Below are 64544 nucleotides of genomic sequence, written 5' to 3' on the forward strand. Positions count from 1 at the left end.
ATGATGACCTTCCTATTGAGTGGGAGCTTTCCAGCAGCTGAATTTCTAAAAGGCCCAAAGAGGAGGACTTGTCAAGGGAAAAGCCCATCTCTAGGATGGGCAGTGAACTTGGAGATTCCTCAGATCAAATAAACCCATAAATAACCCAGTGTCACACAGTTGATGAGTGGCAGAGTCAGGATTTGAACTTGAACCAGAAGCCCTTAAGCCTCTTCTCTTACCCATGGTGCTCCCTCTAGAAAAGAGAATCCCACCTTGACCTTTCAAGGTACTTTTTTTCCCCACAATAACTTTATTTTATTTGTTTATTTTTATGTGGTGCTGAGGATGGAACCCAGTGCCTCACACGTGTGAGGCAAGTGCTCCACCACTAAGCCCCAGCCCCAGCCCCTCAAGGCACTTTTTATAGTAGTTTGTTTCTTTCTCCCAAGAATTCAGGTCACATGTATGATTCTCTTTTCTGAAATGAGAAGGTTACTGTTATTTTGAGTGATTAAAAATGCGAAAGCATTTGTGGGTTGTGGTTAGGACACCAAAACACACTTTGGAAATAGAGTCTCAGTTCACAGCTCAACTTGGCTCTACCGCTCACTAGGCATAACTTTGGCCAAGTGGCTAAACCACTCTGGGCCTCAGTTCTTCCCATCTATCATATGGAAATGGTCATAGAGCTTCACCATTGTTATAGAATTAAATGATTTAGTGTATGTCACATGCATAGAATAATGTTTGTTTCAACCCACCACTGGAACGTTATAGCAAAAAGAGCTCCTCCCCACCAGAGCTACTAAACATATGCCACGGACTATTATTACTATTATTTCTAGAATCGAGAAGTGCTAGGATCCACTTCCCTTCCTTAGAAGTACTAGATGCTAAGATTTCAAAATTCACTAGTTTGGGTTACTTGTGGGTTCGTTTGATCAGAGCAGTCTCCAGATGGACTGCCCATCCTAGAGATGGGCTTTTCCCCTGAGGAGTCCTCTTCTTCAGGACTTCTAGAAATTCATCTGCAGTAAAGCCCCCATTCAATTCCAGTTTGACACCTGGATGCTCAGGGCAGGATGGCCACCTGTGTGTCTCCATTCCCTCCTCTGTAAATTGGAGATGATAATAATGATACTTGCCTCATGAAGTGGTCAGGATTAAATGAGTTCATACATATAAAGAGTTTAAAGCTGTGCCTGATCCTAAAATCACTCAAATGGAAACTATTCCTATCACAATGTGTCATCTCTTGGTCATTCCCATAGGCCCCAGTGTATTGAAAATGCTCAAATATCCAATAAAGACAGTATTCATTGAGCTTTTCCTCTGTGATACTGGTGCTTTTCCTATACCATCTCATTTATTTCTCACAAAATAAATAAAGGGGCCACTCTTCCCCTCTTGCACAAATGGAGGTGGAGCCTCCAGAGGTTAAGCAGCTTTTGCAAAGTCGCAATTAGGAAACATGGTGGTACTTTCAGCCTCTGGCTGTCAGAGGCTCCCTAGCGTCCATTCAGATTCTCTGGATCCTAATGGCCACTTAAGAGGCCTGTGTTATTTTATAGGTGGGTGTTCGTGTGGGAAAAGGGTTACCAGGAAATGGACTCCGTGGTCAGCTCAGTGACTACCAAGGCCAAAGGCGTGGCTGTGACCAATACTTCTACACTTGGGTTCCGGATCTGGGATGTGGCTGATTATGTGATTCCAGCTCAGGTAGGTCTCCTACTCTGACCTGTCTGATACTGAAGCCTCCAGGTGTCACTTTCTCTGTACTAACTTGTCATGCCTGCTTAATGATCGGTACCCAGGGTTCTAACATCTGTGACACCCAGATCGGTTGTTTTAGCCCCAGAAAGCAGCACAGCCATGTTTCTTTTGGGCTTCAGGTCTAAGGGGTATCATTCAGTCAGCTGTGGCTCTCCAACTCTAAAGTGTGGCTGGCCTCAGATGTCCTTCCATGTGGACATATTGGTCTGTCTCAAGCTCTAAAAGGTAAGATAGCGAACGTCTTAAATCCTGGGAGAAGTTCACGGGGAAAATAGCACCTTCCCACATTTTGCATTTGCTTTATTATCTGACATCTACAAGGTCAATCGTCTCTGTGAGTGTCTACCACAGTTAGAGGCCAAACCGCAGACCCAAAGGAGATAGCACAGGATTCCATTAGGAACAAAGTCAGGGGAGAAACTGATGGTGACATTCTAGTCTCCAGCCCATTATATTTTGGTGTTTTTTTTTTGTTTTTTTTTTTTTTTTTGAAGGCATTGGGGTTTGAACCCAGGGCCTCAGTAGGCAAACACTTCACCACTGAGCCACATCCCCAGCCCCAAGCTGCAAGTTAAATATTGACTCTTTAGCTATGCGCCACACATGGCCAAACCCTACCATACCCCTCCAGATGGCTGATGTGTGCAGTGCCCATGGTGGCCAAATTCAGATGAGTTGCCAACTCTCTTTTTCTAATTGGTACACAATTGAAAAAAGGGAAGCAGAGGCTTCAGCAGCTCTCCAGTGTGTCCATTCCCCTGCCTTCCCAAGAGAATGGTCTGGTGGGGTCCAGAGAGAGGCCAGAGCTGATGAGCTTTAAAGGTGCAATGGAACGGGGTGTCCTGGGGACACCTGTCCATGCTCCCCGTGGAGGCATGGCCCCATCCTGGCAAGCTGTGGGACTGTCCTGCCCAGTCTGCTTTAGCCAAGGAAGGAATGAGCCCTGCTTCTGCCCTGAGTGGAAAGGACCGCCCAACAGCTCTGCCACCTGTCACTCATGGGAGCTGGGGCTGTGTGAGCCCCATGGGGCTCTCTGCTCTCACTGTGTCCTCGGGCTTCTCCGTTGAGGGAACCCAACCACTGCATCTACTTGGCTCATCTTCAGACTGAAGTTTCCCTAAATTTGAAATAGATCAGAGGAAACAAAAAGTAGACCACACTGAATTGTTGGGAGTCCAGCTCAGAGAGGCTCAGGAGCAGCCTTCCCTCAATCTGCGACAGGAGTGTGTTTCTCTTCGACACTTTGGGGACATGACCGGGTATTAGGAGAGACTCCCACCTTGGGCCTCCTCTTGTGGCCATTTCCTTGTCTCTGCAGGAAGATACCTACCATTTCGAAAGCTTCTGCCACCTTGACATATTGGGGGGTGTCCACAGTGACCTTGGTCCCTGAGACGGCTCCCAGAGCTGACTGCTCTTTTCAGGAGTATGAAATGAAATGCTGGACGCTTCTGGCATCTCTTTAAAAAAATGCCCGTGCCCAGTGGAGGGGAGGGGTCCAACCAGAACCTTCTGGGGTCTTTGTCTTTAATTCCTTATATTAGGTCCTTATATTAGGAGATCATAATTAGCAATTTTTGTTTGCGGCAGTTCTGGGGATAGAACCAGGACTTGCACACACAAGGCAAGTGCTCGACCACTGAGCCACAGCCCAGCCAGTACTTAGCAACTCTTCAGTATCAGCCCCAGCAAGTGGCTTTCCAGAAACTGGACCAGTGCTTTGGCACCTTCAGATCTACAAGCAGAAAACAGAACCTTGTCAAGGTCAGAAATGTCAGAAATGCCCCTGAACTTCTTCTCTAGAATGTTTTATTTCTTTTCAATTATAGTTATAAAAGAAAATTCAATTATAGTTATAAAAGAAAATAAGTCAGGAGGATCTCAAATTCAAAGCCAGCCTCAGCAATGGCGAGGTGCTAAATAACTCAGTGAGACCCTGTCTCTAAATAAAATACAAAAATGGGCTGGGGATGTGGCTCAGTGGTTGAGTGCCCCGGTACCCTCCCTGCTAAAAAAAGAAGTCAAGTTTGAGGCCTTGGGAGCTTTGTGTTTTAATACCTCAGAAGTCATTGGTTGACAGAGCAAGTTTTGAGCTACTATTGGCTCTTTTCCCTTAATAAGTCAAGATCTGTTGAGGATCTGTTTCAGATTGTAGATTCTTTAAAAATTGAGGTAAAATTCACATAACAGGAAAATTAAACTTTTTTTGCAGGGGAGGAGGGCTTGGAGATTGAACTCAGGGACATCCTTTTTAGTTTTTTTTTTTTTTTGAGATAGGATCTTGCTAATTTGCGGAGATTGACCTCAAACCTTGCAATCCTCCTGCCTGAGCCTCCTAAGTCACTGGGATTACAGGCATGCACTGTGCCCATCAGAGTTCCTATTAGGTCATAAACTCTCATGGGAGAGAACAGGAGACCATAATATTCACTTTTTTAAATCATCCTATTAAGGAGATACCTAGCTTTTTTAATGTCCCAGCCCAACTTCTCTGAGGGTGATCTGACAAGGCTCCCTCCCTCTCGCCCTCTCTGCAGGAGGAAAACTCCCTCTTCATCATGACCAACATGATCATCACCATGAACCAGACCCAGAGCATCTGTCCCGAGGTAGGTGGCTCCTTGGGGAAGCCCTGGGCCTCACACCCCACTCTCCACAGCCCCAAGTGAGTGGCTGGACCACATGGAAATTGTTTTCACTCAATCTCCTTTGTTTAGATTCCTGATAAGACCACTGTGTGCGAATCAGATACGGACTGCACTTCTGGGTCTGCCGACATCCACAGCAATGGTAGGAATGGTTAGTAGTGACCCGTCAGCAGATGCTTAGCCCCAGGAAGGCAGCTCCTGACAAGATCACTGACTCTACACAGCATCTCTGAAAGAGAAGTCTCAGGGATAAATAAATCCTACCTATGCCCAGCGGACTGGGGGTGGAGCTCAGATGTAGAGGTGAGCTTAGCATGGCTGAGGCCCTGGATTCAATCCCCAGCACCAGAAAAAGATCCCCCCACCATTCTCCAATGCCACGCAACCCCAGGTGAGCCTGATGTCAGAGGAGGTCCAGGGACCCTGTGTCATTTGAGTCCCAGAAGCCAGCCCAGATCTTGCTGCATTCTGTGACTTGGTATCACTTTGGTCCTGAGATTGCAAAGCAGAGATGTGGCCAGCACTAAGGCAACCACCTTCCAGTTCCAATTTCTGGACACCCTAAGTCCCAGAATTAGAATCGTTGCAGACTGGCTACGTAGGATGTTTTGGGGGGCTTACTCCCTACCTCACAAAGGGAGAAAATAGCCCCCTGTAGACCTGGCTCCCCATCCCCACCAGGAGTCAAGACTGGAAGATGCGTGCCGTTCAATGGGTCAGTGAAGACCTGTGAGGTGGCAGCCTGGTGCCCGGTGGAGGATGACACACATGTGCCAAAGTGAGTTCTGCCTGAGAGCGCCCCCAACCCTGGTTCTACACCTTAAGGGAGGCAGCAGGGAAGGTTTGGGGGCCGTCTGTGTGTTCTTGGTGTCTGGGACAGCAGTCCTTAACCACAGAGCATCAACCTTCAGTGGTGAGGTGGGCCCCAATTGGTCACTTGTGATAAGGGTGCAGTTTGACTTATTGTATGTTAGGACTCCGTCAGCTGCAAATAACTGAAAGAGACAGATCTCAGTGCTTTATCATGGGTATACACACACACACACACAGCAGGGGTACTTCATCATTCAGCTAGCCTAAAAGACCTAGCAGGGCTCAATCTGAGGCTCAGAGACCGTCTGTCCTACATCTGGCCTCTGTCTCTTTCCATGTCAGGTTCATTTGTTGGACCCCTGGCATAGCCCCAGGGGGACCTCCCTTTCTAGCTGTGCAGAGTCTAGACCTGTCCATAATCAAGTTCTGGGCTACATCCCTTGATCTGTCACCGTGGCTGGGGGACAGTTTGTTTCTCAGCATGCCTGGGTCACATGTCCACCTCTAGAGTTCGGGCTAGAGTCAGCCTCACCCAAATGACCCAGGCTGAGAGTAGGGGAAGTGTGACTTCCAAAGGAAATCTGGGGTTCCATTACTGGAAAAGGGGGGACAGGAAAATAATAAAAATTTGCCAAAGGGTGTTCTATAAACCAGAGCAGGTTGGGGGTTGCCCTAGGATAACATTCTTCCCAGTTGCAATTTGCTGTAGTTTGAATGGGTGGAGTCTAAGACCTTCCCTTGAGAATTCCTACTGCCTGGGGCTTTGTCATCCGGAGATCAGACTGAAGGCCAGGGGAGCAGGGAGCTTCTGCAGCTCATCCTGGGCATAGAAGAAAACATGGAGACTGCTGATGTGGACGCAACAATGAAAGGAAGGGAATCCTAGCTTTTCAGAGTCAGAAAGATCTCCCAGAGCTGTGCTCTCCAGCACGGGAGCCACTGGCCAAGTGTGGCTGCTGAGTACTTGAAATGTGGCTGGGTCTTCTGTTGGTGTGAAGTACACTGTAGGATCTGAAATTCATTATGAAAAAAAAAAAAAAAGAATATAATATGTACTTAATATGTGGGTTACATGCAGAAGTAATATTGTGGATATTTTGGGTTATTATATAAAATTAATGTTGCTATTTTTATTTTTAAATGTGGGTACTAGGAAACTTTTAATTATAATGTGGCTTGTAGTGTGCCTCACAGTACATTTATATTGGATAGGGGTATAGTAGATCTAAGTCGGTGTGAGACAATTTTTAAAAGCAAACCAATGCAAGAAATTGCATTGAGTCACATGATGAGAAAGATATTCCTATTTCCATTTTGGATGGAGTGTCTTTATTACCTGTCACTTGCTTATTTCCATTTCTCACACTGAACAAGCCCCAGATTAGGAATGTTGGGCATAAAATAATATTAACTACATGTTTTAGTAACATTGTTTTATTTCATTATATTTATTTAAACAATGACGGCTGACCTGATGTGAGTGATTTTTGTGTGTGTGCAGTGCTGGGGATTGAGCCCAGGACCTCCTGCATGGTAGGCAAGTGTTCTACATCCCCAGTCCTTTTTAAAAGATTTTTTTAAAAATCTTGAGACATGGTCTTGCTGAATTGCCCAAACTGGCTTCAAACTTGTGATCCTTCTGCCTAACCCTCCCAAGAAGCTGGGATTACAGGCACATGCCACCACACCCAGCACAAGTGATATTTTTATGGTCATGAGGGAAAGTTTCATTTCAAAGTAAATATCAATAAAAAATGAGTTAGTCTTAAAGGTGGAATCAACCCAAATGCCTATCAGCAGAAGAATGCATAAACAAATTTTGGTGTATACATAGCATAAAATATTACTCAGCCTCATAAAAAGGAATGAAAAAAAAAGAAGGCAACATACTGTTACTAGAAGTAAAAAAATAAAATGCATTCAGATAGCTATGTAATATTTCTAATACACAGACATGATTTACAGTGTCACTTTGTCAAGACAAAAGTGAGGTGCAGCATTTCTGGCATTTTCTGTTCTCTTCTGCAGAAGCACTAGGTCTAGAGCTGAGTCTAAGCTGGCCTTCTGGATCCTTCCCCTGGGAGGCTGATGGAGAACCTGAGGGACTGAGAAGCGGGCTGCTGTCTCGCAGCCTCCCTGGAAATCATTCCCTTTTACAACCTGGGTGAATCTTTAAAATATCACTGAGTAAAAGAAAACAGACACAAAGGCCGTATGTTATTTGATTTCATTCATATGAAATGCCCAGAATAGACAGATCTGTAGAGATAGCAGAGTGGGGTCTCAAGGCACTAACTCCCGGGTGGATGTGCAGGTCCTCTGGGGCGATGCAAATGTTCTGAAACTAGATAGAGGTGACAGTTTCCCAACATTGCAGATGCACTAAATGCCACTGAATTGATTGATTCTTAAATGGTGAATTTTATGTTGTGAATTCCACATCGACTTTGTTTTAAAAGGTGAGTTGATCTTAAGTATTGCAGACAGGGTGCAAAGATGTAGCTGCAAAAGCTTTGAAATGGAAAAATGACAGATGTTTGCAAAGCTCTGCAGAATCCCTGCCTCTTGAGGGAATGGGGACATGGAGCCCGAAGGACCTGCATTGCTCGAGGCCTTTTCTTGACAGCGGGGACTCAGCAGCCTTGTCAATGGCTTTGCTCCTGTCCCTCCACTGAAAAGACCACTGATGTCATTTGTAGCTCCACAATTTACACCTGGCTCAGGGAGCTGCCCCAGCCCCTCCACAGAAGACTTAGCCCGGCGGTGCCAGATTCTCCCATAGACAAATCCACAAAAGAAACAGAATCCCCTTGGGCAGGTTCACCTGGTAGTTAGCTGGGAGTCCACGTGGCACCATTGGGAGGAGGCAGGTGTGCCGGTGGCGGGGGCAGTACTTGTGTACTTTTCAGGTGAGGCCAGGACGCAGCCTGCAGGTGAACTCACCTGTGCTGTGACCTGTAAAGTCCCATCTTTCTAGCATCCCTTCCCCAGAGTGAGCCTGAAACTGGCAGCGGCCGGGAATGATTTCCAGGGAGGCTGTGAGACAGCAGCCCACTTCTCAGTCCCTCAGGTTCTCCATAGGCCTCCCAGGGGAAGGATCCAGAAGGCCAGCTTAGACTCAGCTCTAGACCTAGTGCTTCTGCAGAAGAGAACAGAAAATGCCAGAAATGCTGCACCTCACTTTTGTCTTGACAAAGTGACACTGTAAATCATGTCTGTGTGTTAGAAATATTACATAGCTATCTGAATGCATTTTATTTTTTACTTCTAGTAACAGTATGTTGCCTTCTTTTTTTTTTTTTTTTCAGGCCTGCTTTTTTACAGGCTGCAGAAAACTTCACTCTTTTGGTTAAGAACAACATCTGGTATCCCAAATTTAATTTCAGCAAGTAAGTGGTGTCTGCTGTGAGTTCACCAGTAACTTGGAGAAACTTCTGGCCCTTCTCTGGGGTTTTCCTCACAGTGGATTTCTGCTTCCTTCTGGCTCTAGGAGGAATATTCTTCCCAACACCACCACCGCCCACCTCAAATCATGCATTTATGATGCCAAGACAGATCCCTTCTGCCCCATATTCCGTCTTGGCAAAATCGTGGAGAACGCAGGGCACAGCTTCCAGGACATGGCAATCGAGGTAGGTGCAGGCCCTGACTTCTCACAGTCCTGGACATTTCTCGTATCCAAGCCGGCTCTGACAAGAGCCTGGGTGTGTCTGCTTCTGTCCCACAGGGAGGCATCATGGGCATCCAGATCAACTGGGACTGCAACCTAGACAGAGCCGCCTCCCTCTGCCTGCCCAGGTATTCTTTCCGCCGCCTTGATACCCGGGACCTTGACCACAATGTGTCTCCTGGCTACAATTTCAGGTGGGCATGAGCTTGGACCGTCACTCACTATGAAGGGGGAATGATGGATGAGTTATTCCTCCATGGGGGCATCTGTGCCTCCAAAGACTAGCACACGGGCAGCACCCCAGGGCAGGCTGTGCAGGAAGGCATGTGCTTGGGAGAGCGCTCGAAGCAGGGTCTTGCTCTCAGGTTGAGCCTGCCCCAGGCTCTCGAGGGTGCAGTGGGTGCAGGTTTTAGGCCCAAGAAAGGCCTTTGCTTGTATCTCCTGATGAAAATGCTGTCACAGTAGTTTCTCTGGGCTGGAGTAACAGAGCTGACTGCCTTGACAGAGATGTGTTCTCTAGGTTCTGGAGGCCAGAAGTCAAAAATGAAGGTGTCTGCAGGGCCAGCCCTCCACTCCCAAGGCTCTAGGCAGAATCCTCCCCATCTCTTCCAGCCTCTGATGGCTCTCAGTAATCCTTGGCCTGCAAATGTGTTGCTTCTGTCTGTCTGCACGTGGCCTTCTTCCCTCCATGCATGTTTCTGGTGTCTTCTTGTGAGAACAGTAGTCATATCAAATTTAGGGCCCACCTAAATCAAGTACAACCTGATCTTTACTAATTGCACCTCCAAGACCCTATTTCCAGTTAGTTATTTACAGTCATATCCATAGGTTCTGGATGACATGAATTTTCAGGGAGGCACTATTTAATCCAGTGCAGCTAGTCATCTGATAAGAGAGCCAGGAGCATATTTTCCATTTCCTTGAGGCAGCAAAATCTGTAACTGTGTACTTTTTCATATGCCCCTTGAGGAATTTTCCCCAAACGCACTTGCTCCTAAAACCAGGCCCTGCAAGGAACACTGAAATGGATCAGCAGAAGTTTTGTGTTGCTCTTGTCTCCCTCTAGTGGTGGCATGTGGTATCAAATGCGCATCACATTGTCAGAATCTCTGCAGATCTGCAGTCCCTTTGAACCATCCCACTCCCTGGTGGATGGCAGGGCAGGTATTTGACTCTTCCCTAGGAGTTAGGTTTATATTGCTCTCTCTACCAGCACACAGTTCTTGTAGAAACCCACAAGCTTGGATCAGAACACTAGAGCAGAGAACAGCTGGTGGAGCCTCAGCCAATACCAGTCCTGCTGAGTCTACCAGGCCTGGACCTCAACATGCAAGCCATAAACCAGCCAGATCCCAGGCCTCAGGTTTAGGCCTTGGCTCCTGGAGGAATGGGACCGCTCTCAGTGATTCTCCCCTCCACCATTCCTTGCTGGTTTTTTGTTTCATTTGTATCTTTGAATTTTTATGGCTGAATTAAGACTACTCTGTGAGCAATCACCCATTAAAGTCTAGAATCCAGTAATTTCTATATATTTACACATATGTTCAACCAGTCAGTTTTAGAACATCATCTTCAACTCAGAAACCCTGATCCCTCTAGCTGTCACCCCTCCCACCCCGCAGACATAGGCAACCACCTGTCTACTTTGTGTGTGGCTTTGCAGATCTGGACTCCTCTGTTAATGGACTCATATACCATGTGTCTTTTCATGACTGGCTTCTTTCATTTTGCTTCATTTCTTCAAGGTTCATTCATGTTGTAGCAGATAATAAAGCTTCACCTCTTGTTATGGCCAAATAATATTACATTGTGTGGATGGACCACATTTCATTTCCCTCTTCATCTGTTGATGGATCAGTGGTTCTTAGTTCTTTTTACTTTTTAAAGGTGATGCTAAGTTTTGTGACCACACAATGCAGTCTTGGAGATTGCTGCTGGCTGGCCACATTCTCAGTTAGTGGCCAAGTCCCCTTGAGAGAGGTAGGGAAGTCAGATGTATCAGGAAGGACACTGAGAGCAAGGATATTCGGGCTTATGCTACCTTATGGAAGGAGAGGGAAGACAGAGGGGGGTCTACCTGTGCCTCCAGCACCCTCCCTCTGTAAGAGACTCACTGCATCCTGCTCTAACATCCCTCTCCCGGAACCCTGTGCCCTTTCCCTCTGACCTGCCCTATGCCCACAGGTTTGCCAAGTACTACCGGGACCTCACTGGCGTGGAGCAGCGCACGCTCATCAAGGCATATGGTATCCGCTTCGACATCATCGTGTTTGGGAAGGTAGGCCTGCCACCAACCCCCTGTTGGCTGTTGTGGGGACCCCGCAAGGACAGGGGTGTCTTTCTGCCTTGCATCTGCTCTCCCCTACCCCTGTCAGAGCTTTTCCTCTTCTTCTCCTGTCACATGCAGGCTGGGAAGTTTGACATCATCCCTACCATGATCAACATCGGCTCCGGCCTGGCGTTGCTGGGCGTGGTGAGTGGTTGGGCCTCCCCAGCAGTCAGCAGCACTTTCTAATCTAGAGCCTCCAGGCTTCTTTCCTTGCCCTTCCCCACCGTCCCTCCTCCCAGACCACTCCCCTCCGGGCTGGGCTGTCCTTCACCCCCAAAGATGAAGGTGCTTTTCCTTCCTGTAAGAGATTCCAGACTTCAGGGGGAAGTGCACATACAGAGCAGTAGGAGCTAAAGCACTGGGCTCATCCTCTCTACCCTTGCTATGTGCAGGCGACGGTGCTGTGTGACGTTATAGTCCTGTATTGCATGAAGAAGAGATACTACTATCGGGAGAAGAAGTACAAATACGTGGAAGATTACGAGCAGGTGGGCACCTCCTGTGCTCCCTGCAGGCAGGGAGCCTCTTGTCCTGGGGAGGGAAGCCCGTGTCCTAGGCCGCCTGGTATAGCCCTTGGACAGAGGCTGGTGCTGCTCTGGCAGCTGACAACTCATCACCTCAGGCTGGCAGTCAGATGCCAGCCTCGGCGCCTGCTCTGTCTCTGGACCACCTGTTCTAGTATTTACTTCAGACTCTTCAGAACCTACTTTGGTTTCGATTAGTGATCTCTTGAGTTAGTCATGATAATGGGACCACCTACATCCTCACGGTAAACTCACCTTGCTTAACAAGAAGGGTTAGGTACCCGGTTCTAGAACCAGCTGGAGTCCTCTTGTGAAGGGCTGTCCAGAAGCCCTCAGGAAAACCTCCCTATTCCTGCCTGCCTCAGATGGTCCAGGGGCAGTGACTGCTGGGTGGACACTGACCTCCTTATCCCTCTTTGCAGGGTCTTGGTGGTCTTGGTGGTGAGACAGGCCAGTGATGCCTACCCGACACCTGGGCTCCCCGAAGCCCTCATCAAGCACAATGAGAAGGAGGAAGAAATGGCTGCTATGTCACCCCAGAGAACATTCCAGATTCTGATTCACTCTCCATAAGTACTTAGGGTTGCCTGGTCGCTCCTACATTTTGTGTGTGGGGGTTCATTTGTCCCATGGGCACAGTTGATTACCAACCAGTGTGTTGTTGGCTGGGGTGAGTTGCTGGAGCCTTCTGCAGGCCCTGGGGCCAGCTTTCCTCAGAAGCTGCAATCTCCAGCCCTCGTGGACGAGGCCAATCCTATGAGGCATGGCAACTACATTCAGGCACTTTGTAAGGAAAAGAAAGCCTCTAGGCTCGTGCTCCCTAGACTTTAACAGGCCCAGGCTGCTGCTCCTCTCCCCCAAACCAGGAACATTGTCCTTGCAACCGTGGTACAGAGTTGGCTCTCTTTCTCTGAGAACAGCTGTGTAGAGATGGTTGAAGATCAAACATTAAAACAAGTGGTTTTTCTTATTCCTCGCATGCTGTCTCCTAGCATGGGCTAGAGCTCTCCTTCCTTCTCTTACTTCAGGGAAGTTAATGTGGGATTGGGGGAAGGTGCCCACATATTTGCCTGATGACAGGAACAATTACCATCGTTTCTGCCCACATGCAACCTTGCAGCGAAGGCCACTTCCTGGAACGGCCAGTCCTAACAGCAGCCTCACAGTCAGATCGCCTCTCCAAAGAACTCTCCTGGCAACAGCTGCACACACATCACAGTCTGCGATAAGCCCCTGCCACCAAACAACTTCTGTTTGGAAACATCTTGCCTGCACTTCTCCTTTTTAGTCTTGCTCCCCTGGGCCTCAGCCCCCCAGCCCCCCAAGGCCATGGCACACACAGTCTGGGTTGCAGTGACCCCTGAATAAACCCCTCTGCTGATATTTCAGGTTGACAATTTCAAGTAAACCCATTTGTTGTCCAGCTCTGTCCTCAGGAAAGGTCTCTGAAACAATCCGTCTCTGCAACTCAGGCATTTCCCCTGCCTGGCTTTTCTCTTAAAGCCTAATTAAGCGTTTTGATCTTCACTAAGTTGTACGTTTTTTTTTTTTTCCTAGTGGCATCTCACCTGTGCTGGCATTTTTTACATAAGATGGCAGTAGTACACTGTAGGTGGCACAATTTTAGGGAACATGGAAGTGGCTCATCCCCTTCTCTGTTTTCTTCCCAAGCCTCCAACTCAAAGCAGGATCACCTGACCTCTCGATGCACGTGTGCCATGGTAACGGAGCTACTTCCAGCTGTAACTTCAACTTCGTGCTTGATTCTGCATCAGGGGTTCAGGATTCCTCCAAGGGAGGCAGCCTGCCCCTCCCCTTCCCCATGAATCACTTCATTTCCAACTACTCTGGGGAATACTTTAGAAGTACTCTGCTTCAGCGGGAAAAAATGATCCACCTGGACTTTTCTTTGGGGGTGGGGGTGGGGGTGGGGGTTGCTAAATACTTTTCAACAATGTCATGGTTCAGGCCAGGTGTGGTGGCACCCACCTGTAATCCCAGCAACTCAGGAGGCTGGGGCAGGGGGTGGCAAATTTGAGGCCAGTTTCAGAAACTTAGTGAGACCCTGTCCAAAATAAAGGGCTGGGGTTGTAGCTCAGTGGCACAGCATGGTTGGGTCACCCAAGGGGGTGAGGAGCTGATTCATGTGGCCTTTTTAAAAATGCTCATTTGGCACTGGGGATGTGGCCCAGTGGTAAAGCGTTCCTGAGTCCAACAATCCCCAGTACCCTCCCGCCCCCCAAAAAAGTGAGCTAGAATCTTTAGGAATCGTGATATGATCTAAATGTGTCCCAAAAAACTCATGTGTTGGAAACTGAGTCCCCAGTGCAACAGGACTGGGAGGGAGACTGGGTCATAGTCCTCGTAAATGGAACTAGGTGCCATATAGAAAGGGCTTGACGAGGAGCTCATCCCCTTGCAGCCCTTCCATCTCCTGGGCACATATGGAAGCAGGGAGCAGCCCTCACCAGACCCCAAACCAGCCAGTGCCTTAATCTTGGACTTCCGAAAAACTAATTTCTGTTCTTTGCAAATTACCCCATCTCAGGCATTCTGTTATAGTAGCACAAACAGACAAGACAAATGGTTTGTCTATTACCCTGCAGCTGAGGAGTGATGGCAGTGGTCTTCTGTAATGGAGGGCTGCATTTGACCTTCTCTTTTCTGAAATGGAATGCAAAGGCCAGTCGGGGTGAGGAATGGGTGTTGGGCAGCATTGCTGATTTCACTCACCAGTCTCATCTTGCTTCTGACCATGTCCCTTCTCACTGGCACACCCTGGTGCCATCAGGAGTCTTCTGTGCCCCTGGAGCTCTGCTCCATGATGCACCTGTGTGCACCCCTCCTCCCTTCCCTCAGATTTGCAGTGGGGTCTTGGGATAGCAGCCCCTTGCTCCTGAGTCTTGAAGGCCTGCATTTCAATGCTTTTCTGCAGCAGTGGAATGGGGATTTGTTAGACTTTACCTGCTGTCCCCTAGTAACAGAAAAATGAAATTTAAAACCTCCAAGGACTAGAGCCACACTTGAAATGCAGACACTCCTCCGCCTTTGGCCTGGAGGAGCATCCAGATGCCATCAGAACCAGCAAGCACCAAGACTCAGGACACCAAAGACCAGGTGCTTTGCTGACAAATTCCAGCCCTTGGACAACCGACTTAACTTTTCTGAGCCTTAGCTCACAGGTAATGATCCTCATTATGAGTTTAATACCCACCTCCTGGGGCGAAGTGTAACAGCAGGCCTGGACCACAGGACACATTCCACATGATGGAACTACTCACCTGTCTGGCCTCCGCCAGAATCTTTGCCCTTACCTGTCTACTAGAGCAGGGCTTCTCAAATTTCAACCTGCAGATGGGTCACCTGTGAGCGTGTTTAAGAGGGGCCTGGGTGTGTGCATTCTGCCTGCTCTCAAGTGCTGTTGACACAGCTGGTCCTGGAGTCACACTGAGCAGCAGCATACGAGGACATGCCCTAAATCAGGGGTCTGCTGGCAACGTTAGCATTGACTGGGACATGTAACCTGCTGTTCATCTAGGGAAGGAGAGCAGACAAGGACAGATGGACAAAATAAACAACCACCAACCAAAAACAAAACAAAAACCCTGAGGCCCAAACTTTGCACCATTTTGCTGTCTCTTTATTTCAAGTTTACAGAGAAGCTTAATCATTTGTGGAAAAACACCAAAGGCTTATCTTTCTCTTAAGTTCATGTACTTGTAAGTGATAAATACACAGTATTTAACTTTGTACACCTGATAAAAGGAAAATGCATAGTAGAAAGGATCAGGAATAAAACAGAAGCATTGGGCATCAAAGAGATCACAGAATAGAAAAGTCAAAAGTCCCATGAGACTCGGGCCATGAAGCTGAAGAAAAGATGGGACCTGTGACTATGAGACCTTCCCTAGCACCTTGGAAGCAAGTGGGGGTCTGGTTCCACCATCAGCAACGTGAAGCTGCCCTTGGGAAGATGGGTGAGGGCCACAGCCTGGCCCAGCCTCCCCCTGGGCAGGGGTTCTCCTTGTTCCAGAAAGGCTTTGTGGACAGGAGCTCCACCCCATGGAAAGGCCAGAGTAATGGCCTCCACAGGCCCAAATGCCAACAGGGGGCTTGATAAGGTTTCTGGGGACCACTGGCCACCTCTGGAATGGACAGGGGAGGTGGAAACGGGCAGAGGAAAAGAAAAGCATGTGGGAGGCTTGTGCTTTCTTCCAGGCCACAGGTGCAGGCCGCAGGGCTCACACCACACTGGTCCCAGAGGAGCCAGCAACTCGAGGAAGCACAGGCATCCTTTTTGCCCACTGGGAAAAGCTGTTCCTGACAGCTTCTCCCTTTTCCTGGCCAAGCTGGCTTTTAAAAACTCCACGTTTGTGCTCCAAGAGTAGTGGCCCTAGTGATAGCCATGTCTACTTATGCTTTCCATGAGGAGAGGTTCCTTCCCACAGCTTTCTTTGGTGTTTATTTTAAAAACTAAATAAATAAAAGTTATGGTGTGGACCTCCCCCACCCCACCCACCCAAATGGCTAGGTGCTGCCTGGCCACTGGACTTCCCCATAAGACATCTGGGATGGCGAGTTCATGGTGGGGAGAAATGGCATTGCCCGATGCGGCGTGTAAACACGAGAGGAGTTCTGCAGAGCTCTGCATGCAGCCTGCCCTCCTCGGCCACTCAGCCAGGCAGAGTCCGTGCACGCGGGCTGGGGCTAAGCCTAAGGACTGGCGACTTTAACCACTGCAAGGTGCTTATTGCAAACTCACCAGACCCCATCTGCTACCAGAAGGGGTGGAGCTACTGGGTCATTTCCCCCTAAATTTAAAGCAGTGGGGAGACAAGCGCAAATACTAGGTTACAAAGACAAAGCAAGCAGGCAAGACGACCCTCCTTACACCGGAGTCTGTGCTCTTTGGAACCAGCATTCCCTAATTCTAACTGCTTCTACAACAGCACGCGAAACCTGGCTAAACTATAATCAAGAGCTTAAGAAAATCTATGGAAGCCAAGGAATGCCCAGGCTTTGTGAATGGCTGGGAGGGGACACAGGCTTTGCTTCTGTCTCGGTGCAAAGTCCTTGAACCAAGGCTTATCAAACTGAAACCACACAAAAAAGCAGTCTTCCAAGGCCTGGCACTGAATTTACCTCCCAGATCTCAAAGTCCTCCCAGCACAAAGTCCTTCCAGTTTCCCACCCCCTTGAACTTCACACTCACCAGTGTGTGGCTCTGGGCAGAGTCACTTGCAAGCCTCAGCCAAACATCTCAGCATTGGGAAGTTTCTTTTGGTTGTAAGTCAAAAGATCAAATTTTCTGGCTACAAAAGGGAACATCCCATGCTAGCACCCAGTTCCTCCATATCCGAAGGAATACTCTGAGTTTCAACAATCTTTCTCTAAAAGGGTGATCCAAGGTCACTGTGTGGACCCTACCAAAGCTTTGATGCTTTGATCATTTGTGTCTCAGCCAAGTGAGAGTATTTTCCTCAGAGCCCTCCACAAAGCAGGTAAAGTGTCTGGCTGACTGCCGCAAGTGAACGGTTCAGATGCAAACCGAACCTCAGCAGGCTCAGGAATACACAGGTCATAAACGAGCTGAGCTGCTAATATACAGGCATTAGATTTCATCGGCTCTCAGATCACACAGGGAAGCTGTGGCGTGTCCTGGAAGCTCTAAATAACCTCTGAACTTCTCTAGAGTTCAGTCTAGTTAGACAATTGAAAATATTTTTGTGTTGAATCATAAGCCATGTAATGTACATGGAAGTGTAGGATTTCACCCTGAAGTTTTTGTAACTGAACTAAGAGATTTACTGGAGCCCAGCCAACCTTTCCAGAAACCCACTTTGAGTGGCAGGTGTAAGGGCGCACATTCAGTCCTCCAGGCAAACCTCTCCCCCGCCCCGGCTGCTGAAGGCTTCTAGGGTTGGCAAATCCCCTTCAAAAAGCAATTAAACTTCAAGCCCTTTCAGTTTTCCTGACTACAGTTCTACCCATAAAAAAATTTAAAAGTCCTTCTTGCAAGTAAGTTGCATTGATGCTCTCTGCAGCTACTGAGGGCTAGCCCTGCTCATCCACGGTTCTGGAAGGTGCCTCGATTCGGGGTTTGCACTCCTCAAATGCAGAATCTGCTCCTCGGCCCCAGTCCTGCTGGAGTCTCCTGCTCATTCCTCTGCGCTGTTCAAACCCCGCACACATTCATTCCCTTGGTATATCTGACATGGTTTTGAAGGATTTTTGGCATAAAAACATTTTTAAAAAGCAATTATCCCAAAACGCACGTGGGTTTGGTCTGCAATTCCTCACACCCGCCGGTCCGGCCAGCCAGCGGCCAAGGTCGACGTCACGGAGTCAAGTCTTTTTTTTTTTTTTTTTTTTTTTGTCCCCTTTAAAACAATAAAGGAAAAACACATAACCAGAGGTGACGGTCAAGGCTCTACACACGTGCTCGGTTTCCGTAGGACATGCTGCTATGGAAACGCAGGGTGCAGCAGCCCGTGCAGGGCAACATGGCCAGGCATGCGAGGTCGAGCGTCCAGGCAGCTACTCCAGCTCCAGTACCTCCTCGGGCTGCTGTGGAAGCACATGTGCGGGGGAGCTGGGGCCGGGGGCCCCCCAACTTTCCACGCAGGGACCACCTTTCACAAGAGCACTTCCTCCTCCCCCACGGGGGCTGGCTCGGGGCCCCGGAGGCTGTCTTCGCTGCCTTGCTTCCTGCTCACCGAATAGAAAACCAGCGTTAAGGCCTGGAGAAACCACGGCAGGGCCCTGACCATCGCCCACCTTGAGACACCAACCGCCCAGGTGTGCTGCCTCGCACCACCTGCAAAGCGATCACGTCACCTGCCCTTGATCACTTAAATTTTTCCAAGGAGACCGCGTCCTCCATAAATGGGGAAGCAATGCTTGCCCAAAACATAAAACTACAGCAGATGCAAGCAAGTGGGCCCCTCTGTGGGGTGTCCCCAAGGGTTGATAGTCTCACCACCCCCTTCCCAGGAGGCCAAAGCTCATGCAGGGCAGGAACTGTGAGTCCCTGTGGTGAGCTCCTGGTGGGGCAGTGGTGGGGCCTGCCCAATTTGGACTGGCACCTAGTGGCATTTTGGAAATGGCCACAACATTGGCCCTAGCTCCCAATACCCAGGCTCAAGGGAAGACCACCTGGGAGGGAAAAGATGGCCCCTCCCTTCTCAGAAGAGGGAGGAAGAGCCCTTCTGTCCCTGAAGAGCCCCCCACCTCAATGGAGCTGCTTGGTGTGGCCGCTATGGGTTGAGTCTCAGGTCGTAGGAGGGGAAATCTCTAAGGAAGGGCCCAAGGCCCTCAGCATCCTCAAGCTGAGCATGCCACTCAAAGCTACTGTCCATCATTCCCAGCGAAGACTTGTGTGCCCCTGGCCAGAAGGGAGCCTCTGTCCCTGCCCAGGGGCTGGGAAATCACGATGCCTATGCATCCCTAGGAAAATCACATTTGCTGGCTTCTTGTTTCTGACAAAGAACAAGATGTAAAGTGCCCAAGGAGGACAGAGCTGTGACTAGCTGTCTGATCAGACCCTTGCTTTCTGCCCTCCGTGCCACCTGCTGGCACCAGCTGGGTCTCACTGCAGACAGCAGGCAGCCTGTGGTCCAGGACCCCCAGCTCTACAAGCTCCTAGAGCAAGACATCCTGCCCACAGCTGCCAGCAGGCAACTCCCAGGGTTTCTAGCACCAGAGGTGAGGAAATGAAGCAGCAGCAAAACCCCAAGGGCTAATCTCAGTCTGTTGGTGTCTTGCATTTATGAATTGAAACAGAAAGAAACAATAGAGCCAGGCTTGGTGACGCACGCCTATAATCCCAGTGGCTCAGGAGGCTGAGGCAGAAGGATCCAAAGTTCAAAGCCAGCCTCAGCAACTTAGCAAAGTCCTAAGCAACTTAGCAAGAGCCTGTCTCTAAATAAAATTTTAAAAGGGCTGGGGATATGGCTCAGTGGTTAAGTGCCTCTGACTTCAAACCCTGGTCCCCTCCACACCCCGCCCCCCAAAAAAGGAAACAACAGACTTGCTCACAGAGGGGAAGCAGCCTTATTTTTGGCAGACCCTAAGAGGGAGACTAAGAAGAGAAGGGCCAAGGAAAGGTCAGCCCATTAGGCTTCTACTATCACACTGTGAGGATCAAACCAAAGGCCTGCCTAGTCACTGGGCTTCTGGGATATCTGGGAACAAGACAGGGTCTCGGGCAGCCTTCTGGGGCTGCTGAAGGTCGGACCTGATTGCTAATGCCAATGTGTTTTCCCTGCTTTTGTCTCAAAAGCACATCTCCACATCTCTAAATTACTGCATAAGCACCTGGCTCATAAGTCAACTTCCCCTTATACACAACTGCATGCAGCACTGTTCACTTTTAACAACTAAAAAATAGAAACAATGTCCATCAATTGATGAATAGATAAACAAAATGTGCTCCATCCAAACAGTGGAATATTATTCAGTCATAAAAAGTAATGAAGCACTGATCCATGCTACACCAGGGAGGAACCTAAGAAACATGAGGTTAAGTGAAAGAAGCCAGACACAGCCAGGAATGGCAGTGTGACCTGTAACCCCAGCTACTCAGGAGGCTGAGGAAGGTGGATCCCAAGTCTGAGGCCAGCAACTTAGCAAGACCCTGTCTCAAAATAAAATTTAAAAAGCAGAGAATGGGGCTGGCTTTGTAGCTCAGTGGTAGAGCACTTGCCTAGCATGTGTGAAGCACTGGGTTTGATTCTCAGCACCACATATAAATAAATAAAACAAAGGTTCATCAACAACTAAAAAAATATTTTTAAAAAATGGAAAAAAAAAAAAAAAGAGCCTGTGCACAGGCAGGCAGGTGTTACCTTGGGCTTAGACAGGGGCTCCCACTCCCTGGTTGTTTTTTTGCTGGAATTGCCAGAGGGAGGGAAAAGGGAAGTGAGAAGGGGCCACGGGGATACCACCACTCCCACCCCCACCCCATCCCAGAGACAGCTGCTCAGTGGTGAAGAAGTGCTTGCCCAGTTTGTGTGAGGCCCTGGGTTCGTTCCCCAATACCAAAAAAACAAAAACAAAACAAAACAAAAAAAAAACAGACTCAAAAGCATTTATAGAAAATGTCCAGAACAGGCAAATCCATAGAAAACTGCAAGTAGATCAGCAGTTGCTGAGAAATGAGGGAGTTGGGTGTAGACAGCTCAGAGGTACAGGGTTTCTTCTTCTTGGGCTCATAAAAATTGATTGTGGTGATGGTTGCATAAGTGTCAATACATTCAAAGTCACTGAACTATATATGTGTGTGTGTGTGTGTGTGTGTGTGTGTGTGTGTGTGTGTGTGTATATTCTGGGGATTGAACCCAGGGCCTTGCACATACTGAGCAGGGGTCCTACCACTAAGCTGCACCCCCAGCCCCAATGAAGCTATTTTTAACTGCTTGGAGCTGCCAGTGGAGAATCAGGTGGCCACATCAAGCCTGTGGGAACGACACTGGGGTCTCCACCGTACTGCAGGTACTTGGGGAACGAGCAGTGGTTCTGCCAATCAAAGCTTCCAGTCTTCTAGGGATACGAATTCTCATCTGTCCTGGGAAGTGCTGGTAACATTGGCATGGAAGTGTGTTTGGAGGAGGGTCGGCCATCCCGGAGAGGAAAAGGCTGAGCTCCTACTTAGGCCACAGGATTCTTATGCCCCTTTGCAACAGGAAGAGGGGACTTATTTTCTAGATCTTAAGCCAGCAGACAAGTCACAGGGTGTAGCAGGCCTGATGTGTGCTCTAACCACTGCGCTCAGTAGCGGCAGCCCTGGGCCTGTGACAGAGCTTCAAGGCCATTGCCGTGCACTGAGTATGCAGGGACTGGATCTAAAGACCAGGGTAAGTTCACCGGCATTCCGGGCGGAGCGCCATGCACCCGCAGCCCCAGCCCACATGCAGGACCCGCCATCGGGCCCAAGCCCCTCAAGGCCCCTGGTTTTATCCCCAGGTCTAGAGGCCCAAAGTGAGGCTGAGTACAGCAGCCAGGCTGGAAGGAACATGGCCTGGAGGAGACGCCCCCGTGCTCTGCACCTGCCCACCCCCAGGCCCCCGCAGAGGCTGCGCACAGGCAGGCAGGCGTTACCTTGGGCTCAGACAGGGGCTCCCACTCCCTGGTTGTTTTTTTGCTGGAATTGCCAGAGGGAGGGAAAAGGGAAGTGAGAAGGGGCCACGGGGATACCACCCCCCGCCCCAGAGGCAGCAGACCCCAACGCCTACTTCACATGGCCAGTGCCAAGCAGGTGGGTAGACAGCTCTCTGCATTAAAACAAGGCAAGGCCCAGTGCTCAACCATCACACAGCCTAAAACCCCACCCTCTAGGACTGTGCTTCAGGGCAGGGGTACTGATTATCAGGAGACCCCCAGTGAAAAGGCCAGACCTCAGTCTGGAGGAGCTCCCAACACAAGGCTGTGGGCTGGGCAACGGGAGGAGACCTAAGGCAAGGAGCACAGTGTGCAGGGCGGGTCTCCTGGCCTTTGATTTTGTTCCAGGGATGCCCCGGCCTACCCTCCAGCCCCCACCCTGAGAGGAAGGCGGTGGACACTCACAGGAGCAGGTTCCCAGGGGCAGATAGTGAGCGCTCCTCCCGCCGGCTGCCCTCAAATGGGTTCCCAAAGGAGCGTTTCCGAATCATGGTCTTCACCAGGATCTGAAGAAGGAGAGGAGGCGGCAGGTGACTGCTCGGTCACATGGGGAGATTTCAGGCAACAACCTTTCCCTTCCTACTCCCAGGACCCCATCAGCTCCCTCGGCTCTCCACGGACGGCTGGCCTTTGTGGTGGCCCCCAACATACACCAGCCGGACCCATCCCCATGTCCCATGGGTCCACTCCCTGCTTCCTGGAGGCCAAATTCAAGTCCAGACTCCTTGGTCTAACATGCAAAGCCTGTCATTATCTAATCCCAGCCTACCTGATCCCATGGACCCCAAGCTCCAGGACAGCTGGCCTGCGTGTCCCTTGGGGCACACCTGGCACCACCTATCTCACCTGAGCTGTTGCTAGGTGGTCCTCCTAGCTCATCAACCTGTCTCATCTTCAAGCCCTTCTTTTCAGGGAAAGCCAGTTGTGACTGCCCCAGTGACAAACCAACCATGTTTCCCCAGGACAGCTCTGGGGGTGGCGTGGGGGAGGGTGCTTTTTTAAAACCAAAATATAATTCACATGCCTTAATTCACCATTTTAAAGCCCAGGAGCATAAGCTCAGAACGCGCCCCACACCAGCTCCGGAATGCTGTGGATGCTCAAGCCCCTCACATAAAACAACTCAGCGTTTGCACATCTACAAACGTTTGCATACCCTCTTGGTAGGCTTTAAACCATCTCTATATGACTTACACCTAACAGAATGGAAATGCTACGTAAATACTGATCTCACCATACCGCTCAGGAAAGGACAAGGGGAAAGTCTGGACTATGTTCAATACAGAAGCAACCACTTTCTCTGAACATGTCTGATACTTGTTTAAATTCACAGACGTGGAACTCGCAGCTATGGAGGGGCTAGTGTATACAATTCAGTGGTTTTTAGTATTTTCACATCACCATTATCTAATTTTGGAAAAGTTTAGATTACCTCAAAAAAACACATACAAGCCTGGGGTGTAGCTCAGAGGTGGAGCGCTGCCTGGCAATGCAGGGAGAGAAGGAGGGAAGGAGGGAGGGAAGGCCAAACCCGGCAACAGCCACTCTGGGCCCCGACCCCCAGCCCTTTCGGTGTGGGTGCAGACCAGCTCTTCTGGGCGTTTCTTGTAAAGGGAATCCCACAATCGCAGTCTTGCATCTGCCTTTCACGGGGCTTGCCCGTGTCGTAGCCGGCATCAGTCTCTTTCCTTTTCATGGCCCTATAATGCTCCCGGTGTGGATGGGCTGCACTTTGCTAACCCACCCGTCTGCTGGACATCTGGACAGTTTCTGCTTTTGGGCAAATGCGGACGGTGCCAGGGTGGACGACTGAGTTCATATTTGTGTGTGAACGTGTTTTCGTTCCTCTTAGATAGGCATCTGTAGAACTTCTGGATCCTGTAACTGTACTTAACATTTTGAGGAACTCCCTGAGTGTTTTCTACAAAGCCCGAACCACTCTACACTCCCCTGGTCAGGCACAGCAGGAGCGATTTCTCGGGAGCCTGCATTTTAGTTGAGGATGAGAAACACCCCAGGACAAGGAGACCGCCAGTTCACAGGCTGGTGTGGCGTGAGGGCACAAGGGCACAGAGGCCCTGGAAGGTCCCGCTGAGCCTGGGAATGGCTGAGCCCTGGCCCAGCCCCCTGCCTTGCCCACTCTAGCCAGGACTGGGTAGAGGCTGCCTAGAGGAAAGGCCCCTCCTGGTCCCTCAGCCCTGCCCAGCTTCTTTTCTCTGCTTCTACTGCCTTGTCTCCCCTCATCTGTCCCCAGCCTTCTTAAAGCCCAGCCGGATCCCCTCAGCCCCTGATTAAGAATCCCTCACCTATAGGAAGTTGGAACTTAGCCTGTAACCATCCAGGGAGCCCTGGAAAGTTCCTTACCAATCACCCTTGGATACTGTCAAAGGAAGCAGAGTTATTGAAAGGCCGGGCTCACGCTCTGGAGCATGGTGCCTCTTTAAGCAGGATTATGGATTGACTGAACTTCTAATTTTTTTAAAGGGTTTGTTGCTAATAATAATATTTTAAAAACACTAATTTATCAAAAAGTGGCCAATGTCCATTAGTTGAAGAACAGGTAAACAAAATGTGGTCTACCTATACAATGGAGTATTACTCAGCCACCTGCTGCAGCAAGGATAAGCCCTGAAAAAGGCTACATACGCGTGTGACTCCACTGACATGGAACGTCCAGACAGGACAACTGTACAGAGACAGTAGATCAGCGGTGGCTGGGCAGGAGGGGGAGGAGGGCTGGGGAGGGAGTTCAGGAGTAAGAGGTTTCCCTGAGGTGATAAAAGCGCTTCAGAACTATCAAGGTGACAAATGCACAACTCTGTGAACATAAATGCCACTGAATTGTTCACTTTGATACAGTTAATGGAACTTCTACCTCGATAGGAGGAAAAAAGAAAAAAAGACAGCCGGTTTGAGAATGAAGGTCTCGAACCCAGCCAGGTTCCCACAGTCTAGCCAGGTGGGCCTAGACCTGCCCACCACCTCCCCTGCCAGCAGGGATTCAGATCCTTCCTATCCTTGGGGTCAAGATTTAATTCTCTGTTGCACTGTCTCTGCAGTGCCTTGCTCTGCTTCAGCAGCCCTAACTTCTGGCTGGCTGAGCTCCCTCCCAACAGGGGACAGTGCCTGCACTCTTCCCTCTTGCTGGGCTGCCTGCCCCCACTACCCTCTCTTGGCCGGGTCAACACCCTGCCCCTAACTTATTGTACTTCCACTACTTTCAGGAAGCTATCTCCAACCCACCACCTGGGCCAACTGTCCCTGCTCCAGGAGCAGCCCCGTGGCCCCCATTACACTGTGCCTGTACCTGTTGGTGGTCTCTCCAGGATGGCAGGGGCCATGGTAGGGGCCACGTCAGTATTGTTCATTACCACGTCCCTGCCTGAGAAACCGCTCTTAATTTTTAAGAAGTGGTTCCTGAATGGCTAATGCCTACTCCAGACCCCCGGGATCAGGGGCTCTCTCTCAAGAATCTGCAGGGGGAGGGGGAGGGGTCAGGGCGACAGCCAGGAACAGAACCCACAGTAGGCACAGAGTCCCACACCAGCTGCCTCCCAGGCCACAGGCACGAGATGGGGTGTGGTGCATGGAAGGGTGGATGAGGGAGAGTGGGTGAGGATGAGGGAGAGTGGGTACAAGTGAGTCTCTACAGCGAAGGTCATGTAGAGGACTAGGCGGGAGGAGACATGGATGAGTGTCCTGGGGCTCAGGATTTAGAGGGAGACAGGCAAAGTGGGAAGCATAAGTGAGCAGTGCAAAGCTAGAAGAAGAAGAGCCAGCATCTGGACTCCCCAAGCGGGGAAGCCCCTCCAGGCTGGACACTGGCTTTGCAGGTTCTCAGGTCTCTCCCAGAGCCCAGGGTCCCCTGGCCTGCTGGGGCTGGAGCTGGCCAAATGCACCAGGGCTTTCAAGGTGGCCACAGAGGGCAGCCAGCTAGGACTGTTGCCTGGACCCCAGACCCCTGGATTCTTCCTGGAGCCAGATGCCCTCAGGGGCGGAGGCTTGGCGACTGGGCAGTTCCCACAGTCTCCAAGGTTAAGGCTGAAGAATTCACATTCTGCTTCCTTCTTCCTGTATCGGGACCCCAAAGTCAAGGCCACAAAAGGGGCTCAGTTCTTCCCAAGCCAAATTGCACCCTCGAGAGTTGGGAAGAACTTTCTGAGGTATGCAGAGAGGAAGCCCATGTCCTGGCTGGGGAACAGCCCACCAGGCCGACGTCACGTGCTGGGCTGTCTGCTCTGGAAACTGAAGCTCCAGACAGATGGGAACCTCATCTTATGAGACCTCAGCTCCAACCCCCATCCCTGGCCCCTGCCCAGTCCTGCTCCTCCTCCTGGCTCCTCTCCCCTGCCATGCTCTGAAAGCAAAAACTCAGGAGGGGCGGTGTGGTCTTGCAGAGGGGCTGCCTCACTCTGGAAACATGGGCCATGGGGCCTCACAGGAGACCCAGGCCAAGGTTGGCAGCTGTGGGCCAGGGGCAGCTCCCGGCCACTTCCTGACTCTCAGGCCCCACATCTGCTTCCCAGGCCTCTGCTGTGTCCTGGCCCTGTCCTCGCCGCCGGCGTGCCTCAGGCTGTCTCGGGCCCTGCTCGTGGTTGGTGGATCATCTGCCTTACCACGGTCGCCAGGCTGGGAATGTGTTTGACAGAATTCTCCACCTCCTCTTCGGTCACCTCGACCAGCGTGCAGTTCTCATCCTCCGATGGCAACGGCTCGGCCCCGTGCCTCGTGACCCAGGGGTGCAGCTTCAACGAACGACAGGATGGGTGAGGGGCAGGTGCAGCCACCTCCCAGAAGGTCCTGCCAGCGAGCGGAGCCAAGAAGGGCATGCAGGAGGGAGCGGCCGGGGCCTGCGGCCAGGCATGCAGGAGAGCTGGTGGGCAGGCCGAGGGCGGGAGTGAGATGGAAGGAAACAGGCAAAAGCCAAGACAAGAATGGGTGGGGCCACAGGGCTGAGAAGCATTTGGATCCCGCTCTCCATCTGGTCCCAGATCTTGTGTGGCATGGAGGTAACTAGCGCCCATCACTCTGACTGACACCTAGAAGCTCCGCTCGGAGCAGGCGCCATCCTCCGCACTGCACAGAAGGGAAAATGGTAGCCTGGGGAGGCAGTGAGACTAGCTGGAAGGACATGATCAGGAGGACCCAGGCCAGAGTTGTCCCCAGCCCCACTCCTCAGGTCCAAGTCCTTTTGAACTGGCCTCTCTTAAGACACCTTTTAGTGCTAGCCGCCCAGGTGCCTAGGAGACCTCAAAGCACAACTCAGGATTCCTAAAGGGCCAGATATGTGCTCGTGGCATTGACAGGCAGGTGGCAGATGGACACAGGTTTCTCTAAAAAGCTTTTTCTGAAACAGGGTAGAATCTGGCAGGTTGAGGAGGTGGAAGTGCTGAAAGATTCCCTCCCACTCTCACTACAGTTCCTCAAAGGGACTGGCCCACATCTCTACATTCAAGGTCAAGGAAAGGACCCAGAGTTTTAGCAGCCAGTGTATGGAGCACACAAAGTCCCTAGATCAGTCTGCACAGGGTAGACGCCCCATCAGCCCGAGCCAGTTGGAGCAAGAGCAAGGCTGCCTGGTTGATTGGTCATAGAACTCACAATCACAGTCACAGTGAACACAACCCCCAGAACCTCCTCACTACCCCTTGCCAGCCCCAGCAACCCAGAGGCCCAGGGCATGGGAGGGCTGCGGTATGGAGGAGGGCATTGTGCTGTCGACAAATGGGCACAGGGCTTGGCCAAGGTGGGGTGGAGCCAAACAATTCCAAGCACAGGACGCAGGCTGAATCCAGGGTGTCAGCCTCGGGGGCCAGCAGTGGCTCCCAGGTACCTTGATTTCCGGCACCACAATCCTTGACTCTGGGTTCTTATCCAACATACGGGTGATCAGGTCCTTCAGGTCCTCAGCTATGTCAGGCCTGGGGGAGGGAGACATGTCAGGGGTGGGTGATAAAATGCACAGGACTGCAAGAAGATTCGAGGAGAGGAAGGACAGACAGGCAACACTCACTGGTCTGGGAACTCCAGGGCCTGACTCTTGATCTTACTGTGTAAACACATGATCCGCTCATCCATGAACGGGCACTGTGAAAAGAGGCCGGGGAGAGAGTAGTGGTGACCAGCTGCCACCTGTGTCCTTCAGAGGCCACCTGTGATGTGTCATTCCCTGTGAGTTATAGGACAGAAGTCAACAGCCCTGGCCTAGTCTGGGGAAGGAGCGTTCCCATCTGCCCAGGGATGTCCTAGGAGGGACAAAAGCAAACACTCTTCTCCCCCGCAACGCCCACCCCCAACAGTAACCCAGGCTCTGTGGAAGGCCTTGTGACCAACACTTAATCCACTGTCTCCCCTACCCAGTGTGATCTTCCCAGGGAAACTTGCATGGCTTATTCTCTCTGTAATGCAAGTGACCAATAAGCTCACCTTTCCTGTCCACCCCTACCCCTGCCAACCACTCCCTGTCAGTTCCAGGAGGGCAAGGATTTGCATCTGTCTTGCTCACTGTAGATCCCCCATGTCCAGGACATTCCTGACAGGAAGCAGGGCCTCAGGTCATAAATACTGGATTATCTCTGTCCATCCCCTCAGAAGCCATAAGGAATAATAAGTACTGGGACATAACTCAGTGGGAGGGCACATGCTCAGCATGTGTTCAAGTCCCAGGACCCAAAAAGAAAAAAAATATATATATTCTTTTTACTGAGGAGAAAAACATTAGTTTAGAGAGGACATGTGCCAGCTCAGAGTGGGCTTTTCACCTCAATGGGACTTCGCACCACCTCCCAAGTGACAAATCAACTCTCACCAGGTGGAGGGCCTGATCCCATAGAAGCAGGTAGTCTATGCTGGTAAAAAAGAACTCTGGGGCTGGGGATATAGCTCAGTTGGTAGAGCACTTGCATGGCATGCCCAGGGCTCTGGGTTCAATCCATAGCACAGCACACTGGGAAAAGGCGACAAAGTCACCTACTCCACTCCTGTCCAAGGAAAATGATTTCTTTAAGAGCAATGTGTGGGCAGCAGCGTCCACATGGCAGAACTCATTAGGAACATAGCACATTTCATTGTATGTAAGTTGTACCTCCAAGCGGGGGTGGGGGAAGACCACAGGTAAATATGGAGTTCTAGCCAAAGATTGCCTTCTAAAGCACCTGGAAGAACACTAGAGGTGCTGGCTGGCCATCTTGCAAGGCACTAAAAAATAAGATGGGTGGGGGAATGGAGAGCCACGAGATAAAGTAGGTGTAGTGAGACAGTCACCGTAGACTCCAGTGGTGGTGGTGGTGGGGGGTCCTGGGTGTTTAAGCAAAATTTTTTCAATTTTGTCATGTAATTGAAAATTTTCCAATCAAATGCTGGGGGTGGGGGGGATAGCTACAGACTCCCTTCCGCCTACATGGGACCAGATTCTTAAGCTTTCCTCAACAGGAGCACAAGCTCGTGGAAGGGAAAATTTCACATTTTTTATTGCTCACATAATCAAACTGAACTGCACAGTTAAAAAGAGAAGCCTCTAAACATGAATAATATTGAAACCACCACTACAACAAGAGTCACAATGACAAAAAGGCAGATTAGCACTCCCTTTGTCAAAAAAAAGTTAAAGGGAATTTTAATTCCCATTCCAATTCTGTCCCTGACAATAGAATCTCAGCACAGGCTGAGGAAAAGAAGCTCAAAGCAACATGCGGCAAAGGAGAAATAAGTGTAGCTATTGATTAGTGATGTCTGTCTGGGGCCCAGGAGTGGGAGAGGTGGTGTGTTTGTTGAGCTTGCCCTAAACTTAGTAATAGCTCCAAACTCCAGAATCTCTGCCAGCCCTTCTGTTCTATCAGACTCTTTTTCAGAAATCTGTGTGTCATATACAGATCTGTACCATGTCTAGGTGGGCTTTCTTTTCCATATTCACGTCTGGCCACAAAGATAAAGAAATTTCAGATGAATAAGTGTTATCTCTCTGCAAGGATGACCATTAGTCCAAAAGGTCAGCCAGCAGCACTCAGGAGACAGGACACCCCACCCTCTTACCTGGCCAAAGACAAAGCAGTACAGCGTCACACCCATGGCCCAAACATCCAAGGCCTGCAAGGAAAAGAGAGCTTGGCAGGTGTGGTCAGGGGCAAAGAAGGGCATCTCCTGCTTTTGCCTGTCCAGCACCATTTAGAGAAGCACCTCTTCTCAGTCCACATAGCTGGGGAGGGTCAGGTCTTGGTCCCCCAACCTTTTTAGAGAGCACATGACCCAGGCATGGCCAAGGAGAGCACTATTCCCCCAATCATAGGATGGTCCAAGGACCGGCACATAACCCACACTTGGCCAATCACAACCAGCCCCAGAGTTCTTGCTCTGCTCTTTAGAAAGAGGAATGCTCTTGCTACTGAGGTTGGTCAGCTGAAAGTAGCCTGGAGCTGCTGGTGCCTGATCCGCCTGCAGAGGAAACCAACTCAGGAAAGCAGCCAAAAGCTGGAGAAAGACAAATTCCTGTTTGCATAACTGGCTGGCAGAGCCCAAAGCCACACATGCCCACTCCTCAGCTGTACAACCCCAGTGCATCTGCTATTTAAGTTGTATTTGTACCACTTACAACCAAAAGGACCCTAACACAGGAAGATCTCAGCGGTTCAGACAGGTCCAAACCTACCTTCCCAGAGAAGATCTTGCGGGTCTCCGAGAGCGACTCAGGTGCCATGAAGGCAGGTGTACCCACGGTGTTAGACAGGAGGGCATCACTGCCCTTGAACTCATTGCTCACACCAAAGTCAGCGATCTTGATGTGCCCATCTTCTCCAACCAGGAGGTTGGAAGGCTTGATGTCCCGATGGATGATCTTCTGGTAGTGTACTGGGTGGGACGGCACCCGGGGAACAGAGGGGGCAAGAAACCCCTGTGAGGATCTGCATATGGCCACACGGCTCAGAGACACAGCGTGGCATCACCCTGGTGCCTCCTCTGCCATGGCCCCTGGTCTTTCCCAACCCTCCCCTCCCAAACCTGCTGGGCACCTCCATCCTCTAAAAGGTAAGTGGGGAAAGTGTCTTCAAAAGATACTCATTTTCAAAAGGACTCGTTCCCAAAACAGTGACTGCCTACAGCCATTCGTAACCACCTGTTAGAATGTGTAACCCCCCTGTCTGTGTGGTTACCAGCACACACGGAGTTTTCATTGGGTTTGGTACCCTCCTAAGAGCCTCAGGACTCACACCAGTCAAACACAGTTTCAATTACCAACGGCCAATACTAATTCACCGAACCAACGATGAGCAGAGCAGGCTGATTTGAAGTGTGAACCAAAAAAAACAGAACTGAGGACTCGGCTCATCGTTCCTGTCTGGTGTCAGCCAATGGCAATGGACGGTGCTATGGTCTGGAAACCTAGGTGTAGTTTCTGGGGTGGTGATGACGATCATAGTATCAATAAGTACAGAGGGTGTCACTGTTGGGCACCCAGTCCTGGGCTTAGCTCTGTGCTAAGTGGTTCACATTTATCCCAATTAAACTTCAAAACAATCTTACGTGACAGGCAGGGATAAGAGTGGAAATGTTTAACAACCAGGAGCAGAAAGGACACCTGCCAATCAGAACCACTGATATAACCACTCAATCCTGCTGAGAAATACTTTGTCTCCATTTTACAGATGAGGAAACTAAGGTTCCGGGAGGTTAACAGGGTCCCCATCCCAGGGTCCTTGGGAGGAATGAGAGACGACGAAGGTAATGCCCCAAACAGTGCCTGGTTCACACGGAATTCAATGGAGAAATGCTCATAACTACTATTGCTCTTCATTTTCTCTCTGTGGAAGAAACAGCAGCTTCTGCTTGCCCCCAAGACTGCTCTCTGAAACCATCCCTGCTCTGCACTCACACAGTCTGTCTGCTGCCCACTGCCTTGCACACCAGGAGACCCTCCCACTCCCACCCACCAGCTGGGAAGGCTAACCACCGCCAGGCGTGAGGATCCTCCCACGGGCCTCACTTACGGTACTCGATGCCTTTGATCAGATCCTGGAAGTAGAAACGGGCCTGGTCTTCAGACAGGGGTTTGAGGGTGGGCACATCCATCACGGGCCTAAAACATCAACATGTATGACACACAGATCAGCCCTCGCCCTCTCCCCCGAGCAGAGCCCAGCACCACCTCCCTCAGCCTCGAAGGTCACAAAGCCAAGGGCATCACACCTGGGAGCGGGGACCATGCCTGGGAGCAGGGACACTCACCCTTGGTTGACAAGTTCAAACACTGTAAGGAAGAAAAAGGGGTTAGGGTTAGGGGTCAGGGGTCAGGGTCAGGGTCAAAGAAGAGAAAGGGGTCAACTGTTACACTGGGAAACTGGAAAACTCCCTCGGGGTGCTCCCCATCTCCCATCCACCTCTAGGAACACCAAGAAGCACACAAACTGACACTGGGGGACCAGAGAGAGAGAGTCCACAGCACCCAAGCCACTCAATGTCCTGCTTTGCCGAATTCCCACTGGGAGGCCAAGGAGATTTCTGTTGTCCCCAGGATCCCAGCCTGGATTTTTACCTCTAGTGCTCAAAATGGCCAAGGATCCATTGGTGAAGGAAAACAAGGCAGGGGAGAAGGGGAGCAGGACGGGGCTCCTGGGCTCCCTCCTGTCCCTCCACTTGTACCTTGGAGGTTCCAAGAGATAGGACTGATGCTCAACTACGTCCTCTGGTCACTCCCAGGGATTCAGGTACCATAAGCCTGAGTTAAGATAGACCTGCTGCTGGGCGCAGTGGTGCACGCTATAATCCCAGCAGCTTGGGAGGCTGAGGCAGGAGGATCGTGAGTTCAAAGCCAGCCTCAGCAAAAGTGAGGCCCTAAGCAACTCAGTGAGACCCTGTCTCTAAATAAAATACAAAATAGGGCTGGGGATATGGCTCAGTGACTGAGTGCCCCTGAGTTCAATCCCCAGAACCCCCCCACCCCCCAAAAAAGACACAGCTGCTGCTGCTTCAGGCTGTGGTGAGAAGCTCCGGCCTTTCCTGCCTCGGTTATTTATGTCTTAATTTGCAAGTTTCATGATTTCTGCACCTTCCTCCCACCCAGCCAGCTTCGTAGTCAGCCGGCCTGGGGGAGGCTGGCCTGTTGGAACAGGTTTATTTTCAGTCACCGACAGTTCAGCTACTCTTGGGGTTGAGTGGTGGGTGGGAATTTCCTCTAGAAATACAGGCCGCACAGTCTACCTCTTGAAGGTCAGACCTGTGGTTCAAGTCCCTTCTTAAAACCTATCATCTAGCCTGTCTCCTCAGCACGCACGGCCGAGGCTGGAAAGTAAAAGTAACCACGTGGGAATTTTCCCAACTGCTCGACAGCCTGAGCTAGCATGGCTTCTCTCCCGCTGTGGCCTCGGTGGCAGTGCTGCCGCCTCACACAGCCTGGGAAACTCCTCGGTGACGCTCAGAGTCAAAGCCATTTTTGTTGTTGTTTTTTGTTACCAGGGGCACTTAGTCACTGAGCTACATCTAGCCCTTTTTTTATATTCTATTTAGAGACAGGGTCTCACTAAGTTGTTTAGGGCCTTGCTAAATTGCTGAAGCTGGCTTTGAACTCGAAATCCTCCCGTCCCAGCCTCCCGAGCTGCTGGGATTAGAGATGTGCACCATCATTCTTACAATGGTGTAAAATGTCCTCTGACACCTGGTCCCCACTGTCCTGCCTAAATGTCCCCTCAGAAGCCATTTGAGTTCCCATCCCCCTGACCTGGAACTCCCAGCTCCCCTCACCCTGCTAAGCATTTGTTATTTTTTTATAGTGTTGTCACCTTTAAGGCCTACACGTAACATTTAGGTGAATGCCAAGGATGAGGAGTTTTGAGTTTGTTCCTGACAAATTGCAATGTTCACTGAATGAACAAATGATCTCCTCAGAAACAGCCCAAAGCCATTTGGAGTTGGGTCTGAGAAAATTACACCAGGGGCACCATTCTAGGCACAAACGACTTTGTCCTATTTCCCTGACCTGCATTCGATCACTTACTAGGTGTACAACTTGGCCAAATATACATGCTATGTAATAATTACATATTTAACTTTTTTTTTAATTAACTTAGTTTCTAATTTTTTGAGGTTGTTGTAAGTAATAACATTCATGAAATCATGAGTTTAGTGTACTGGTTATAGTTTTTCCTATAGAGTTTTAAATTAAATGCAAAAAAAAAAAAGTTTTTTAAATGTTTTCTATGTGGCACCCAAAATTATCTCGTATGCTTTTTGTTTGTTTGGTCCTGGGGATTGAACCTAGGGTTGCTCTACCACTGAGCTACACACCCAGTTCCTTTTTATTTTTTGAGACAGGGTCTTGTTAAGTCACCCAGGCAGGCCTTGAACTTGCAATTCTCCCTCCTCAGCCTCCCAAGTAGCTAGCATTACAGGAGCGTACCACTGCACCCAGCGTCTAAATTATTTCCAAAGGAAGTCTTTAAAAAGTTGTAAGATTCAAATTTGGGCCACATTAGATGCTCTCAAGGAACAGGGATAATTCCATTTGGTTCTGGGTCATGTACGAAAATGTCCTTACTATGGGATACACACTGAAGTACGCAGGGACTGGAGTCCTGAGATGTCTGCTACTTTATTTTTGAATGGTTTGGCAAAATAAAGAGACAGAGATGGTTGGAAGACAGCAGAGTAGATAAAGTCAACTGCTGAACCTGGGGCTATGTAGACAGCAATTCACCGAACTACACTGCCTTCTCTTAGGCAGTATTCTCATAATAAAAACCTGGGGAGGGCAAATGAGGAAAGAAAAAAATGTCCTAGGCAAGAACAGCATCCTTGGAACAGCTGCTGCCTTAGGGGAAGTCACACCCTGAGCTCTGTCTTCAAACCAGACTCATTACTTTATGAGCACACCCTGTGTAGCCCAGGGTCACTGTGTGGCCATCCAGGTGGCCGGCCTGCCACCTCCACTGCCCTCACCTCCTCAGCCACTCCCCAGGCTGTCCTCTCTGTGCACTCAGAATGCACAGGCTCATCTGGGCCCACCCCAGCCAGGCGTTCCTGGATGCGAGGCCTGTCAGTCCGTGCCCCTGGGCCCGAGTGTCTGCTGACAGGTCTCCGTGGATCCTGTCCTTCCTCCCTCATCAGCATTTAGGAGAGCTGACAGGGCTGGCTCATGTCCTGGTTTTTTTTTTTTTTTCTTTAATGGGGTCTTTGAGAACACACCTGAGGCCCTTTTATTTCTATGTCCAGTGCTCAAAACCTTTGGTGCCCCTGGCTAAGGCCCCAGATGTCCCGCCCTGGCCTCTCCCTGCTCTACTCAGACTCAGCCACGTTTTCCTTGGACAATATTAATCTCCTGCAGCCTCAGGGCCTTCCCATGGCTGGTCCCTCAGTCTGGAATGCTATTCTCCAAAGGTTACAGGGCTGTGTCCTTGACACTCAAATGCTGAGCGGTCATCTCCTACCTGAGGTGGCCTGCCCACCACTCTCTCTACACTGTCTTCCCTGACTACGAAAGCTTCGCTTTGAACTCAGGGTGTGGCCTTCTGTAGGGCTCACTGAGGGGCCCAGCTGGACCAGGAAAGGAGAAGCTGCCTTTGGTCAGATGTGACTGGGCCATGGCTGGGCCCTGGTTGCCTTGAAAGGATGCCTGGACACTGGCAGGTGCAGTTGCCTGAGTGAGAGCAGCAGAAGGAGAGGGATCTCTTACCCATGTACAGATGGTCCTCATTGGGGTCATCCAGGACCTATTGGCACAGCCACCAGGAACAGGTCAGGACACGAAGCAGAGGAGAGGACAGAGAGAACCGACATGAGCAGGGAGGAGGCGTGGGAGGGTCCCTCTTCCTAATCAAGATGGAAGGCCCAGGAGGACTCCTCAGAGCACGAGATCCAAAGAGTGGAAAGTAAGCACCCCCAGCCCAGTCCTCGAGGTTCCCAAGCACCCAGAAAGGAGGTGACCACAGGAAGAGGCAAAGCCTCCTCTGGCACATGTGGGTGAGAATCCAGCCCATCTCCTAGGAGAGACACAGACTGGTCTTCAAGATGAAATTCAGAGCCCATCTGGCTCTAGTGGCACCTCCATGAGGTGGCCCTGTCCCCCCCTACCCCAGCAGGAAATGACATTTCCCTGTCCAGAACTGCCTCTCGCCAATGGACAGCACAGGGGTAACCACCTCCATTATGTCAGTAGTGTCTGAGGCAGGGCTGGGCACACAGGAGGTGCTCAGGGACACCTCAGGAATAAACAAGCCAACAGACTGGCAGAGTCTTGTTGGGCAGAAGACCAGATACCACAGGACACTAGGGAGAAGGGAGACTTTGCCAGGACTCAGGGTCACTTGCAAACCAACTGCCCCTGGAACTTCCTCTAAGATGGCCAATTCCAGCATCAGGGAGTCAAGAGCATGAAGCTTGGCAGCCATGATGGAGGGAGTGACCTGCAGCTGCCATTTCTCTCCTTGGACAGACTAGGCCTCCCACCTCTTCCCACATTCTCCAGCCACCCGAGAATCACAACAGGCTTGGGAAAGGTGTGCACCCAGGCAGAGCTGGGCTGCCCATCAGGAGCCCTACGCCCCTCCCTGTGGGCAAGTCAGACCCGGGCCTTGCCCACCTAGGGTTTAGGGTCTGTAGGTCTCGGACAAGGTATGGCAGTGGCCTCCCACACACCAAAGGCAGGGATGTGCTCCCCAGGGGCCTCAACCTTGTAATCCTCCTGCCTCAGCCTCCCAAGTTGCTGTGATTACAGGCATGAACCAGAGCATATGACAAGATTATTGCTGTTTTTAAATCAATCAATAAATAACTTTTAAATGTCTCAGTTTATATTCTTAGAAGTAATATGAATAAATACAACCCGCATAGGCCACAGTGATTTGGGCCTTTCGATCATCTTTAAGAGCATAAAGAAGTCTTGAGATTAAGATTGTAAGCACTGCTGACTGCAGCAGGGGTTGGCAAAGGTCAGCCTGCAGGCCAAATGCAGCCTGAATCTGTTTTTGTAAATAAGGTTTTCTTGGAATTTATAGCATATGTGTGTCTGCTTCTGTACCACAACCACCCACAGGAGTGAGCGAAGGCAAACCTGAGTGGCCCTCGACCTCAATGTCTCCATCTGTAAAATGGGAATAAGGAGGGGTGACAGTGACACAAAGTAACAACAGTTAGGGAACCTGAAGCAAAAGACCATTTGGCTCTGCAGCACCAGGTGGTGCGACCTGGCTCTCCCTGGAAACCGGTGGCTTCGAAGCATCTGGGTATTCACAAAGCAAGGCAGGACCTCCATGCCTCCGTCCTCCACACCCCACCTCACCTCCACCAGCTTCACCACGTTGGGATGGTCCAGCTTCTTCAGGATGGCGATTTCCTGGTACACCTGCTCAATGGGGCCCCGGGGCTGGATGCAACCTCCAGGGGAAGGACGGGTGCCTCGGGGTGGGGGGCGACCTGCAAGGAGACACAAAGGCCGCCTAGGTCAGGGCAGAGAGACTCCCCACTGCAGAGGGCAGCTGGGGGGGGTGGGGGTGCAAAGGTAGAAGAACTTAGCAGGGCAGGAGCAGCTGCTGCCACCAGGGGCCCTGCAGTCAATGCTGGTGAAGACTCAGCGACAAAGCACCCATCACGCCAGTGTGGAAAAGCTCTCGGGAACAACACCTGCGTCACTTCAGTAAATATTCTTAAATGAAAGTGAACACAGAATGTCCGCAGGAGGCCTGGCACTGTCCTCAGGGGGAAGCTCTGGGGAGGGAGGGGACACCATACGTGGGCTCTGTCCTTCCTTGCCCCAGCGCACACCACAGGGTGAAGGCCCCGCCCACCGCACTCACGTGGAAAGCCAGCCTGTCGGATCAGCTTCTTCTTGGACAGCACCTTCATCGCCTACAGAAGAAAAGGCCCCAGGACCAGTTAAAGCAGCAAGGAGCAAACGTGAGGAAAGGCTCCCTCCACCCCAGGCCTGGCGGACCTCCTGGCACCACGACAGCCTCGGGACAAGGCAATGAGCTCCCCATCAACACAGGGGCCAAGCAGCCCTGGGTTCCAAGGAGGCTGGACCCAGAACACAGCTGGAAAACCTCAAGCCTTTGACTCTCTGCCCCTGAATCCAAACGTAAGTGGGCTGCAGGAATGGTGAGGAGGGCTGAGGAAGGATGTCACTGGATGCTCTACACGGGGGAACTGAGGTGCCAAGGAGCACCTCTTGCCAAGGGCACATACTTGGCACCCGATAGAGCCAGGTGTGAATCCACATTGGACTACCTCCACAGGGGCAATTCGCCCAGCTACTGCCCTTTTCTCAGTGCCACAGAGGAAGCAGAAGCTGCATTACTTCACCTTCCCATCTTGCCCTCTGTCCAACGGGCACCCTGCTTCCTCCCTGAGGTGCTACGAAGATGAGTCCACAGATCTGTCCACCTTCCAGGAAAGTGAGCGCTGGAAAGAGGGCTTTGCTTTGGATAAGGAGGGGCCAGGGGAGGGGAGTGTGGGTACTCACATAGTAAGTGTTGTCGTTCTCATTGTAGGCCAGCTTGACCACGCCATAGGAGCCCTGGATAAAGGGAGATGCCCGTGACACAGCTGCACAATGAGGACCCTGACACACAGGCTGCAAACCACTGCCTATTGGTCAAATGTGCCCTGAAACTGTATTTTGTTGGATCTGCAGTTTCTACAAAGTTTGAATTTAGTTGACAATGTTTGAAAAGATTTGATATTAAAAACCCACATTTCTGGCTTCTTTTGAAAAAAGCTGGGAGGTCTAACCACATGTAGATATCATTTCTCTAATGTTCACCATTGATTTCACTATTCCCTACTTTCATACCTAGCCTGCCTTGCGCAGGAGCCCTCATTTCCATAATTTAATGCTTTGCCACAGTCCTCACTGCTCACTAGTATCTTCCATCTCACATCCACGCCCACTTATATTACTGACTTATTCTCTCCTAGCATTTGGGCTTTTGACCCTGTAATAATACTGCTCTTTGGCTGAAACAGAAGAAAAATACATATATGAGAGTAACTTCAGGGGGGAAAAAAATCTACTAACGGATGCATACGATCAGCACAGCAATATGGCATTGCTCTGGAAGCTTTCTGAGCTTTTGCAGAAACATTTAAATTTAATATGAAAAAAATAGAAATACTAGACCATTAAAAAAATACACTAGACTGCCATCCATGGGCTGAGTGGGGGCTATGCTGCACACAGTAGCCTAATGAGGGGATAAGTCTAGCATTGGGAAACTCCCGTGGCACCCCGACAGGGACTGTGCGCCTGACGCAGGTACACTTCCCCCTCAAATGCCAGAGATCCCACACAGAACCTGAGATGGGTGTGGCCTGCCAAGATGTCAATAAACCTGCTGACTGAGACATCACAGGCAAGACTCCGCTCTTGAAACCTTATCCCTGCCTTTGCTGTACCCCCTTAAATAAATGACGGGAGCCATCTTTTCTCTGTCCAGTTGGTTGCTCCTATTACTAGACGCCCCCATCAGCCTTGCCTCCAAAGACTCCTCTCCCCGCTCCCAGCTCCAATAAGCTCCTTCCACAGTGTCTGAAATGTCCCTGGTCAAGGTAGAAAGCCAGCCCAACTCCTGGGGTATTTACCTTTCCAATTTCATCCTTCAGTGTGTACTGATTCAGCTGCACACAGTCCTAGAAAATAATTTAAAATTTGTAACAGATACATTTTCCACAAACTGAACCCCCCCACACAAAACCAGGACCCAAATCAAGAAAACAAAAACTCCCAGCTCCTCAGAAACACTTCCCAGGCAGTGTCCCTTCTCCAGAATGACCTCTGTCCTGAAACAGATCTTCCTCATTGTTGTGCTTTGTCCAACTGTGATCACACAGGGCTGGAGGGTGCAGCTCAGTGGGAGAGCACATGTTTATTCAGCAGGGTCCTGGGTTGGATCCCCAAACCCCCCCCCCAAAAAAAAAAGGTGGGGGAGAAATCATATAATATGCAGTCTTTATTTCTATTTTTATAAGATCGTTCACACTTTCAAAAAGTAAATTTTAAATTTAAAAAGTATTCATGTGTCAGGTGCAGTAGCACATGCCTGTAACCCCACTGACTCAGGAGGCTAAGGCAAGAGGATTGCAAATTTGAGGCCAGCATCAGCAACTTAAAAGAAATAATCATGCGAGCTGGGGTTGGGTTCAGTGGTAGAGTGCTCGCCTAGCATATGTGAAGGACTGGGTTAGATTCTCAGCACCACATATAAATTAATAAAATAAAGACCCAATGACAGGGCTGGGGATGTGGCTCAAGCGGCAGCGCGCTCGCCTGGCATGCGTGCGGCCCAGGTTCGATCCTCAGCACCACATACAAAAACAAAGATGTTGTGTCTGCCGAAAACTAAAAATTAAATATCTCTCTCTCTCTCTCTCTTTAAAAAAAAAAAAAAAAAAAAAAAGACCCAATGACAACTAAAAAATATTTTTTAAAATAAAGAAAGAAGTAATCATGCCTACATTGTCATACAAAAATACAAAGGGGTAAAAAAAATCTCTGCAAACTTGGAGGTGGACAAAGGTTTCTTAGATCATACACAAAAAGTACAAAACACAAAAAGCAAACAAATGATACTTTTGACTTCACCAAAGTCAAAACTTTTGTACCTCAAGACACTATTTTAAAAGGTCTGGTGGTGTAGCTCAGTGGGAGAGCACTGAGCATGTGTGAGGCCCTGGTTTCTATCCCCAGAACTGGAGGGGAGGCGGGGTTGGAGAAAAAGAAAAGCCAAGGCCCACACTGGCTGAGAGGATTCATCACACATACATTAGACAAGAAATGAAATCCAAAATAAAAGAACTCTGGATCCTGGACTGGGGACGCAGCTCAGTGGTAGAGTGCTTGCCTACAGTGACAAAGCCCTCTGTTCACTCCCAGCACAGGAAAACAAACAAACTAAACTCTATGACTCAATACTAGTTAAGTCCAACAACCCAATTAAAAAATGGGCAAAAGTTTGAACAGAAATTTCCCCAAAGAAAAATAAAACAAGTGGTCAATAAGCACATGAAAAGACTATTAGTCATCAGGGCAATACACACAAAAGCCACAGGGAGAGGCTGGCAAAAATCAAAACTGAGCAGACCAAGGTTCAGCAAGAATGCAGAGCAGACAAAAGCCTTAGCATTTGGCAATTTCTTAACACACACCTACCATATGACCCTGCCATGCTGTTCCTGGTCATTTACCCAGTGGAAATGAAAACATGCTTCATTGGTAATGCTCAAAAACTGGAAGTAACCCAAAAGTCCAGCAACAGGTGAATGGACAAACTGTGCCTCATTCATATGATGGAAGGATTCTGCATAAAAAGGCACAGCTGATTCAGCTGTCCCTCGTACCCACAGGAGATTGATTCCAGGACCCCCTGCAGAAACTGAAATCTGCAGATGCAGAAGTACCCTGCATAAATGGCACAGCATTTGCATGTAACCTCCCTCTTATGCTTTAAATCATCTCCAGGTTGCTTATATGTTTAATGCAATGTAAATGCTATGGAAGTAGCTGTCATGTGGTATTGCTCAGGAAATAATGACGAGTGAGGGGTGGTAACACACTGAGTACAGATGTACTTTTTTCTTTCCACATATCTTCCACCCCAGGTTGACTGAATCTGCAGCTATGGGGACCGTCACTATTCAGAGCAACATGGATAAATTACAAAAAACTAAGCTAAAAAAAAAAAGGGTGCATACTAAACAATCCCACCTCTATAAAATTATAGAACTTGCAAATTAATCTCTAGTGATAAAAGAGCAGATCAGCAGCTACCTGGGAAATGAGAAGTCAGGGAGGGATGGTTGCAGGGCATGTTAGAGAAGCCCAAATGACTGGTTGTGCTGATGGTTTCATAGGTGAAGTCATGTATCAAAACTAATTTTTTTGGGGGGGGTACTAGGGATTAAACCCAGGGACATTTAACCTCTGAGTCACATCCCCAGACCATTTTTGTATTTTATTTTAGAGACAGGGTCTCACTAAGTTTCTTAGGGCCTCACTATATTGCTCAAGATCCTCCTGCCTCAGCTTCCTGAGCTGTTGGGATTACAGGCATGTACCACCTCACCTGGCTCAAAACTAATTTTTGTTCATTTGAAACATGCAGTTTTTGATTTTACCCTTCACTTCCCTTCCCCATGATTCTAAGCCTTTTCCCAAACTTTGATACAAGTTCCTCGTCCAAATTTGCAGGCCTTTTTTTGGTAAGATGCCCTGTAGAAAACAGAGTATTGCCTCAGGGAGGAGCTGGAGCCATAAATAGTGGCACCATACTACCCCATTTCTCAACTTCCTTTTCTCTCTCACTGAGAGGGTCCTGAGATGGTCCAGGTTACTGGCCTGCAAGTTACCTCCAGGGCTCAAGGAGCCCCTCCCAAGGGTGGAAGCTCAGGCTGCTTCCAGCTTCCTCTCCTGTGCTGCTTTTATTCCCCTGAGCCCTGGAGGGATGTGACCAGCAGTTCCAACAGTTCCAACAGTCCAGCCCTGGCTTCCTGCCGTTTCACGGCTGCAGGCTGACTCCATGGCCTGGCCTTCAAGGGCCCCTAAAACTCTGACCTTGCACAAGGCACTTAGTTGTCCACCAAATACTAGTTTCCCCCTTCCTCCTTCTAAACAGACCTTGGGAGGCAATGTCCCATCTGGCAAACTTCACTTCCAGCTTATTACAGCTTAGGGTGGCTGCATGGCTGTGTTCTGGCCAGCGGGAGACAGGCAGGAGTTGGTGGATAGAACTTGCAGGAAAGAGGACTACCTTAGGAGGCAGCCACTTTCTGCCCTTCTCCCCAGCTCCCTCTTCCTGCATGGAACACAGCTGTGAAGGCAGAGGCCACCACCACAGAACCACCATACCAAGTCCCTGAATGCCTGACACCAGATTTATTCTGCATGATAAACAAGCCCAGTTGCCTTAAAGCCACTGTTCTGGGAAGGGGAGTGTCTGTAGATGGCATCCCTCATTATGGGCCGTATACTCCAGCTAACTAAACCCCTGACTCCCCCCATCATACCTTCCACCCCTGGCCTTTGCTCAGGGTGCAGACTTCCCTACACTGACCTTTCTATGTACACATGTCCAATTATGGAAGCTCTACCTTGCCTTCAAAATGCAGTCCCTATAGCCAGGTTGCTCCTTTAAAACCAGCCAATTAAGAGTTTTCTTCTAATTCAATTATTATTATTAATATTTTATAGTAGGGATTGAACCCAGGAGTGTTCTACCACTGAGCTATATCCCAGCACTTGTTAACTGTTTGAGACAGGGTCTCACTAAGTTGCCTGGACTGGCCTCTTGCCTGAGTCTCACAAGTCACTAGGATTACAAGCACTGTCACCATACCCAGCTTTCATTCGTTGTTGTTGTTTTTTTTTTGTGTGTGTGTGTGTGTGGTGCTGGGAATCGAACCCAGGGCCTTGTGCATGCGAGACAAGCACTCTACCAACTGAGCTACATCCCCAGCCCCTCATTCCTTCTTAATATGCTATGTTCAAGTTTTTCCTGTGCACCAGTGCCTGGGCCAGCTGCTGAGGACACAGCGGTGTGGAGGCAGCTCTCGGGGAGCTGCACAGCTGTGTGGAGGCAGCTCTCGGGAGCTGCGGATCCAGCCTGGGGGAGACAGGCAGTAACAACCAGAGAAACACACAGGTCATGAGAGGCTGAGGAGCACATGAAGGAGAGAAGGCAGGGCCACAGGAGAGAGGGCTGGGCTGCTCTGGAGGGGACCCCAGTCCTGACAAGGTCGTTGGATGGAGCTGGCCTTGGTGAGCCAGCAGCAGAGGGCAGGAGAAGGGTGAGGGCAGATCACAGGCCCCGGGAACGCGGTGGGATGTGAGTTTGGATTCACCTCCTAGAGGCGATGGTAAGGACCCTAGGAGAAAAGGCGCTGCCTCAACGAAGCGGCAGGGGGTCGCTGTTGGGCCACGGGAGGTGGGGGCTCTCTCCGGACTGCCATCTCTCTGCACCTGCACACCTGCTAACCCCCAGCACCTGCATCCATCTTTCTTCTTTTCTGGTGCTGCGGCGGGGGCTGGAGACAGGCAGGAGCTGGAGACAGGCAGGAGCCGGGCAGGAACATGCACTCTAGTGCTGAGCCGCACCCCCAGCCCTTGCCTACCTTGGCAGGAGACCCCGTGGCTCTGGAGATGCTCTGGTCACCCTCACACAGGTGGCCTCCCACCCCAGCGTTCCTCACAAGGACGGACAGCAGCTTGAGCAGAGCATTTGAGGCTCCCTCACCCTAGGCTGAGCATTGAGGCTGCTGGGCTGCGTGTGCCCAGGGCTCCCCGAAGTGTCAAGGTCGCTGCCCTTTGCAGACTTTCTTCCTTCCAAGGTGGACTCACTCCCCGCCAACCTGCCAGTTTCTTGGGGTTCCCTCCAGCTCCACGGTTGAACGGGATCCCCCTGGGATGCCCAGCTGACCCAAACACGGCGGTGGCAGCTCACGCACCTGCATCCCTGTGATGGAGACGTGGTGAGACTCCACGGTGGGCCGCCGGGGCAGCCGCGGCGAGGACTGCGGGGAGCTGATGGGCGAGTAGGGCAGGGACGGGTAGATGCAGCGGCCATTCATGTCCAGGCTGCTGCTGGCCGCCGGCCCACCCTGGGACTGCTCCTGCAGGGACAGCTTGCGACCTGAGAGGTGGGGCCGGGCCTGGGGCCCCGAAGCGTCGAGGGGGGCCTCTAGGCCATCAGCCTCCAGAGGCTGGTCCCTGGCCAGGCCGAGGTCCACAGCACCGCCCGGCTCACAGTCGGTGACCACGATGAAGGACTCCATGCCCAAGTGGATGCTCAAGGAGGAGAGGCCCCGCAGGGCCTCACAGGGCTTCTGGCCTTCGCTACTGCTGCCCCCGCCCCCCAGCTCATCCTGGGGGGCGGCCCGGTCGCTGCTGGGCTGGCTAGTGACACATGATGACATGGTGCGTGCAGCCACTTCATCCAAGGGGCCCAGGCTCTCCCATTCGGCAGCAGCGCCACCTGCAGAGAAAGAGAGAGTCAGAAAGCAGAGCCTGGGGGCCCAGGCTGGAGCCTAACCTCTGCCTTGGATCCACATCCTAAAAAAACAAAATCCTGCAAAACATGATGTGATCTGACCTCTGCACTTCCTCCTGATAGGCCCTCCTCATGCACCTCGATGAGGAAGGAGTCCAAATTCAATTCCTGCAGGAGCCAAGTAACCTCCAAGAGAGCACGGGCCCTGCAGAGCTGGCAGCTACTTCTGGCTCTACCCAATTGTTGTTTCCTAATTATTTCAAATATTTTTAAACACTGGGTAGGCCAAGTGAAACACTTCCACCTGGCTGCATCCTTCCCAAGGCAATGATCCAGACAGCACTTTACAGTTTACATGTACCAGTATGATGTCATAGTACCAGAGGTTGTGAGTCTGCTGTTATACCCCTGTTATACCTCTGAGGCCCAAGAAAGGGAAAAATACTTTTCCAAGGTGTACAAGCAGCTGTCTGGTCTGGCCTAGCCTCAGCAGATGATGCTCAACTGAGAAGTGGGGTCAGGGTCTCATCAGAGAAAGGACAGTCACCAAGAGAATGGTGTGTGAGCCAGGGGAGTTGGAGGCTGAGGCAGGAGGATTGCAAATTCAAGGCCAACCTCAGCAACTTAGCAAGATCCTGTCTCAAAAAAAAAAAAAAAATTAAAATGGCCCAGGGATGTAGCTCACTGGCAAAAAGCACCCCAATACAAAAAAAATTAAAAAAAAAAAAAAAAAAAAAAAAGCCAGTGGCGAAACACTTTGACTTGCATGATTCCATTGATATGAAATTTCTAGAACAGGCAGATGCATAGAGACAGAAAGATGAATGGTTGCCTAGGGCTGAGGAGAACCTGGGGAGGAATCAGGAGTGGCTGCTTAATGAATGGTGGGATTTCCTTTTGGGGTGACAAATGTTTTGGATCTAAACAGAGGCAGCAGCTGAATAATCTTATATAAGTGCTAAATGCCCCTGAAGTTTGCTTTAGCTCAGTGGCAGAAAGCTTGTGTAGCATGTACAAGGCTCTGGGTTCCATCCCTACCACCACCCTCCCCCGCCCCCCCACACACACACACTCACAGATTACTTCCATTTATGTGAACTTTTATCTTGATTTTTTAAAAAAGAGAATGACACTCTCCCTTAGGCTGCCAGCTCCCTCCATCTCTGGGACAGAAATATTAACCTTTAGTTCATGTGTTTGACAAATTCTGCCGGACAAATGTCACAGGTGCCGCTGGCACTCAGTGAGTACATCACAGCTGTGGCAGCGGTGCCATGCTCATCACCCACACTGGCGGTGAGCACACACAGGAAAAATGCAAGGGTGGCAGTGCACTGTCCCTGGGCCCTCGTGAAATAGTCCTTCCTCCTGAGCAGGGGCATGTGGCAGGGAAAGTCCAGCGAGAAAAGCAGTGAGGGAAACAGCCTCGTCCCAGCACTGGCACACACAGCTCCTGGGGAAAGAACCTCAGTGAACCCAAGCGTGTGCCCAGAGGCTCAGCCTCCTTTACAGTAAGTGGAAATTCAAACTTGCAGCGCAGTGGCTGGGTGAGCTGACAGAGCCACTCCTCTCCCTGTCAACACACCCAAGAACTGAAAGCAGGGATTCAAAGGCTCATAAGTCAATGTTCACAGCAGCGTGAGCTCGACCTACAATTGCCAAAAGGTGGAGAGAAGGCAGGAAGAGTCCATCGATGGATGAATGGATAAACAGAATGTGGTAGAACCACCCGAGGGCCATAAAAAGGAAGGAAACTCTGACTAATACTAAGAATCCTGAAGCCATCAGGCTCCACCAAATAAGCTGGTTACTAGGTGAGCGGTCTCACTTCCATGAGGCACCAGCAAGACTCCAGTTGGCAGAGGAAGCAAGCAGAACACAGGTGACAGGCTGAGCGGGAAATGAGTGACTGCCTCAGGGGCACCAAGTTTCTTCTGGAGATGTTGGAAAGTTCTGAAACTAGATGGTGATGGCCACATGAAACAGTGGATATAGTTAATGCCACCAAATTATAACACTAAAAGTGGTTAAGAGGGTAAATTTTATGTTCCATGTATTTTAGCAAAATTAAGAAGAAAACTAGCCGGGCATGGTGGCACACACCTGTAATCCCAGAGGCTTGGGAGGCTGAGACAGGAGGATCACAAGTTCAAAGCCAGCCTCAGCAAAAACAAGGCACTGAGCAACTCAGTGAGACCCTATCTGTAAATAAAATGCAAAATAGGGCTGGGGATGTGGCTCAGTGGTTGGGTGCCCCAAGTTCAACCCCTGGTGCCCTCCCCCTTAAAAAGAATAAAACTACAATTAAAACACATTTCTTTCATCTATCAGATTGGCACGTCTGGCTCAGCTGCAGGGAAGTGGCTGCTTTCATCCAGGGCTGCCAGGGTGTGAACTGGTACCATCCCTATGGAGGGAAATACATCAGTATTTAAAATTCCAAATGCACACACCTGGGACCTAGCAATCCTGCAACCTGGGTATTCCCTCCACAGACAACCTTGCGCATGCAGAAAATGATGTAAACACAACGTGATGTTGGCAGTGTGGTTTGAAATGACCACCCCTGGCAAACAAAATGAGGTACATCTATCCTGGGAGAAAAGTGTGCATTTTAAGACAGGTGGTTCTATGTGTCTTGTGTGAATTAGTGCCAAGACACACTGTTACAGGGAAAAACCGAAGCACTAGTGGCTACTGCTGGCCCAGGAGGAAAGGTCCACACGCATGTCTAGGATGGCACATGCACTGTGGATTTCTGGAAAAATACACAAGAAGACTGTAACAGGGGTTCCAAGGAGAAATAACTGTTTTGAGGGCAGGGGTACAGTGGGAGGGAATGGCTTTTCACCATCTTTACTTTTGTGCCACATGCATACACTCAATATTTAAAAATGTATTTTTATTGTTATTTTTTGGTACCAGGGATTGAACCCAGGGGTACTCAGCCATTGAGCCACATCCCCAACCCTTGTTTTTGTATTTTATTTAGAGACAGGGTCTCACTGAGTTGCTTAGTATTACCTCGAGAAGTTGAGATTGGCTTTTAACTCGCGATCCTCTTGCCTCAGCCTCCTGAGCCACTGGGATTACAGAAATGCACCACCGTGCCCAGCTCAAAAAACAAAAAAAAAAAAATTTTGGGGGGGGTGCTTGGGATTGAACCCATGGCCTTGTGCATGTGGGGCAAGCACTCTACCAACTAAGCTACATCCCCAGCCCTCAAAATTGTATTTTTAAAAGAAATCATCTCCACAGCCCCCACTGTTATGGCTCTGCATATCCTTTTTATGATCCGTCCAGAAGAGGAAAGCAGGGCCCTGGAGTCACACAGCTTGGGATCCTCCTTCTCCTGGCTTACCTTAGCCTCCTGCAACCTCAGTTGTCTTATCTCCAAAATGGGTACCCACCACTGGTCAGAAGCTTCACACAAGCCAGACACTTTGAACCGCTCCTGGCATAGGGTCAGATGCTCGAAAACTGTTCTCTCAGCTGTACCTGCTGAGCACCTACTACCCACTGGGCTGTGGTCGCATGTTCCTGTGATGTACTAAGGACCTGGAGAGCCCCCTGCTCCTGTGTGTGCTCCCCAACCCCGGCAGTGTGGTCCTTCCTCCCGGCGGGGCCAGCGCCTGTCTCCCCTCCCAGAGCCACCTCCGACAGGCTACCAGCATTCCTGAAAAGAAGACAGCCTGGCAGCGCCTGGGAAAGTCAATGGAGAATTTTTTTCCTTGCCAACAGAAAAACAATTGCTTATCGATCTCCACTCCAGACCAAGGACACAGAGCCAACCGCCCGTCTCCCTGGCAAGCCAGCGTCTGGCCTGGGCCTCCCTCATGGCCTTTGACATAGCCTCAGCCTTCAAGGGCTGGAGGAGGGAGAAGTGCCAGCTCACACCTGGGTCAGGGGCCACCGTGCTGGAGGAACAGGGGTGTCCAGGCCTCAGGACCCTGGCCTCAGGCACTCACAGGAGACATGTCCAGATGAGACAGCTCCAGCCCCACAGGGTCTACGCCAATGTTAATGGCTTGGGGGTCACAGATCCTATGAGGATCTGATAAAAGCAGGCACGGTGGCACATGCCTGAAATTCCAGCTGCTTAGGAGGAGGGCAGGAGGATTGCAAGTTCAAAGCCAGCCTCAGCAACTTAGCAAGGCCCTAAGCAACTCAGTGAGACCCTGCCTCTAAATAAAATATAAAAAAGGGCTGGAGATGTGGCTCAGTGGTTGAGTGCCTGGAGTTCAATCCCCGGTACAAAAAAAAAAAAAGAAAGAATCTGACAAAAGCTATCAACCCTTTCCTCAGCAGAAAAATGTCATACAAAATGACAATAGTAGGCTGGGGCTGGGGCTCCGTGGAGCGCTCACCTAACATGTGTGAGGCACTGGGTTCAATCCTCAGCACCACATATAAATAAATGAATAAAATAAAATCCATCAACATCTAAAAAAAATACTGAGATGCCTGTCAAAACATACCTATTATAAAAATGTCAGGACTGGGCTGGGGATGTGGCTCAAGTGGTAACGCGCTTGCCTGACATGCGCGGGGCGCTGGGTTCAATCCTCAGCACCACATAAAAATAAAATAAAGATGTGTGTCCACCAAAAACTAAAAAATAAATATAAAAAAAAAAATTTCAGGACTGAATGTCAATAAAATAAAAGAACTGGGAATTCTTTAAAAAAAAAAAAAAAAAGACAATAGCATGAAAACGAAATGCTGACATCAAGCTGCTGAGCACACACAGGATCAGGCACAGGGCTGACTGTTCTGTCTGGTCAGGTAACGCTCAGAGGATGGCCCTCAGCAAGGGACCAACAGCAAACAGAGTGTTTGATTTCAGGGGGTCCAGGGTTAAGAAGTCCATTCTGCAAAACTGTGTGGGTGTGACAAAATGCTGAGTCCTCATTGTTGTGCCTCCTGTCCCTCCCTGGTCCTTCCCCCAGGAAATCCAAACAAGCCCAGCTCGGAAGGCCTCCCCATGACACTCAGTGTGAGCCGCCAGACCCTTGCTACAGCAGATGGACCGGACCCTAGCCAGGACGAGAATGTTCCTTCCTCTGCCAGGAAGCCAAGTGGCACAGGCCTCCAGGAAATGCTTTCCCATCTCCTGGGGGCTGCTCCCACCCTGTGCCTGCTGCCCTCCAACTGCAGGGCTCCAGGGCAGAGCTCCCGGAGCTGCAGCACAGCAAGAAGCTGGTGGTGAGTTGGGGAGGAGACCCCACCCCAAGGGCACCCTGCTCAGGATCCCTAGGTCCCCTCGTCCCAGGTACTACAAGACAACCAAGAATTCAAAACAAGCTGGGCATGGTCCTGCTTGCCTATAATCCCAGCGTCCTGGAAGGCAAAAGGATCTCAAGTTCAAAACCAGCCTCAGCAAAAGTGAGACGCTAAGCAACTCAGTGAGACCCTATCTCTAAATAATTAGAGTGCCCCTGAGATCAATTCCCAGTACCAGAAAAATTCCAAATAGCTTCAAGGATCCTGCCAAGGCCAAGGACGACACTCTCCTTTGAGATAACAGGCTCAGCCAGCCATATCTTCTCTCATCTGAAGAAACTGAGGCCCAAAGAGATCCTAAAAGAAATTCGCTCATTAATTTGTGGGATTTGTTTTAGATCTTGGTTGGTTTGTTTTCCAGTACTGTGGATTGAACCCAGGGCCTCATGCATGCTAAACAAGTGCTCCACCACCAAGATCCATCCCCAGCCCTTTTTATTTTTTTACTTTGAGGAAGGGCCTGGCTAACTTGCCCAGGCAGGCCTTGAACTTGCAACCCTCCTGCTTCAGCCTCCTGAGTTGCTGGCATTACTGATGTGCTCCATGCCCAGGTCATTTGTTCTTTAACAAGTCATTTTGGAGGACATACTCTGTGCCAGGAAAACCAAACAGAAGTAGTTTCTGCCCTACAGAGACAACAGCCTCTGAAGTAGACAAGCATTTTAAAGAAGGAAAACCCGAGATTCCATGAACACACCCTGGGGAAATGCCCGGGGCAGGGCAAGGGGCCCAGGGCAGTGTTTTGGGAAGCAGGGGAGGGAAGGCCTTTCCTGGGGAAACCAGCAGCCCCGCAGGCAGAGCAGGTGCTGAGGGGGCAGAACTTGGTCCAGGCAGAGGAAACAGCTTGAATAGGCCCCACAGCTGGAGAGAGGTGGGAGAGTGGGGGGACCAGAAAGGGGCCCAGTGGGGCTGGACAGGAGCCCGGGAACAGAGCCAGAGAGGACAGGGAGGCCAGCAGGGCCAGAGCTCGTAGGAAGCTGAGGAGGAGAGCAGAGGGGCAGTCAGGCAGAGCCACAGCCACCTCTCAGACCTTGCCATCAGGTGACTATGTCCCCCAGAAAAGATATGCTGGAGCTGGAGCCCTCGGTCCCTCAGAATGAGGCCTTACAGGGAGGCAGGTATTTATAAAGGCATTTAAGTAAAAATGGGGGCCTCTGGGTGAGCCCTAAGCTAACAGGACCCAGGTACTCAGGAAAAAGGGGAAATGTGGACAAAAGACGGGGGTGGGGGGATGCTTCTGCAGGACGAGATGCTGGAGACCACGAGCACCCACCAGAAGCAGGACAAGGGAGGACAGGACCCTCCCTCACAGCCCCGTGAAGGGACAAACTCAGCTGCCGCTCAGACCTCCGCCTTCTAGCCTCCAGCATGGGAGACAGTGCACTGCTGCTGCTCAAGCCATCCGGGCCTCGGACTCTGTGTAGCAGCCCCGGGACAGCACCCAGCACCCAACCTGCCCGGGGGGCCAAGAAGCTGGCTGCCTCCGCAGGGAGACTCAAGCCTGAGAAGCTCGGCCATGTCAGCTTGGGCAGTGGTGGAATATTCCAGGTTCTGCACCCTGGGTTCAGAGTCTTATCAGATCCAAGGGCTCATGCACCTTCTCTCCTTGAAACACATTTGTTTTTTGGTACCAGGGATTGAACTCAGGGGCACTCAACCACTGAGCCACATCCCCAGCCCTATTTTGTATTTTACTTAGAGACAGGGTCTCAACTGAGTTGCTTAATGCCTCGCAGTTGCTGAGGCTGGCTTTGAACCTGCGATCCTCCTGCGTCACCCTCTTTAGTTGCAGGGATCACAGGCCTGCACCATGGCACCTGGCTCCTTAAAACACTTTTGAGTTGAGGGGCACCAAAACTCACAGTGCCCAAAAACAAAGGCCTTCCCACATGAGACAGCAGGAAAGAGATCTCTGGCTTTTGAGTGCACAGACCCATCACGGTCCCTAGAGCACAAATAATACAAATGGTGACTCTTAAGTGACATCTGGCTACTGATATGTTTTGCTTGGCATGCACCATGTTTAAAACTATTGGATTGAGAAGGCCAACATTCCAGAGCTAGGAGATTTCAGATAAAAATCAGAATTTCCAGAATCTAAGGCTAGAAATGTAGCTCAATGGTAGAGTGCTTGCCTGGCACGCATGAGGCCTTGGATTGGATTCCCAGCACTGCTAAAAAAAAAAAAAAAAAAAGGAGCAAAACAAAATTTCTAAAATCTCTAAAAGCATCAGACACTCTGATAGTACTAGGCTGGGTCCCAGCTCTTGGCAGCTTTGGCCAGAGAAACACTCACCAGAGAGTCACAGAATTTACATCCCCCAGTGCCCCACCCCAATGTCAGGCTGCAGGCCACACCCTGTGCCCTTTCCTTATCCTAGGTCCCATGACCTTTCTTACAGGTTTCTGCAGCCCCTGCTTTGAGGGTCACTGGATTTCAATGTTACAGGGGCGTGTCTCCATGGTCACCTGCCCCAAACATCTCATTTTGCTGATGAGAAAATGGAGGCTTGTGATGATTTACTAATTTGTCCAAAGTCACACGGTGGTTCCAGGCAGAGTAAAATTGCTCTGAGTTTTGTTTAATTTTGTTTTGAGGTACAGGGACTTGAACCCGGGGCTTCGGGCATGCGAGTCAAGTGCTCAAGCAATGAGCTACTCCTCTGTCCTGGTCTAATTTCTCAGGAAAGGACTAAACATTACAGGGACAGTCTGGCGATGGCCACATATTATACCCTGAATAAATCTCAGGCTGGGTCAGAATCCCCAACCAAGGGGAACACGTGGCCCACACCTCTGTCTTCCTGGGACCTCAGCTTGTGTCCAAAGGGGAAAAAGCAAAGGTGTCCTGCCTCAACAGCTCAGAGAAGGAATGCACAGGAAGAGGCAGAGACTCCCGAGTAACTGGAGAGAGTGTGGCTTTGTCTCTTGTCTATTGCTGAATTCCAGGGCCTAGAACTTTCTAGGACACCATTGGCATTTGATAAATATTAGCTGGAAGTTATCGTATATTTCATCTGTCCCAAGGCCACTCAGAAGGTCAGAAGTGCTCTTAGCTGGCACAGAGTCTACGTTCCAGCAGTCTGAGAATAGCAGCCCCATTTATGTCTGGGGACCCATCCCTCCATATGAGAAGTGGCCTGTGGAGCTGACCCCACCACCAGCTTCAGGATTCACACATGACTCAACCCTGGCCCGACTGGCACCAGCTCTGGTCAAGCAATTGAATCAAGATTATATATGTGACCCAACTCAAATCTATTGGGTCTTATTCTGGGATTTTTTGGAGAAGTGTTGAAAAGAATGTCCCTCTTTCTACAGTAACCAGGAGATGGGGGAACTCTGCCTCAGAATGAAGTCAACAGGGAAAAAAGAGAGACAATAGATGGAGAAGAACTGATCTGGCACAGACATGCTTGAAGCCCATATATCCCAGGAGTTTTTAACTGCCTGAGCCAATATATTCCTATTTTTGCTTAAGCCTATTTATGATTAGCTTTCTGTCATGAACCAAGTTCTTCTTTTTTTTTTTTTTTTTTTCCTGGTACCAGGGATTGAGCCCAGAGGCATTTAACCACCAAGCCACATTCCCAGTCTTTTTTAAAATTTTATTTAGAGACAGGGTCTTGCTACGTTGCTTAGGGCCTTGCTAAATTGCTGAGGCTGGCTTTGAACTTGTGATCCTCCCACCTCAGCCTTCCAAGCCACTGGGATTACAGGCATGCGCAATGGCATCCAGCAGAAACCAAAGATCTTGACCTACAAGTGACAGAGTTGATTGACAGAAAAGCTTCTTCACTAAGCTTCCTGCAGACATTCAGTTCCTTACATCCTAAGCCCCTCTTTAGGCCAAACTGCTAGGCATAAGCAAGTTCCTTGACAACCCAGGGACAACCTTCATCTTGACAGGCAGAAGCTAATACTTCCCAAGACTTTTTTTTTTTTTTTCTTTTTAATCTTAAAGAAAAAAGAATCAAGGTTGCAAAGGGAAGGGCTGATAAAGAAAATGAGGGAAAGGAACTGGCTAACACGCTCAACACTAGACCCCATGGTCATGGCAGCACGGCATGCCACGGCTGTAGATGTAGTTATGGCTGACCCTGGTGGCTACTTGGGGCTGTTCTAAGCCTCTATCATTGTAACCTTCTGAGAGTTAGGCACTGCTATGATCCCTGTTCACCAGTGAGGAAGCTGAAGCACAAAGAGGCTGAGTGACTAGCCCATGATCACCCAGCTAATGTCTCCAGAGGGTACAGGTGTGCTCGATCACTAACCAGAAGCCAAGAAAGAACTTCAGCAGGTATCAAGTCAAACCTCCTCAACTGGCTTTAATTTATATTAAAACAAGTTTGGGCTTTTTAAATCTTTAATCCCACCATGCTAACTTAGCTCTCTTCATCTCTTCAAACCCTTGTCCAGATGCATCCCTTGTTAGGAGACCAAACACGTCGCATGCAGGTAGTCTCACACCCTTGCCTCCCTGTGTCCCAAGAGCCTTCACGCACTCACACAGCTCCTGCAATCGATGCACCAAAGGCCAAGAAGGGACTCTGAGACCTGAAAAGGGGAGGCCACCTGGCCAATTCACTGGGCAGGCCCAGGGCTAGGCCCGACAACAACCAGGGGTACTGACTCTGCAGCCCAGTGCAATTAAGGACACTTGATTTGGTCTATAATTAAGTATCATTAGAAGAAGGGGCCAGTCTGAGTCAGGCATCAAAAGCTAGGTGTACACAGGTGGCCTAGCCTTGACGATACAGGACGCAGGACTGAGTGGCTGAGTATGGGAAAGGAGAGGCAGTGGCAGGAGGGGCCCTTCCCATGCCTTCCACTTCTCCCACCGAATTCCTCCCTGTCTTCCATGGAACCCAAGGAAGCAGCAGAGAAACAAATGGAATTTCAATTTGTAATGGAAAGAAAAAGACTTCCTCTCCAACATTCTGCAACCTGGCAAATCAGAGACAGAGGGGGCCAGCCTGGCGCCCACGGGCATCCGTGCCTTGCCCACCCACAGGCCCTCTCCCTCTCCTTCCCTGCCTTTTGGGGATGAAGCTTAATCTAGATCCTTCCCTCCCTGCCTCCAGCACAAACTACCCCAGCAGAGAAGGCAAGGAGGGCCCTGGAACCAGATCTGCAGGGCTGACTCCGTCCCCGACACCTAGAACTGGAGGCCAGAGAAAATGTCTGGGAGGAACCTAAGTAAATTCTCTACCCAATGAACCTTGAAAACAATACCCCAGGTTTGTTTGTTTGGTTTTGTTTTAATATGGTACTGGGAATTGAACTCAGGGATGCTCGACCACATCTCCAGTCCTTTTTATTTTTTATTTTGAGAAAGGATCTCTGGCTGAATTGCTTAGGGCTTTGCTAAATGGCTCCGGCTGGCCTTGAACTTACAATCCTCCTGTCTCAGTCTCCAGGGCTGAGATTACAGGCAGGTGTCACCAGGCTGGGCGCCCAATGCACTTTCAAAAGCTCAAAGGGGAATGTGCTCCCCTTCTTGCCCCCCACACCTAACCCCCTTTAAACTCCTCCAATAGAAGTGTGTCTCACACACCACCCACCAAGCCCTCCCCCATGGGCTCAGTTCCTACCACCTGCCAGAGACAAGGGGGCAGAGGGGTAAGACCTTGGCCCCTGCTTCACCACCCCCATTTCCTCAAGGGACCATCCATCTCCTTTCCAGGTTGGAATTAGCATTTTTATCTCTGCAACTGCCATCTCTCAACTATTTACAGAAGCCACCAGGATAAAAGAGGCAACATAAAAATAGCGGCTTCCAGGATGGGGTGGGGGTGGGGGCACCACAGAATCTTCTAAGTTTCTTTCTCTCCTTGTCCAAAGGGAAAAGAGGTTCTTCTTTTCCAAAGGACTCCCCAACAATTCACAGACCACTAACCTGGAAGCTCCTTGGGGACAGGGACCAAGTCCCAGTGTGCCTCAGTTCCCCAGGGCAGAATTTGGTCACCAGAACCCCCAAATAGAGGCAATTGACTGAATGATCATGGATCATCATCAAGGTTCCAGAGCCAGGGCTGCAGAGAGGCAGCACCCTGCCCTGCCCTGCCTGCCCCTGTCACTTCCTGGGCTCTGTTTAGTCTTGCAAAATATAAGCCACTCCAAAAAACCAACCCAAACAAAACTCTGGCTTTTTTTCACTGCTTAAAATGTTTCGTAATTGGGAAAAAAAAATAAAAATCAGCCACAACAAACACGACTAAAACCAAAAACAGTGGTGGCTAAGATGATCCCTTCCCTATTTTGATCACTGACATCCAGGCAGGGAACCAGGGGCCTGGGGGCTTCCCAAGTCTCAGCGCTGGCCTCAGTTTAAAGAAGGCTTTTTGGGCTGGGATTGTGGCTCAGCGGTAGAGTGCTGCCTAGCACAGGCGCGACCAGGATTCAATTCTCAGCACCACATAAAAATAAAGGCATTGTGTTGTGTTCATCTAAAAAAAAAAAAAAAAAAAAAAAAAAGATTTAAAAAAAAGAAAGAAAGAAAGAAAGAAGGATTTCTGTCATTATCAAGGCCCATCAGGGAGGAAAGAAAAATAATAATCTAAAACCTTATTTTTTTTTTGCAAAAAAAAATTATTTATATATATATATATATATATATATATATATATATATATATATATTAAAATGATGTAAAGATGGTCCCCATGCTTACCTCCTGGCTCCACCCGAGAGAAAAGGACATGATCTACCAGCATAAGAAGCCCAGGCAGCCTGAGAGCTCAGGATGGGAAGAGATGTCAGCAAATTACACAGATCCCAGGGAACCTTGGGCCCGTAGAGTAGCCCTTCTCTAGGAAAGTGCCCAGCATACAGAGACCACCACGAAAAGCCACGGTCCCCCTTCTCTCTGGGACCCCTTCCCATCTTCACAGGAGGCCCCAGGAGCAGCCTGGCCTCCATGGTGTGGTCCCGGGGCTTCCATGGTGTGCCTCCAAGCACCACCACCTGGGAAGACCCGGGACACTCCACACCTGGCCACAGCTCCTGGCACTGGCCATCTGGTGAGGTTTTCTCTACTTTGAGTTGTTACTTCTCTGGAAGAAGTCTCGCGAAATACAAACCCACAAAATCACCGAAGGAATCACCAGGACGGAGTGAAATCTGAGTGTCCTGAGAAGGTGCACCTGAAGACTCAGGGGGCCGTGGGCTGGAGGGGACTGGGTTCTCATGGACAGTCACCTAGTACAACAAGTTATATGATCCACTGTGTGAAAAATCCAGAACAACCAAATCCTAGAGACAGAACGTGGGTCGGTGGGGGCCGGGGCCGGGGCGGGGCTGGGGCAGGGGCACTGGGAACAGGGAGGGACTGCACTACAGTACAGGGTTTTCTTTGGGGATGATGAAAATGTTCTGAAACTACACAGGTAGATGGTGGCCTGGCACCATGAATGTCTTAAAGTGCCACTTGATTGTTCACTTTAAAATGGTTAAATTTATGCTACAGGAATTTTTCCTGTTACTTTAAAAGAGCCGGGGATGTAGGTCAGTGGAAAGAGCGTGAGGCCCTGGGTCCAATCCCAGGCAGGAGGGGGGGGGAGGGAGGAGAAGGAGAGGGGGGAGGGGAGGGGGAGGGGAGGGGAGGGGGAGGGGAGGAGAGGGGGAGGGGAGGAGAGGGGGAGGGGAGGAGAGGGGGGAGGGGAGGAAAGGGGGAGGGGGGGAGGGGAGGGGAGGGGAGGGGGGGGAGGGGAGATGCCATTTCCCAACTTCCAGGAAAATCCTGGGGTGAAGGTCACTGCAGCGCTGAGCTGCCCCCTGAACCCACCTCCAGCTTCTCTAACCCACCCAAAGGGGAGCAGCCACGGAAGGAAAAACATCCTAGGAAAAGAGGCTCTGACTCAAAGGAAAATCTGAAATAGCATTTGCCCCAAATCCCCTGGATGGCAAGAGGAAACGAGATCCACATGCTTCCTCCAGCCGCCAGGAGGAGGCGTGTTGGGGAGGGAAGAGGGTGGCAGGTGACCCTGAGCAAGTGACTCAGCCTCACTGAACAGGGTGACTCTAGGCCCATGTTAAAATTTGAGCTAAAATGCCATGAACTCAGGCTTGCCTGCCCCACCTGGGCAGCTCCTTCCTCATCCAGGCTGAGGTCCCCAAGTTCTACTCTGAACCAATCTCCACTTTCCAGTCCATTCTTCCAGTTTCAGTACACATGACACCTCCTTCAGGGAGCCTGCCCAGATTCACTCCCAAAAGAAGAACTTTCTCCAGGACTCCCAGGGCCCCTGCTCGGCCCAGTCCCCCAGCACTTCTTGTTTGTGGTTTCTCAACCGTGGAGTTATTGCCATTTAGAGCTAGGGCACTGATCTGCTTAGCGGACAGTTGGAATCCCCACTTCCTGCCTACCAAAAGCCAGGAGTGCTTGGCAACATTATGACAACCAGAGGTCGCCCCCACACTCCCAGATGCTCACCAGGAGGGTGGCACCGCTCCCCTGATGAGAACTACTGCATAGTTATTAGCGAATATATTTGGCTACCGGCCCACTAACAACCTGGAGGCAAAGACAAGCCTGAGGCCTCGGGCATCACCACAGGGCCTGCTTAGATCTGGGTCCTCACCTGCTGCTTGGTAAACAAGTCTGGCCTACTCACATCCAGGAAGTCTTGTAAAAGCCTCTGCTCTAGAATAGGTGGTAATCTTGACATACCTGCATTGGCTGTGTGACCCTGGGAAAGTTAATTAGCCTCTCTTTGTAAGTCTCAATTTATGCATCTCTACAATGGGAATAAAAATCCCTGCCTTGAAGGATTTGGGTAGTCAATACATGAGATAATGCAGGCAGCATGTAGCATAGGATCTCGCACAGAGCAAGAACTCAATAAATGTTAGTTATTAGGAGTGAGCGTGTAGCTTGGTTGTACAGTGCAAGCTTAGTTTGCTCCAACCCCTGGGTTCAATCCCCAGCACTGAGAGAAAAAGTTATTAACATTATTATTACCCTAGGTGGGGGCTCACCAAATGAAGTTATTAATCTGGAAGGAGGGTCTGGGATTCACCAGAAAGCTGTTTACATGGTATGCATTCTATTCATTTTGAAGTTGCAGGTTTTGACTTTAATTTGTGGTGTCAGGGATAGAACTCAGGGCCTCCTGCATGCTAGGCAAGCACTTTATCACTGAGCCACATCTCCAGCCCCTGCCCCTTCCAAGGAACAAAGGAGCTTCAGAGACAGACACCCTCCCCTCTCTTCTCTGGGGACAGAGCCAGGGGAGGAGGAGTAATGGCAGCACAGACCCAGGGCACCTGAAGTTTCTGCTCTAGGACTAGGGGGCCAGGCAGAAGAATGCAAAAGTTGCCTGTAGGCAGGTGAGCACCGCTTGTCCCATTCCAGGCCAGTCTGCCCCTCATGATGTTGGCACTGACATGCCCCTACCCAGGCCCCATCCAGGAGGGGCCCAGGTGCCACATCTCAGCACCAAGTGAGCGCAGCCACAGTTATGAAAACACCCCACTTCCCAAACCCGGCAGGCAGCGGGTGGGGAAAGCCAGAAAAAGCTGCACCCGGGTCACTGAGACCCATTGCAGAGCCCGGCTGGGCCCGGTGCCCCGCACCAGCAGGGTGCCGGGGTGGGCGCTTCTCCGCATTCACAGTACGCTGCAGCTCAGAGGTAAATTTAGGTCAAAAGGACCAATTCGGCCCGTGAGGTACCGGCTGGGGTGGGGATGGTCAAAGAGCGCATTTAAGAGCAGCAAAGGTCCCCCGGGACCCCACCACTGCTGGTCTCTGGTTCTGCCACCTGGCGCCCAAGTCACCAGGGCCTGGGTTGCCCACGAGACCTGTGAGACCTGCGGGCTGCGGGGGTGGGGATGCTGCAGGTCCGCTGGGCCCCTCCCGCTCTGAGCGGGCCGGGTGTCCCCACCTGTCAACGCGAGGCGGGGGCCTAGGCCGCCCCCACGACCCCGACAGCCCCGGCCCGGTGACCTCAGCACCAAACTCCCGGACTGCCCCTGCCACCGGGACGGGCGCGGCCCAGACAGAGGCCACCGAGGCCCCGGCCTCTCGGAGGACGCTGGGAAAGGGGCGCGGGGGTCCGCATCCCTCCACGTGGCGGGACGAGGGGCGGCGCACGCGGTCCCCTCGGTGCCGGCACCCGGGACCGGCCTCCCGCTTTGTCTAAATCCGGGCGGTGGTCCCCGCCGCGGGAGGACGAGGGCGTCCGGGGCTGCGGCGGCGGCGGCGTCCCCCGCCCAGCCCGGCCCTCGGCCGCTCACCTGGGCTCCGCGCCGCCGCCTCCCGCGCTCAGCGCCCCCGGCTGGGCTCCGCTCGGCGCGGCTTGCTCGGCGCAGCGGCGCGCTCCTCTCCGCTGCCCGGGCGGGCGGGGCGGGGGCGGAGGAGCCGCCCAGCCTGTGCGCGGGCGCGGCGCCGCCTCGGGCTGCAAGCCGATTGGCCACGGCCGCTGGAGTCCTGCGCGGGCCGCGCGCCCGCCGCTGGGCCACGCGCGGGGAGCGGAGGGGAGGGCCGAGGCGGAGGGGAGCGGAGCAAGGGGAGGTCCGCAGCGGAATCTGCCGGTGGCGCCGCGGGAGCGCGGAGAGACCAGCCCGGCGCTCGGGCGCGCGGCACTGCCACCTTGCCCCCGCCCGCAGCGCGCACCTGCCCGGGTCGCCCCTCCGAGACCGCGGCCCCCTGGGCCAGCGGGGTGCGCCCCCAGCACTCGCTTAGTTCAGCCAAGCGCCCGGACCGCAGGGCGGCGGCCAAGTGTCAGGAAGTTTCCCCAGCCCGCGGGGAGACCCAGGGTCCTGCCCTGCGGCCCGGCACTAAACACCGAGCGTGGATGCGGCCCGGATTTCGGGGCCCTCCCATCGGGGAAGCCCCTTTCCGCAGCCGCCTCTCAGCCCACCAGTGCTCCCAGGCTGGCCCTAAAGGCTGAGGGACGTTCTCTCCTAATCCCACTCCACCCGGATGCACAAACTCCAGGCAACCGTTAAGTCCTGGTTTTTCCACGAGACTATTTAGAAATGATTGTGAAACACATTCTCTTCCCATCCACTCTCCCCTTTGTGGTGCCCGACTTTGCTGGAACCTTAAATGTGTGTTTAGTCTCCCAGCTGGGTCACAGCAGGGCCAGGAGAAGACAGCGGGTCGGACTTCATGGGATCCCTGGCCCTATGGCCTTGGGAGATCTGGCAACCCTGGCTGTTCCTGCCGAACAGCCGAAAGGGAAATCAAGAATTGGGTTCAAGCAGGGCGCGGTGGCCCACGCCTGTAATCTCAGCGGCTCGGGAGGCTGAGGTAGGAGGATTGTGGGTTCAAAACCAGCCTCAGCAAAGGCGAGGCGCTAAGCAATTCGGTGACACCCTGTTTTTTCTAAATAAAATAATAAGTAAAATACAAAATAGGGCTGGGGATGTTGGTTGAGTGCTCCAGAGTTCAATTCCCGATACAAAAAAAAAATTGAGTTCAGAGGAGAGTCAAGCACAAACTAAAGGTTCAATGCTCCCTTGACAAGTGGATGGATTTCCAGACCCCTTCTGTTAAGCTTCTCTGGTATTTCTAGGCTGCACAGACACAAAAAAATTCCAAAGAGATGACAAAGATTCCAACAAGCCTTCCAATGAGATGACCACTTCTTCTGATGCACTTGTTGGTAAGAGCAAAAACCTGGCCACAACCTCCTGCATGTGAATTCTAAGGAATGAATAAACTTCTTATAGTCATTTGGTGGCATACTACAGTTAAAAGGAGTGTGTTAGACTTATCTGTGCCAACAGGAAGAGAGCACACACACACACACACACAAAAAAAAAAAAAAAAAAAAAACAATGTTGAGTACAAGAGCAAACTACAGAATACAATATGATGTCACTGCTAGGTGGCCTGTGCCTGTAATCCCAGAGGCTCCGGAGTGTGAGGCAGGAGAATCACAAGTTCAAAGCCAGCCTCAGCAAAAGCAAGGCCCTAAGCAATTCAGTGGGACCCTGTCTCTAAATAAAATACAAAATAGGGCTGGGGATGTGGCTCTATGGTGGAGTGCCCCTGAGTTCAATCCCCAGTACCCCCCCCAAAAAAATATGGTATGATGCACAATTTATATATTTTTTAAACCCACACTGTGTTGTTTATGTACATATGCTTACATACAAGATTTTTTTTTTTTTTTTTAGAGAGAGAATTATTTTTTTTATTTTTTTTTATTTTTTAGTTTTCGGCAGACACAACATCTTTGTTTGTATGTGGTGCTGAGGATCCAACCCGGGCCGCACGCATGCCAGGCAAGCTTGCTACCGCTTGAGCCACATCCCCAGCCCCAGCAAGATTTTTTTGAAAGACAAAAGGAATGAATATAAATTCATGACAGTCTGCCACAAAGAAGGAAGTACAGTACTGGGGTTGTCACTTAGTGGTGGGACTCTTATGCAGAAGGCCCTGGATTTGATCCCCAGCACCAAAAAAAAAAAAAAAAAAAGGTGGCAGGGGAACAGAGAATGAGACAGGGAGTGTGAGGAACATTGTGAAGTTTCATTCCTTTTATTTATAAATGCATATGAAACAAATGACAAAATATTACCAACAGTCAGTTCTGAATGGTGAATGCATAATTCTGTATTTTTATTTTTATTTTTTATTTTTTGGTACTGAAGATTGAGCCCAGGATGCTTAATCATTGAGCCACATCCTCAGCTCTTTTTATTTTATTTAGAGACAGGGTCTCACTAAGTTGCTTAGGGCCTCCCTAAACTGCTGAGGCTGGCTTTGAACTTGAGATCCCCCTGCTCAGCCTCCTGAGCTTCTGAGATTACCCGCATGTGCCATTATATGCAGCTTACTTTCAGGAGACAGGGCCTTGCTAAATTGCCCAGGTTGGCCTCAAATTTGAGGTGTTTCTGCCTCAGCTCCTAAGTCGCTGGAATGATAGGCGTGCACAACCACAACTGGCCGTGTGTGTGTGTGTGTGTGTGTGTGTGTATGATTTTTTTCCCAAAAAGTATGTGTTAGGGCTGGTGGGGAATTCCAACCCTTGGAACATTTATAACTCTAAGGTAGAGATCAACAAACCCTTTTCTGTAAAGAACAGATAGGAAGTATTTCAGGCTTGCAGGCCATACGCTATCCAAGGAAATGGCTCAACTAACAGCCACAGATAGTGGTACATGCAGAGGTATAATGGGGTCCCAATAAAGCTTTATTTATAAATGCTGAAAGTTGAATTTTACATAATTTTCACGTCATAAAATATTACTATTTTGGAAAGAAAAAAAGTAAAAAAATTACTGTTTTGGTTTTCAACCATTTAAAAATGTAAAAACAATTATTAACTGGTCTTAAAAAAAAAATGAGTGGTTTGTCAGATTTGGACCATGGGCAAGAAATACTTTGGCAACCATACTTAACCAAAATAGATTTTGGTGTCTTTTCCTGTTATTTGTTAAAATATACAATTCCATGTATTTACATTATGTTACTAAATGTCCTATGTTTCATTTCAACACTGTAGCTAACAGGCAAGAATATATCTGAATAAACTTAAAAACCAAGTAAGAAAGGATAAAAAGTGCAGGTAAGAATTTAAACCCGAGGGCTGGGGATGTGGCTTAAGCGGTAGAGAGCTCGCCTGGCATGTGTGCGGCCCGGGTTCGATCCTCAGCACCACATACAAACAAAGATGTTGTGTCCGCCGAAAACTAAAAAATAAATATTACAAATTCTTTCTCTCTCTCTTAAAAAAATAAAATAAAATAAAGAATTTAAACCCAAGTCCAAGATTCACTTCCTCTTGGAAGTTTCATGAAATGTTATGACCCAGGCCCTCCTTGACCTCTCTGTCTCCCTGATCTACTGAGTTAAAGACTGTACCATTTATTTAATGCTCAGCTACCATCTTGATTCTTTCCTTCTTGACTTGCTTTTTTGTTTCTTTGTAGTGCTGGGGATGGAACCCAGGGCCTCTGCATGCTAGGCAAGTGTACTACCACTGAGCTGCACCTCCAGTCTCACTTGGGGTTCTGACTTGCCAATAGAGCTATAAAAATCTGGCATCTAGGCAGGTACAATACCCAAAACATTTGTTTGCTCTCAACATTGTGATTGAAAGGTGTGATTTGGGAGTCAGACTCAGTTCAAATCCCAGATCCATTAGTTACCAGCTCTGTGAGTTTGGGCAAGTGAGTTGATCTCTCCCAGGTTGGTTTCATCTGCTGTCAAATGGGGATAATAATAGTACCTAACTCACAGGCTTGGCATGGGGTTTAAATACCAATAATGTGTGTAAAGATATTAGCTCAGGGCCTAGTGCATAAGTGCTCAATGCTGCTATTAATATACTTAGCACAGGGCTAAAAATCCCATCAATTTATGTGCCTTTTTATTAAAGTGAATTAGAACAAAGTACAGAACATCATAATTGCCTGTCATTGACATTGAGCCCCTCTTAGGATAGGAATCAT

At 50.3% G+C, this 64544-nt stretch overlaps 2 protein-coding genes and 1 non-coding gene across 8 annotated transcripts in view; 1 reads left to right on the forward strand and 2 right to left on the reverse strand.

The window, feature by feature from the left end:
- P2rx4 (purinergic receptor P2X 4) overlaps positions 1-12709 on the forward strand; it is a 15200-nt gene extending 2491 nt beyond the window's left edge. The window contains exons 2-12 of one of the 3 annotated variants that reach the window (XM_076850396.2): positions 1554-1701; positions 4293-4364; positions 4473-4554; positions 5085-5181; positions 8525-8605; positions 8707-8848; positions 8944-9014; positions 11071-11164; positions 11294-11359; positions 11608-11703; positions 12162-12709. In XM_076850396.2, the coding sequence (XP_076706511.1) occupies positions 1554-1701; positions 4293-4364; positions 4473-4554; positions 5085-5181; positions 8525-8605; positions 8707-8848; positions 8944-9014; positions 11071-11164; positions 11294-11359; positions 11608-11703; positions 12162-12197 (985 nt within the window). In that variant the 3' untranslated portion in view covers positions 12198-12709. Of the gene's footprint in view, positions 1-1553; positions 1702-4292; positions 4365-4472; positions 4555-5084; positions 5182-8524; positions 8606-8706; positions 8849-8943; positions 9081-11070; positions 11165-11293; positions 11360-11607; positions 11704-12161 lie in introns of all 3 variants that reach the window. The other 2 variants (XM_076850306.2, XM_076850487.2) reach the window with 2 other exon arrangements.
- Positions 12710-18147: 5438 nt separating this feature from the next.
- On the reverse strand, positions 18148-60470 carry Camkk2 (calcium/calmodulin dependent protein kinase kinase 2). Of its 4 annotated transcripts, XM_076849897.2 has the most exons (17): positions 60375-60470; positions 44314-44840; positions 39457-39504; positions 38339-38392; positions 37674-37725; positions 37160-37293; positions 35555-35591; positions 32116-32137; positions 31878-31966; positions 30542-30741; positions 29929-29982; positions 27911-27984; positions 27731-27818; positions 26514-26642; positions 22303-22403; positions 21838-21880; positions 18148-18447 (listed from the first exon to the last, which is right to left on the reverse strand). In XM_076849897.2, the coding sequence occupies exons 2-17, from the start codon at positions 44779-44781 to the stop codon at positions 18277-18279; spliced, it is 1764 nt and encodes a 587-aa protein (XP_076706012.1). In that variant the 5' UTR covers positions 44782-44840; positions 60375-60470; the 3' UTR covers positions 18148-18276. The 4 variants fall into 4 exon arrangements, with proteins under 4 accessions (XP_076706012.1, XP_076706106.1, XP_076706195.1 ...); XM_076849991.2 differs by lacking the exon at positions 26514-26642; XM_076850080.2 differs by lacking the exon at positions 21838-21880 and having other exon boundaries at positions 18288-18447.
- Positions 43250-43323, reverse strand: Trnaa-cgc (transfer RNA alanine (anticodon CGC)). The gene has a single exon. It is a non-coding gene; the product is annotated as a tRNA-Ala (tRNA).
- Positions 60471-64544: the final 4074 nt, after the last annotated feature.

Source organism: Callospermophilus lateralis, chromosome 1, assembly GCF_048772815.1.
Source record: "Callospermophilus lateralis isolate mCalLat2 chromosome 1, mCalLat2.hap1, whole genome shotgun sequence".
Classification (NCBI taxonomy): Eukaryota; Metazoa; Chordata; class Mammalia; order Rodentia; family Sciuridae; genus Callospermophilus; species Callospermophilus lateralis.

Excerpts from the sequence above, each read along its gene's own strand:
- Camkk2 (XM_076849897.2), bottom strand. The coding sequence starts at position 44,781 with ATGTCATCATGTGTCACTAGCCAGCCCAGCAGCGACCGGGCCGCCCCC. Across the intron at positions 38,393-39,456 it reads TGAAGGATGAAATTGGAAAG|GGCTCCTATGGCGTGGTCAA; the intron begins GTAAATACCCCA and ends CCCTTTATCCAG. Across the intron at positions 37,294-37,673 it reads CCGACAGGCTGGCTTTCCAC|GTCGCCCCCCACCCCGAGGC; the intron begins GTGAGTGCGGTG and ends GTCTCCTTGCAG.